Source organism: Mustela putorius, unplaced genomic scaffold, assembly GCF_011764305.1.
Source record: "Mustela putorius furo isolate JIRA1106 unplaced genomic scaffold, ASM1176430v1.1 tig00003867_pilon_pilon_pilon, whole genome shotgun sequence".
NCBI lineage: Eukaryota > Metazoa > Chordata > Mammalia > Carnivora > Mustelidae > Mustela > Mustela putorius.
In genome coordinates this window covers 5919471-5991559 of record NW_025422019.1, presented here as the reverse complement: position 1 = coordinate 5991559, position 72089 = coordinate 5919471, and the positions used below count along the sequence as shown (strand labels likewise).

The 72089-nt window shown below is 37.1% G+C and overlaps 1 pseudogene; it reads right to left on the bottom strand.

Moving 5' to 3' along the window:
• Window positions 1–50734: 50734 nt before the first annotated feature.
• On the bottom strand, window positions 50735–51047 carry LOC101671049 (annotated as a pseudogene).
• Window positions 51048–72089: the final 21042 nt, after the last annotated feature.

The window sequence follows — 72089 nt, the reverse complement described above, 5'->3', positions numbered from 1 at the left end:
TAAAGCAAATAAGCCTTAAATGTATACAAAAAATAACATTAAGCAAAATAAAGGGATAAAATATGACTATAACAATGAAGTTTTAAAAAAATTAGAAAGATATTAAGATAAACTAATTTAAAAATGTTAAAAGAGGAAAGAGGAAGTTAAAAAATAGAACAAGAACAAAATAAAATAAAAAAATATACTTTGCAAGAATAAAGGATCATGGGGAAAAAGCCATGAATTCTATGCATTTCTTTCCCATAGCTCTGGAGTTCCATTGTTCTCCTTGATCCATAAGGATCAGGAGCAAATATGTGGGTCCTGTTGCAGTGGGTCCTGTTGCAGTGATTCTCAAATGTCTTTGCTCAAGATGGAATCACACCGTCCTTGCCTGGGGCCATGATACGTAATTTGCTAGGGTTTGTTCTTGGAAGTTTTTGTTCCCTGAATGCTTTTCATGGAGCCCTGGGAATGAAATGGGAGATGGGAATGAAAATGGCAACCTCCCAAATCCATCCCAGAGGAGATGAGAGCTCAGGCCCCCAATCCTCAGTGCACCCTCAGAGAAAAGCTGTCAATCAGTCCCCTCTCCCTAGTCTCCAGCCATGCTCTGTGCTCACTCAGCCTGTGACTGAGTGTTTCTGTCTCTGGCACATGGCCCCATTTGGGGTCGCCAAACCTAGCAGATTGCTGGATACCACACCACTCCTCCTGGAGGAGGAAGGCAGGGATTTCTCTCTGGATCTGCTGCATGTGGGGCCCCTGCTTGAAGAGAAGTGGCCTAACTGAGCATTGGTTCATGGTTTAAGGTAAACCTGATCTGAAAACTCATTTCTCAGCTCTGTTTCTATAGTTGGCTTCCCCACTCCCATACCTGGGAATTCTGCCACATTCAGACACCCCTGATCTTTCTGTGACCCCACACCTGAGACTACATGGTACTTGCAAAGGCTTCATCCCTTCTTAACCTCTAGAGTGATGTCCCTCAGTGGAGCTGACTTCTAAAAGTTCTGATTTTGTGCTGCACTGTTCCACCGGTTGCCAGGAGCTGGCTCCTCCCCCAACAGTCTATCTTTCCATTGTTTGGGATTCACTTTCTGTTTCTAGAATTGCTGCTCTTCTCTTCTATCTCCTGCTGAGTTTGTAAGTGTTCAGAATGGTTTGATAACTACCTATCTCCACTCCTGGGACCTGATGTCATTTTAGTCTGCTATACCTCCACCATCTTGCTTCCTTCCAGGAAGAAGTCATCTTATTGAAGCAGTCTAATTAGGGCCATCTGTCTAAACTGCAATGTGGCTAAGGGTTGACCCAGCCAATGTTGGAAGTTCTAGGCTTTAGAAATGTCCAGAGTTTTTGGAATTAGTTACTTGGATGATTCTACCTAATCTCCTATCTTTTTAAATCTACCTTGCTCCTCATTTATTTTATTCTCTGTGGTTGGTTACATGGCTACATATATACCCTTCTTCAACCTTCCATATACTACCCCACCTTATCTAAATCTCCTATCTTGATTATCCTCCATCTTTTGCTCACACTAATTTTGAACAACTCCCAGAGGAACACTTCCTTTGTTTCTAGTGAGACTTGAAGTCTTTTCTATACTCCAAAGATCAAGAAAAGATGAGCTTTAGCACAAACTATCCCATCATAACATATTTTTCAGCCATATGATCTTTGAGGCAGATTTTAATTTGAGTTGTATGGAATGTGATACATATATAATTCAGTTATAATTCTCAACTATACCACATGTTTCTTTGCCTTAATAACCCTCTGTATAATCTTTGATCTTCAAATTATAAAATTTTCAACATAAAAGAATAAAATGGTAAAATGAAATCCATGTATTCAAAAGTTGTTAATATATGGCCTTATCTATTTTGTTTGTAGCTCCATCCAATGGACTTTTTTTTAATCCTAATTCCAGACAACATATAATTTTAATCTGTAAATAGCTCATATTTATAAGAAAGTAAGAGACTCTGCTTTAAAAATTACACCTGCAAAACCTTTATCATTTCATGTGCAAAGAAAAATAAATTAATTAATAGAATCAATATCAAGAAAGTATTCAAATTTCCACAATTCTCTTTCACATGCCTGTATTTTCCTGCATATCTGATGACACAATTTTTCTTAACATGATAAGTATAATTTGGAATCTAAATGAAGCTGATGTCAGGATGTAAAGTCTCTCCTAATCTATCATTTCCCCTTCTTTATCTTGTAACTTATTCTTGAAGACTGAGTTAATCAAACTTTTCCCTTCTCTGCATATATAGTAACCAGAATCTTCTTATATTGGAACCACTGACAGGACTTGAATGTGTCTTATATATAAACATGGTATCCACTGCCTTCGTGAGGAGACCAGCTTTTTATTGAGAAGACCACTTTACATAAGGATGTATTTCCTAATATCTGCAAGTATCTTAAAAGTAGACCTTTATTCCTTTTGATCACAGAGTATCTCAGACAAAGAAAATTTGGGTGGGGAGGAAGTACCAAGATGAACTTCAGCATAAAAAAAAAGTGGGCTTTAGTAATTTGTACCATCAGGAAGTTGTGAAAATTTAAGAATGTCTTCCTATCTTGTTTTCAGATGACCTAACTTCCTGTAAGAGTATTATAATTTGATAACAAGATTTTGACCTTAGTTCAAGTTCAAAAATCACCTCTGAGAAAACACACTTTAAGATGTCATTTTTCATGCATACCTTACCATGAAGAAAAAAAATCCAACTGTTGAAAACCTAGAGGGGCTCCTGAGTGGCTTGGTGAGTTAAGCCTCTGCTTTTGGCTCAGGTCGTGGTCTCAGGAACCTGGGATTGAGCTCTCTGCTTAATGGAGAGCCTGCTCCCCCCTCCCCCAGCTGCCTCTCTGCCTACTTGTGATCTCTTTCTTTGTCAAATGAACAAAATCTAAAACAAACAAACAAACAAACAAAAACACTAGATTTGTACTTATTTCTCTAACTAATCTTTAATGACAACCTCCACAGATGTGGTGAAAACCAAATCTTGTGGCAGTTTATTCTGGTCACTGAGGGTCTGAGTTCATTATAAAGAGGGATAACAAACTTTCTGAGAATTCTGAGTTGTGGTGTGACATTATCTGACTTACATTTTAAAGGCATGATTCTGGCTTCTCTGAAAAGAATAAATGTAGGGAGACTCAAGCAAAGGCAAGGAGACCTATGGGAGCCTATTCCAGAAATTGAGGTGAGTCAGAGTATCTGCGAGTTTGATGGTGGACTTTGGAGTCTACAGTTCTAACTTTATCACTCTTAGAAAGAAAGCAAGAGCTACTGCAATAAAGTGGCTTTGATAAGTTCTGGACCTAAATTTTTAAGAGCCCAAATATAAACTTGGTTTCAAAAATCTCAGTCCTCAAAAATATGAAGTAACAAATACTTTTGAATTCTTTAAAAAAAAAAAAAGAACCTGCAATTAATTTTCCATCTGAAATGCCTAATAAAGTTGTTTTATATCTCAGATTTCAAATCTCCTGATTCACATGTGGTGTAGAAGTTCCTCCTGGAGAAATTGTTGATTAGTGATAAGTGCCAATAATGTTTACCATTTAAAAGAATATTAATGTTGAGAATGCATAAGTGGGACACTCTTTCTTGTGCTCCTCTTCACCTAATCAGATTCTTTCCAAATCATTTCCTATTATGAAACCATCTACACAAGCCCAGAGGATTTATGCTCTATTTAAGCTCCTATAAAACTTAATTCATATGCCACCATGTGGATTTTGCACTAAAATTTGTTTTCCTCAGTTTTGCCTAATTCAGTGATATGTAAATCTTACTGCGAAAAAAATAAGTTGTTATTGTTTTCCCTTAAAGATGATAAAACTGAAACTCATAGAGTTGAAGATTTGCCAAATACTTAATGGAAAACAATTTACAGAGCATCTTTTTTAGAAGTATTAAGATGAACCAAATCAAATTGCCAATATCTGAGTGTTTTTAACCCCATCACACTATTGCTCTTAATTTGACTCCTACAAATCATATTCCAAATGAAGGTAACCAGTTACATTTGGTTAATATGTCTTCAAAGTCTCTTATAGTCTATCATCTTCCCCCCGCCCTTTTTTTAATCTTGTCATTTATTCTCAAAGGATTTCAGTTCATCATCTTTGTCATTTGCTTCTATATGAAGTTTTGTATTACAAATCGCTTCCTCTTCCCATTCCACCTTGGTAACTTTCTGGAAGACAGTTGATGTCTTAAATGTCTTTTCAAAACATAAATACATTTATTTAAACTAAACAAAACCAAAACCAAGCCATCCATTCCTTCCACTTCCCACTTCCTGCTTCTGGCAACCAACAATTTCTTCTCTGTATTTTATTTATTTGTTTATTAGATTTATTTATTTATGCATTGGCTAGATTTCACATGTAAGAGTGATCATATGATATTTGCCTTTTCCTATCTGACTTATTTCACATCACATAATGCCCTTGAATCCATCCATGTTGTCACAATGGACAAGATTTCACTTATTTTTGTGGCTGAATAATAATTCCTTTGTGTGTGCATGTGTGTGTGTGTGTGTAAAAGATTTTATTTATTTACTTAAAAGAGAGAGATCATGAACTAGGAGGAGAAGGGGCAGAGGGAAAGGAAGAAACAGACTCCCAGCTGAGTGTGGTGCCTGATCCCTGAGATCATGGCCTGAGCCAAAGGCAGATGCTTAACCACGTGAGCCACCCAGGAACTTCCTGTTGTATATTTTATACCAAAATGTCTTTATTTTTTCATCCATATGGGCATTTAAGCTGTTTCACTATCTTGGTTAGTAACTCTGCCATGAACATGGTCATGCATATATCTTTTGATTTAGTGTTTTCATTTTTTCAAATAAATATCCAGAAGTGGAATTCCTGGATTGTACAGTAGTTCTATGTTTAATTTTTTGAGGAACTTCCATACTATTTTCCACAATGGATGCACTGATTTCCATTCCCACCAATATAAGGGTTTCCTTTCCTCTGCATCCTCATCAACACTTCATTTCTTGTGTTTTTTGATAAAAGCTATTTTAATAGGTGTGAGGTGATATCTCAGTGCTTTTGGTTTGTATTCTCCTGATGATTAGTGACATAGAACATTTTTTCACATGCCTGTTTACATTTGTACATATTCTTTGTAAAAATGTTTATGCAGAACTTCTGCCCACTTTTAAATTGCTTGTTTGTGTTCTACCATTGAGCTTTATGAATTTTTTATATATTTTGGATATTACCCTTTCATCAGTTATATGATTTGTCATTACTTTCTCCCTTTTAGTAGGGCAACCTTTTGTCTTATTTGTTTGCTTGTTTGTTTTTGCTTTTTCTGTGTGGAAAATTGTTCATAGTAGTCTCTTATAGCTATTTGTATTTCTGTGATGTTGGTTGTAAAATCTCTTCTTTCATTTCCGATTTTATTTATTTTACTTCTCTCTCATTTTTTTCTTGGTGGGTCTAGCTAAGGATTTGTCAAGTTTGTTTACCTGTTCAGAAAATTAGCCCTTAGTTTCATTCATCTTATCTTTTATCTTTTTACTTTATATTTCATTTATTTCTGCTCTAATCTCCTTACTTCCTTCCTTCTACTAAGTTTGGGCTTGTTTGTCCTTTTTCTAGTTTTTTTGAGGTGTAAAGGTAGGTGGGCTTTTCCCTTAACCATCTTTCTGTTCTGTCATGACACTTATTATGTTGTGGTCATGGAGTTAGTCATCACTACTGCTGGGTAGGCCTTTGTGACTTATCATACCATTTATTATAATACAAATATGTGTTAATCTCCCCATTAGACTATGGATATCTTAAAGGCAAAATCTTTTATTTCACTTAAATATTTAGCAATTAGCAGAGTGACCAGATAGAAGTTCTATGTGTCTTTGTTTCAGAGTAATATGAGTGCAGGAATTAATGTATTATATTCTCCTAAAATCACATGAGAAGCAATAATGAGAGCAATTTTGACAATAGGTTCTGAAGTTAGACTCACTGGATTTAAATCTTGATCCAACATCTACTGCCTATGGAGGTTATAGATGTTATATGTATTAGATGTTATTTATGTAATTATTTACTGAATTGAGGTTCTGTGGTTGTGTATTTATGTCTAGTAGAGGTGGTAGTAATAATAATAGGAGGAGGTTCTTATTAGCATACTTTCAGAATTTTTCTACATTAATGTACCAGTCTATTTCTTAGAGAGTATGACTTCTTGTTAAATAAAGAGGCCAACAATTGCATGACTGGTTTTTGGCACCCTCTCCAATTTTTAAACCATCTACAGTGAATCTAATCAAATAAGACATTTAGAAATGAGTACTAGTTAAAAACTAACTGAAATAATAATGCTGAAGAAAAAGAAAAAGGATGATCATTATACTCGAGATCCCATAAAATGGGATTGATATTCCATGCTCAATTTTCACTGAAGTCTGAAAACAAATCAGGCAGTCATCTGTAGGCACTATTATGATTCTTCTTCATGGATACTGCAGAGACTGTTTTGAAGCAGGAGCAAAAATAGCTTGCTGATAGACCCAGTCCTGAGCACTTGCATGAAAAAGAGCTCAAGTCCTTTGATTTCCATAGGAAGCCTGGGCATTTTTCTGCTGCTGAGGCCTGGAAGAACTGAGACAAGAGCTGCCTAGAGGCCATGTGTCAGTATGTAATCTGTACAGATGCTATCCAAGGTGGGAACCACGTCAGTCCTTGAAGAGTAACATGAGATCAAAGGTGCAGGTATAAGGACAACAATGATCAGTAAGACAAGAGGTCCTAACCAGAAAAACCTGGAACCAGTAGGAAATATAGTGAAGAGAACAAGGTACAAAAGAGACACAGCAAGGGGTATAAGATCTTAACTACCTTGTTTACTACTGTAGTCTCAGTGCTTGGCACAAACATAGAAAACATTTTTAAATATTAAATGAAAACATGACTGGATTATTGAAGGGAGATGAGACTGCATAACCATTTAAAAGTAGAAATCCTGCCACATTGGTATATTTACAGAAACATCATATACAATGGGGGAAACTGGAAGATGCAAGGAGTTGTCACATTGCTCTATTTTTATAATCATCTCCAACAAGATTTTATTATCTTGTGTCATTATCATATTTCAAGGAGGTTTATGGGTAGAAATTTAACCCTTTGGTCCCAATGTTCAACAAGTCTATGATTTGATGAATGGAACCAACATCATACAGGGAGGATGCAATATAGCTATGGTGCATCTTGAGCAAAGAGTATAATTGGTCCAGTCAAGATGGGGGAAATAAAGCTCAGGTTTTGAAGGAAAAGCACACCCAATTACATCAGACTTAATTTTTGTCAGCCAGCAAGAATGCTGTCTCTACTTGGATCTCAGGGTAAAAATTAGACATAAGACTCAACTATACCCATTTAAGTCAAAATATCGTATTTTAAATAAATTCGTAGAGTCTTAGTCAGTTTGAGCTGCCATAACAAAGCACTGTAGACTAGGTGGGTTTTAAGCAACAGATAGATTTTTCTCATGGTTTTGGAATCTAGAAGTCTATGATCAGGGTGCCAGCATGATTGGCTTCTGGTGAGAGCTCTGTCCTGGGTTGCTGCCTGTCCTCCTCTTTTATATTCACTTGGTGCAAACAGCAAAGCTGCTCTTGGGGTCTCTTTAATAATACCACTAATCTAAAGGTCCCACCCCTTAATATTATCACATTGGGGGTTAGGATTTCAACAACTGAACCATGGGGAGACACAAGCATTCAGTCCATTGCGCTCAGCTTTGATAACAAGTTTAGTAAAATGGAACATAAATGTGAGGTCATAGATTCACTATCTGATCCCTTCCTTGGGAAATGAACATTGTTTATATTCAAGATCAAACTGAAAGAAGCAAATAAACAAACAAACACCTCTCCGATCTAAGTTAATATACCTTGTGAACCTCAGTTTTCTTAGTATGAAAACAAAGTGTTGCAACCTGTTTTAAATAACGGAAATTAACATGATTTTCATTCACCACTTCTTCCAGTCTTAAAGAGTCTCTGGAAAGAGAGCTCAAAGTGCTGACACATAGGCACCAGGTTTGACAATGTACAGCATCACCTTGGCCTTAAGGGAGGCTGAAAAGTTTCACAGACTAGCACTATTTGCTTTAAAATTTTCTTTTCTACTTCCCTCTAGAAGTTTTCAGAAATCTCCTTTTTTGGTAATTAATATGTTTCTGCTTTCAGAAATGACAGGCTAAAGTTCTGCTTATCCAGATGGAAGCAAACTGTTTTGTTGGCTTCTCTCCTTGAGCAGCAGCCAATGTAACCCTGGGTTTCTGGTTGAAGTTCCAATACAGAAATTCCCAAGCCACCAGCTGGAAGGCAAAACACTCAGCATCTATTCTATTTGTGCCAATCAGGGAGAAGGATTAAGAAATATAAAAATAGGTATCTACACATTCAATATTTCCAGAGCAGTTCATAGAGGTTATTTGATAGGGGTTATAATTATTTTAAAAATATTAAAATTTTATTATATTAAATAAACCTCTCTTTTCTCTCTGTCTCTCACACACTCAGAAAGTGTGTATGTGTGTATCAGATTGGGGGAAGTATCACTGAATACTAAGATCAAGTGAATCTGAGTGGTGAGAAAAGAAATTCTCAATAATTAGTCATAGTTGAGAAGAACATATAGATTTTCTTTTATATGAAACTTTATATTTGTCTTAAGTTGTAGAGAGGGCAGAAGTTTGGTTTAAGAGAAATATGGAACATAGTCTTTCACAACTGGAAAATATGATTCTGGTAAAGTAAATGCCCCTGACAGAAACTTCAGAATGTAGAAATCACCTCAGCACTGAATTCTGTACTGATGACAGCATGATTATTCTTATTTTAGGGCAATCATTTGCAGAAGATACAAAGAATAGTAAGAAGGAAAGATGGAAGCTACTTTTCAGTAGTGAAAACCAACTATAAAACACAAATCATCCTGAAATGCAAATTTGCAAATAATCTAACTAGCAAAAAGCAGAAGCCAGAAAGGGTTGTATCTGAAAAGAACTGGGAAGGAGCTTAGATATTAGGACTTGCACTGAAGGGATGGTGGAATAACAAACTTTTTCAAGGGAAAGACAGTGATTCTTATTAAGTCTACTTTATAGTGTGTTCAACTGATATGATCTTACTATAGCCCACACTATAGTCTTTTGTAGTATGATCATCCATGTATTACACATGTGGAAATGGAATTAGTTTAGATAATATGTTCATGCACATATAGATAGTAAAAACTGGGACCAGAATTCCAAAGTGGACTGTCATCCAAAGCCAGTGATCTCTCAAGTTTGGAGAAGGGCTCTGTCTTTCACCTAAATATATATGGATACTCTGGAAAGAAAGTTAAATACTGTGATGAACAGAGAAAATTTAATTACTTCTGAGCAAGCTGTTTCAATCCATATAGATTATTTGTAAAGACAAATATGTTCTGTTTTTTTCCTATACATATTAAAGAATAAAATAAAATGTATTTGCCAAAGTTTGCTGTATTCTAAATTAGTAGTTCTTGAAGAAATTAATTACTATATGCCAAAATGTTTTATGGGTTTGGACTATACAATTTTCTTTTTATAAATATGTATTCTAACATCATTGGTCTTTGTGTATCTGTGCAATGCAGAGAATATTTTCACCAAATATAGGCATGGCAGTTCCTGGACTTTTCCTCCAATACTTCACAATACTTCTTCATTTTGATGACCTTAAAATCTTAGGGAATTGTTCTGGAGAGAACTTCAAATAATTTCTCAAACCAGCTTTCTGGAAAGTCCTTATATGAAGGAGAAGGAGTTGGAGAAGGAGAAGCAGGAGGAGGAGGAAGAGGAGGAAAAGGAGGAAGAGGAGGAAGAGGAAAAAGAGGAGGAGAAGGAGCAGAGGTAGAGGAAAAGAGGAAGCAGAAAAAAAAGAAGAGGAAAAAGGGAAGAGGAGGAAGGGGAAGAAGAAGAGGGGAGAGGAGGAGGAAAATGGGTCGGGGAAGATAAGAAGAAGGAGGAGGAGGAGGAAGAGGAAGAGGGGAGAGGAGAAAATAAAACAACCAAAAAACAAACAAACAAACAAACAAACCAGAATGTCTTGAGAAAATGGTGCATTTTCAGACCTCTGTGAATGCAGATTATTGACGCTAACTTTATTATTATTATTATTATTATTATTTAGACATTTCTAAGGAGATAGGATGATGTATTCTGGGAGTTTCCTTAAAAATCCAACCCCAAACAAGGAAATGCTATGCAGAACTTTAAGTGAAAACCATGGCCCCCACTAAAGACCCAGATTAAGAAGAGGAAAAGTTGGAGTTAGAAGTTAGGGCTTGTGAGTAAATCACAAGGCACCCAAACAAGAGAAGCATTAAAACATCTGGAATAAAATAGATGGAAGTCAAGGACAGGAAGCTGTGAGAATGAAACTCTGTACAAACAGGGTTTGATGGTTCAAAAACAAAGCCATGCCAAGATAACTGTACAGTTTTAAGAAGACTGAGGTTGATGGGGTCACCATGAAGGTTGACTCTGAGTGATTTTTATCATTGTTATTTCCACATATGAATCTTTTTTAAAGACTCTACTAAAGACATGTTTCTATTTCAAAACCTAGCAACATATTGTCTGGCTCTGACTCTCCTCCCAATTCCTGTCCTTCTAAATCATTTTTGAGAGCTAATTAGGTTGAGTGCCATTTTCAGCTGCTACTTTGGAAGATAAGGTACATGCCTGAATATTGTGTACTTACTGCTGTGCACATCTGTGCTTCATATCAATCTGCAGGGATTTTGAAAATTAACATCCCTTTAAAGGCAAAAAAGGGTTATAATCAAAGCCATGTATTGCTAATTGGTCTTTGGTCTTGTGAATATGGCCTGAACTACAATTAAAAATGTATAGTAACAGAAATAGGACATTCCTTTCCTTTTGGAAATATTTCCCTCCTGTACAAACACAAACAGATAGAAAAGCATTATTAGAAAAAAATCTATATCTTAAAAGAAAACGTGTGTCTAAAAAATAAATAAATTCAATTTTTTAAAGATGTGCCATGTCAATATAAAATGAAAATCTTTTTATATTGTCCAGAAAATGAGTTAGTAGTTTTCCACCGATTTTGAGATGCTTGGCAGGAGGAGATAAAACAAACAAGCAAACAAAAGCCCACCAAATTTAGATTGGAATTATGATCTCTGAAGTTTGTGAAGTAGAAAAATGAAGCCAACTTTTTTCTCCATGTCCACCAGAAACACAGGTTTTTATTTTATTTATTTATTTATTTATTTTTCACTCTACCACATTCTATTTTATATTCTACATCTTAGACCCCTGGAATCTGAGAGCATTTGTGTCTAGGGGAGTAAGAGTAGCTTGAAGAAACATGTGTTTGTGATTGAGTCTTATCAGAGTATAAATGATAAAAGTGCTACCTCAAGAAGAAAGATCAGGTAGCATACCGTCAATGATAACCTTGGAGGGGATGAAGGAATTGACAGGTTTTATTGTTTGTTGAAATTGATCTTTAATGCTTTCCAGAGGGAAAGAAAAGGAGCAAGATTGGTGACTAGAAACACCCAGAAAGTCAAGCTTACAGTGTATTTAAAATCCTCTGGTGCTGTAATAGACACACGGAAATGAAAAAAAAATATATGAGAAAACAGAAATTGATACATCTTGAGTGGCCTCTGTTTGCACCATGCTTTATTTATTTTACTCCATTTCACTTACTCCTGATGTAACAAATATGGCATAAGTGGAAATCAAGGCTATAGAATATATGAGTGAGTGGAAAGAAAGGTGATATAAAAGAATAAGGAATTCAAAGAGGAATTAGACTGTGGTCCTACTAAATTTGTAACCTTAGCAAAGAGTTTGGCAGACATTTTCTGTGGTAAATATCATAGCCTTAGCAACTACTCCATTTTGCCAGTGTAGCAGGAAGCTGCCATTAATACTATGTCAACAAATGAGCTTGGCTGTGTTCCAATAACACTTTATTTATGGAGACATAAATTTGAATTTTACACAATTTTCATATGTCACCAAATAGTCCTCTTCTTTTTTTTCCCTTCAAACTAATAAAACATATGAAAACGTGGACTTGTGGATCATACGACAGCATTGGGCTGGATTTGGCCCAGCAGGTGTGGTTTGCAGATCCCAGACTTACAGCCTTGTACTTAAGAGTGTGGCTTCGTACTTCAACATGGGGGTGATAGGAGGCCCACTGCAGCAGTCTTGAGATTTTTCTGACTGTTGTGATTTTTAAAACATACTCCCTTTGAATGACTGTTTCTTTTCTTGAAGATATACCCTCCAAATTTAGAAACAAAGACATTAGAAGATCTGGCAAATGAAAAAGAATTGTGCATTACTTTTCCATGGACTGTTTTAAAAATAAATAAAAACAACTTTGATTGCCATTATTGAACATATCAAAATTTATTTCTGTCAGATTAAAAAGTCAAGTGCTATTTCCTACAAAATAAAGAGACCAATGCATATGCCAGACTCACTGGGCATTTCAGATGTGGAAAAAAAACAAAATCAAAACCAACCCCCTCCCTAAAACATAAAACAAAACAAACCCCACACCAAACAAAGAAATGAAAAACCAAAAAAAAAAAAAAAAAACCGAAATCCACAAAGCCTTTAATAAGACAAATTAATTTATTTCTCTATAGCTTTATGGCAAGTCACTTAACTCATCTGTTTGTGTGCAGGCAAATATACTTTCCACTGTTCCATGCTAGGATGTTATCGAACATTGCCACTTCTTTAGTTATCCTTTATTACACTGACAGGAAAACAAAGCAACATAAAGGCTAAATAAAAGTCATATTCTCAAGGCAAATTTGCAGTGGTAGTGGTTCATTTACAGTTTAGTAGTCTTGAAAGTAAAGGACTATGTTGTATTTTTCATCTAGCTTGTTATGGATACTTTTGTTCAGTATTAGTTTCAAACATAATAGACATATCTATTATAAGAATGGTTGTAGGTCTCATAACATCTATTCAACCATGTTGAACAATGAGAAACATTCTCATTACCTATAATATCCTTCGAATAAATAGATGAATAATAAGTAGTTCCACTTTGAGAGTGCCCTGTTTCAGATCATTGAATAGTAAGACCTATGAGAGGACTGGGCTAGAAATCAAGGGATCTGAATCTCCATCTGTGGATAGTGGGGAAGACACCTTTCTTTTCCATCCCTTTACTGACCTTGCCTATTCAGCTGTTACTTTATTTTCCAGACTGTATTTATTGGATACTCAGGGTTTCTGTGGAGTTGCCTCAGACCTCCCACAGGCAGAGAAGAGCAGGCAGGAATCCACAGTGTCTCACCCCTACTTCAAGAAAAGGCAGCTCTGTTTTGAACTGTTTCATGTGTATGAAATATCTGCATAATATTTCATTTAAAAGAGTATTTCTGTAGTTTAAGAAGTATAAAAGCCAGAGATAGATAGACATTGAAGAAGTTTGGGTAGATGATTTTCAAATTACTTTCAAATTAATAATTCTATTGATTTCCTATTGGGTTCTCTCTTGAAAGTGAGTATCTGGGAATCCTTTAGGATTTAGAGAATATCCCCATTTGAATTCTGGTTAATGATAAAAGTACTAAATGAGACCAGTGGGAATGGTGGGGTAAAGATCTCTAAAAATCCATTCTTCCTTGGAAGCAAAGAGAGCACTAGTAAAAACTGTCAAAAGTAAAAGTAAAACTGTCAAAACTGTCAAAAGCTGTCAAAATCGATTTGTTTTAGAACTTTGTCAATTGACCAAAGGCTTCAAAAAATAAGAAAAAAAATAAGAGGATTATTTATTAAAAATAAGAAAAATTAAAAATAAGAAAATAAGAAAAAATAAGAGGATCATTTATTTAAAAATAAAAAACAGTTGGGTCTCAATGAGAGCAGAAAGTTTTGTAGGATTTTTCTTGCCTTTTTCTCATCATCTTTGCACTACCTCTCTGGCAGCCTTGAAAACCAACATTCCCACAAGCACACTGAAAGTCAGCAACCCATCATGACCTGGATGAGCCAGGATGAACTTGGAGTTTCCTAAAAACATCAATCCTAAAAAAGTGTAATTATCTGACTACTTACAATGATAAAGGGCTACATTCAAAAAAATCTCAAATTATGAACTGAACCTCTTTGCCTTAACAAACTAAAAGAAGAAAAGTAAACCCAAGGAAAACAAAAGGATGGATAAATGAAGAGTAGAGTGAAAATAAAAGAAATAGAAATTAGAACAAAACCACAAAAGATCTTTTCTTTGGAAAGATCAACAAAATGGACAAACATTTAGCTAGAATGCCCAGGAAAAAAAGAAAGGAGACTCAGTTGACTAAAATCAGGAATTAAAGAGGGTCATTACTACTGTCATTGCAGAAATGAAAGGGGAAAAAGGATTATAAAGGAATATTGTAAACAACTGTATGCCAACTAACTAGATAATGTAGATAAAATGTACAAATTCCTAGAAAGGTCCAAACAACTAAAGCTGAGTTAAGAAAAAACTAAACCAATGAATATGCTTACAACAAATAAAGAAATAGAATTACTAATTAAGGATGTTCTAACAAAAATAATACAGACTTAGTTGTTTCAATGGCCAATCCTAAGGTACATTCAAAGAACAATTTAACACCCATCTTTCTCATAAATCTTTTCTAAAAATAGAAGAGAAAGGACCATTTTCCAACTGATGGTATACTTTCAGTGAGTACCCTGACACCAAAACCCAAACAAAATGCTACAAAAAAGGAAAATTATAACACCATATCTCTTATGAATATCAATACAAAAAAATCCTCAACTAGCAAAGTGAATCTAGCAATACATAAAAAGGATGATATTGCAAACCACATATCCAATAAAGGATTAATATCCAAAATACACAGCAAGTCATACGACTCAATAATAAAACACAAATAGCCCCATTTAAAAATGACAGTGTACATACTCTATTCTGACAGGTATCACAAAATATTAAGCTCCACAGTCTCCTCATATTCCACCTATTTCTCTGGCTGTTCATCCTCTCTGACTTTTATTTTTTCTTTCTCATCTCTTAGACATGTTAAGTTAGGATGGCCAAGAGCTCAGAACTTAAGAACTATTTGCTCCCTCAACATTCTCTCCTTTGATTTTGACTTGACTTAAATTTTTTTTTTCCTCTGCCAGACCACTCTTCTTATCTTTGTGCTGTGTACCCAACAGAATCATCAATGTGTTCACTTCTATCACTAACAAACCCAACTACCTTCAGTTTCTCCTATCTCAGTTAATGATAACTTGAATTGCTCTGATCAAAAGCCCTGGGGATTATTTTTGTCTATAATCTTTGTCTCAAATTTAACATCAAATCTGATAAAAAAAAAATGTTGGAGTTTGCTCCAAAATATGTCCAGGGGTGCCTGGATAGCTCTGTTGGAAGAACATGCAACTCTTGGTCTTGGGGTTGTGAGTTCAAACCCCATGTTGGGTGTAGAGATTACTTACTTACTTACTTTTAAAAATGTCCAGAATGTGTCTATTTCTCACTGCTTATACTACCACTCATGCTTAAGCCATCATCCTGTTTTCTCTGACTTACTGTTAAAACCTCCTGACTCATCTTTTGTCCTGCTTTTGTCCTTGCTCATTCATTCAATGGACTAATTTACCACAGTAGCCAGTTTTCCTATTAAAAGATAAATTACATCAGTTGTTCCTCTGGTTAAAATTCTTGTACTATTTTATAAGCAAAAATTAAGGTCAGGTCTCAGTGTGTCTCATTGTGGATGTCTTGTCATGGCTGTAGGAGGAAAGACATTGTTTACTAAAGTGCTAAAAGCACTGGCTAGCACGTATGGGCAGAACTAAGAGAATAGCATAAGAATTGCTCTGGAGTTTGCTCAACATTGGTGGTAGATTGATCATAAGGATCAATACTGGAGATCTGAGGAATATGAGGGCATTCTTCCATTCTTCCAGTTTAATGTCCTGGCAAGGATCACTAAAGCAAGCCCCAGTCTACTGCTGGAATGGAGTGGACTGTCAAAACTTAAAGGAAATTATGGCATATTGAAAATGAAGTGAAGATGACAGAAATGCCCTGGAAGAATATTTATAAATGAATAAAAAGCCAAAGAACTGAGTATGACAGTTGAGAATCTATAGGCTGACCATGTTCTCTAGGGAAGCCCATACAATCTCCCTTCACTGGCAATAAGGAATGTACTAGTGAGGAGTGTACTGGCATTGCTGAGAATTTCAGTGTAAGCCTCTGTAGATCTGGATGGACAATAACACATTCTGCTATGGAAATGGGTTCCTTTGTGTCATTGGGAATGACAGCATTCTAAAAGAGCAGAGGTCAGTTGATGGAGACTAGGTGAGCCTAAACAATGTAATCTGCCAAAAAGATAGAACATTAATCAAGATACCCTGACTCACAGGGACCAGACCCATAGTACAGATTCAAATAGCAGCCATTGATGGAATTGCTTTACCCATATAACCAACAGATCAAGAGCAGAGGAAAAGACTACTATATCACCTCTTATAAAGAAAAAATATGGTTGCTACTGAGTTTCCTTATTGGAGCTAGCGCTCAGAGCCAGAGCCTATGAATTAAAGTCTATGGCAAGAACCTCAAATAGAAATGCCCCCAATTAACCTATGAAATCTACAGCAATGTGCCAGAATAATTACTGTACACCAGGGAAAGGGAATGCCCATACCTACAGCCAAGATGGCAGATCAAAAGCATCTGTGGGATGGTAGATTAGTACCATCCTTAGAGGCTCAAGAGTGCAACTGTTGTTGCCCCTGTCATATCAACATTTAATCTTCCAGCTTAGTGCCTGCAAAACACAGAAAGACCACGATGGTTGACAATGATGATTATAAACTGAACTAAGCGATAGCTCCATGCAAAGCAGTGGCATCAGATGTAGTGTCTTTCTTAGAAAAGATCAACACATTTTCTACAACTTGATATGCAACTGTTTCCCTGGTTTTATTTGGTGAAATATTCTTTAAAATATCCAACATGCAGAAGGATCAGAAGCAGTTCACCATCCCCCAGGATAGACAGCAGTGCAGAATCACATTCTCACTTCAAATTTACGTGCCTTTGTCATAGGATGGTTTGAAGGACCTCAATTATCTGGGCATTCCTCAGAATATCACACTGGCCTACTACTTTGATGACAACATGCCAATTGGGCATGGTGAGATAAAAGTGACCAGTATCCTAGTAAGATCTATATGCATCAAAGCCTGGGAGATAAATTCTGCAGTTTTAAGGGCTGTTACATGAATGGACATTTTAGGGATCTAGTGAAATCAATGCCAAGACAACTCGTTCAAGTTAAAGAACAAGATTTTGCACATGGTACTGCATAATACTAAGAAAAAGAGGCTTTGCACTTGCTAGACCTCTTTGAATTCTGAACAGAGAGCACATTAAATGTGAGAATACAATTTTGATCTATTTATTGGGAGCCTGAGAAGTTTGGGTGGGAAGGGTAGTAAATCCATCATAAGTTGGACTGAACATTCAGGAATGAACTTGAGCAGATCCAGAGGGCGTTTTATTTGGACCCGTGGGATTTTAATTTATGAAGGTGACTGAATGATGACATGCAGAGGCCAATACCAGTGAAGGAAAATTTATTACTTACATTTCTCAAGAGGGCATAGGGGAAAAACATCCCTTTTTTGATCAAAGAGGAGACACAGGAGCAATGGGAAAGCCTAGGCAAGAGCTTTTATTTGGGTTTCCATGGGAACAGCAAAGTAGGGCAGAGTAAACAGTTTAGGATTGGGCAGTTTGAATCATTCTGGCAGGCTTGAGGCTATGGGGCTGGTCTCTAGTTGTCTGGTAACTGGCTTTGGTGGTTTAGGGAAGGGGACGTATTGGGTTGATATGTGAGTTAGATAAGGAGGTGGTTGGGAGATGTACACTTTGGATTATTGGTTTGAATATGAAAAGTATGCTTGTAGGAAGGCAGTTATTATCTTTGGGAATTAGCTAGCCCTGGGAAGGCAGTCTCTCTCCAAAATACAAGATCCAGAAATTAAAAACATGATTAATACAAAGGGCACCAATAAGTTGTACAAGCAGGTAGCTCAGACCCTCTGTCACCTACCTCAGATGCATGGACACCACTCCCTTAGCTCACATAGGTGAATTCACTTGGACTGCCTAAACTAGCCAACAGAGTAAGATAAAACTGATGCCTGGCCATGGATGCTGAGTTGGCTAGATATGTTGATGCAGCCAAAAATATACTGCTGAAGCTTACAGTTTCCATCAGAGTTGGCCCTGGGTAACAGTAGTGAGGAGTAGTTCTCCCCAAGAGATTCTAGCAATATACACATCCAAGGTTAGAAAACTTACTTTTAAAGAGTTAGACAGGAAATATGGGAGACTTGTGGGCCATTGGGTCTCTTTTGTAACTACTCAGCTGTGTCCGTGTAAAATGGAAGCAACTATAGATGATACTTAAACAAATGGGTTTAGCTGTATTCTAATGGGATTTTATTTACGAAAACAGATGGCTGGAGCATTGGTCATTAGTTTGCTGACACTTGGACAAAGTTATCAATATGTATGGAGAGAAAAATTGGCTAAAGTAAGATTCTAGGGCAATGGCAAATGTCTTGACTAGCTTTGGGGAACACAGAAGCAATAAGATTGGAGTTTCAGAGACAGGAAGTTCTATGGGCTTATGGTCATAAAGTGTGTGGGTCTCTGAAAGTTGTATCAATGCCCATCAAGGAGCATCTATCAAGAGGAGGCACAAAATAACAAGGTTAATACAATAATTCATCCAGGGGAGCTGGACCATCTTCTGTCTTTGTTCACCCTGAGGACAAAAGGAAGAGCAGTATCACAGTGGGTCTATGAATAAAGCAGCTGTTGTGGTCAGAATGGAAAATATGAATAGGTCCAACCACATGAGTTCCCTTTCACCAATGGAAATATAGCTGTTACTGGAGCTGAATGTCCATCTATTAACAGCACAGACTAAGATGGCTTCTGACTGTCAAAAAGACAGTAAGCTACTCAGTGGTTGATAAGTTAGATCTGTCTCCTTTTCATACTTAAAGCAACAGCTGCTGCTTGGTCAGTTTGGGCTTTTCCTGCGTGTGGGATTAGTGGGCAAAGGAAGTAGGGACCAGGATGGAAAAGATAAGACCCTAATCAATGAAGAGATAGAGTTTGACAGAGATAGAGTTCAGATCAAATACTCAGGAACAAAGGTCAGGATTACTCTAGTGCACAGGCAGCTTTGGCCAGAGAAATAACAGTCCTGGGTGATGGAAGTATATAGAATGAGTGGTAGGGAATAGAGAGAATGAACATCACTTACAGCTTTCAAAACAAGTGGAGCATCAGGGACTATACCTGTTTCCCTTGAAACTGCTCTCATAGGGCATTTTTTGTTAAGTATTTGTGACTGACTACCCCTTGAAAAACAAGTAACCTGGCAGAATGAACTTGCAAGTGGTGAAATATAACAGATGCTTCAGTGCCTTGCCTTATCCTCTGAGCATGTGCAGCTACATGCTAAAGGCTGTTAAAGGGGGACTATATAAGCATATTCCTTGGGGCCCCTTTCTGGATATAGAGGCATGCTATCTATGCACAAGACAAACAGACATGCCAAAGCATTAAGTATGTCAATCCCAGCTTTCAGCCAATGAGGAGAATGGAGCTGATGTATAAACACCAGAGCTTTCTCAGGTCATCCCCTGTGGGTCTGAGCTCCAATGCCTGCAGCAGTAACTAGCCAGATAGCACATCATACTTTTCTCAGCTTCCTCTATTCTAGGTCTCAAGATCTTAATACCCCCCCATTTTTTTTTTAGATTTATTTATTTATTTGAGAGAAAGAGAAGGTGTAGGGGGAGGGACAGAGGAAGAGGGAGAGACAAGCAGACTCCCCACTCAGCAGGGAGCCTGATGTTGGGCTGAATCCTGGGATGCTGAGATCGTGACCTGAACTGAAATCAAGAATCCAACATTCAACTGACTGAGCCACTCAGACACCCCTCAAGATTCTACTTCTTTACTGGTATTTCCTGAGATTATTTCAGAAATAAGCAACTGCAACTTACAACTTAATTTTTTTTTCTTTTATAGAAACACATGAAAATGGTATCTGTCGAAACTGGAGAAACATTTTGAAGGCTACAATTAGACAAACAGAATTCCAGAAGATTATAATTGGCTGAGATTCTAGAACAGTTTAAATCTGAAGTTCTGAAAAATATAAACAATATAATCAGTCTCTTGACTTTTTATGGGTGAAACAAGCCACAGTTCACATTAGTGGCTAAGTCTAAATTATTCTCCTAATTTACAGTTAATTGCATTAGTCTACCCACCTAACTCTCATTTTTAATTCACTGGGGTCTCTGCGAACACCTTTGGAAAATCTAAAGAAGCCATAATTATTTCCAACAAGATAGAAAAGGATAAGTTTCCCATGATTTTGATGAATTGTATACCACCAGGAATTATTCAGCAATGGTTGGAACATGGTTTTTCCATTAATGTGTATAAATACCTTCAATATAGCAGTCTAAGATCCATTTACCAGAAAGAGTAATAACAGAAACAGAAGTCTTATTTCTCTATGAAATGAGGTCTCCTACTCTCAGAGGTTTTAAAGCCATCTCTTTTCAAATAACTACCTATTTCATTTGTTTGCTTTTAAGACCCTTAGTTTTTTCCTCAAAGTAATACCTTATCTTTACAATGAATATGGAAATACAGACATATAAAACATAAAGTGCATGCTCTCACCCCACTTCTCAGTCTTTTTCTCCATTTTCATAAAGTGACCTCTGTTTCCCACTCCTTGGATATTTTTCCTGACATTTGTCTGCAGGTGTACACACACAAATAACTTGACACACCTACACCAACACGCCTTCAGACCAGAACAGCATGGACACATTTACATATATATATACACGTGAGATTATACTGCTGCTATCCTACACCTAGCAGCTTGCATTATTGTTATAATGGACCTCAGAGATTATTTATATTAAGGTGTCAAGAGCTACCTATTTTTTATTTATCATTCTAATTGTATTAAATCATATGGTAATACTCTTTTAACTATCTATATATTGATAGATTTTATATTTCTTTGTGATTTATTTACTATAACAAACAGTAACACTATAATCAACATTCTTAGATGCTTATCTTGCAATATTTCAAAGGGCAGATTATTAGAAGTCAGGTTTTGGTGTTTAATGATATAGTCATTTTGAACCTAGATAATGAGAAATTGTTTTTCCCTAAACTTTATTGTAATATTAAATTAATACCATTACCATTACAGTTGAGATTTCCTGTTTACCTATACTTACTCAAAACTATTATAAATATTTCACTTGTTCTATCAAATCAGACAAAATGGTATTGCCAGTAATATTGGTCATCTGTTTAATATACTTGTTGGCTTTTGTGTTTCTTCTACCATGAATTGTATGTTTAGGTATTTTTTTCTTTCTATTGTATGATTGATATTGAAATCTGTGATTCATAAGAGCATTTGTGTGTTCTGGATATTATTTTTGGTTTCAATAATGCACATATTTCCCCACCCTTTCTTTTAAACACTTTGTTAAAAATTTTTTTCCCTGTTACAGTGTCCTATTTTGACATATTCAAATCACTCATAATCAAAATCAAATTACAAATATTTGGAGTACTTTACTTATTAATCAAATGTAAGATTATCAGTTTCCTTTGAAGAATACTTTTGGTGATAATTATATAAATTTTGGTGGGAAAATGAGATTTCAATTTATTACAAAACTATCATTCAATCACTTCATACATGCTTACTGTTTTTCAGGTACAATTTTACACATTGTCAATAGGGTCACAAACAAGTAATTCACAGTTTCTTTTTTCCTCTGGGTAGTATTTTAAGACTTAGATGTCAACACATAAAAGAGAATTGCACCATTCAAATTAGTCATTTCTTTTCTATCTCTAGTTCTTACTAGTATAACTTCTAATAATCTTAATTATTTAGATTGAAGTTCATGGCCCCACATTTTCCAATTTCCTTTTCCTTCTCATTGCATAAATAATTGGTCAATACTTAATTGTTTTACTTCTACAAATCTCCCCTTTTTCTTTCTTCCCTCCTTTTTTTTTCCTCCTCCCTCTAATTTTATACCCTCCTGCTAGTTCATGAATCAGGCTGCCATGACTTCCACTCATTGTCCCATTCTGTATATTCTTTGCTGTGCAATGGAAAATTTCAGACTATAGCTCTAATCATAACACAGCCCAAACCAATTCCTTCAAATCTTTTCTCCCCCCCCCCCCAAACTTTCAAGAATAAAAGTCTGGCCTGTAATTCAAGGGTGGCAATGAAAGATATGTGGCAAAATATGATTTATTTCTGGAAAATAACACAATCATTATAAGAAAAATACAATAAGTGTGTAAGAGAAAGGGGCATGGCATCAACAGATGATGGACAAAAAGAGAGCAGGTAGACAGAGGAAAGTTTACTAGAATCAAATCCCCATGAACTCATGTTACATTTTTAGTTTTGTCTATTTTTATCAGTGTCATATCCACAGTGGCCTAGAATCGTACCTCATGCACAGCATGCGCTCAGTAATTTTTTTTTTTTTTTTTAATGAATGGAAAGATGGAGACACAGGTATTGATGTGTACTATTTTCTCTCTTCCTCTGCCCCTCCTCCCTCCACATGAATACTCTTTTTTTCTCTCTCTCTCTCTCTAAAAAAAAAAAAAAAAAGAAAAAGGAAAAGAAAGAAGTAGGAAATATAAATACATAAGTACTATGTACTCCTAAGTTTAAAAAATGCCAAAGAATTAAAAAAAACAAAGTCCGGATTATTCTTTAGTGAATCCTTTCAGATTGTTAGTGTGACACAGTTTAATGCTACAAAAATTTTTCCAGGGCAGAGAAAACTATGAAAAGTTTCATCATTTATTTTGAAAATTTAATTATTTTTTTTTTAAAAAAAGAAAACTGTAGAATGAGCACATGCAAGTACAGACATAAAAGCCTTATGTAAATTACCATGCATAGAATCCAATAGTATATAAAACTTATAATTTACTTTGTCAAAACAGAATTTTCAGGTTAATTTAATATTAGGAAATCTTTTTCCATAATTAGATCTTTATGTAGGAGGAAAAAAATGTATGCTCATATTTTTTATAATAAGCAAACACATACAAAAGTGGAATAATTATTTCTGGTAAAAGCTGAAAACTAGTATCATAAGGTTATATTCTGGATATAATAAAGATTGTCTATCCTGAACCAACAGTTCATCTTACAGTGGAAAGCAAAAGAAAGCAGAGAAATTCCTATCACATGTAGGGACATGACAAAAACTGTGATTACTCTAGTATTATTCAATGTTACTCTCAATAAATAAAAACAAACTATTTTTAAATATAGGCTATTTTTATATATAGACTATATATAAACTAAGAAACCTAGTTTAATTTTTATTTGATATATTTATTGTGCCTGGAGTGGAGAGGATACTTAATGAGAGAAGCCATGAGAAACTGATTTTCCATCTGTTTGTTTGTTTCTTTTTAATCTGGTTTTTCAATTTATTTTGAGGAAGTTAGTGGTCACACAAATGGTGTCATGGAAGAAGGATGAAAACCTCTTCTGGCTCAGTGACAACAGCATCATGCTGTAGTTTTCCTGATTAATAGAACCTTCATGAAGACCTACAAGCCTCACCCCAAGGTGTAGGCTCAACATCATGTACTTGTGCTGGATGGAGTGTGGTCAGAGTCTTTTGTGGAGATCTATTTTAGATTCCACCTTTTCTAACGACCCAGCTTTTGATGTAGCAACATAGGAGAGCTATTAATTAATTGAGGTAAAGCACATGACAGAGATTTGAAACACGTTTTACCCATCCCACTTTAAACTTGTACAAAACCTGGACTCATTCTACTTCCTTCATTGTTGTAATGACAATGTGAAAAATAGGAAGGAGGTACATGGTTAACCTAGGTTTTAACTTCCATTTTGACATTCCATGTTTTTTAGTTCCTCAGATAAATAATTTGAGATTCAGGCATCTTTGCAAGTCTCAAACCTTTCTACAAAAATATGGTATTCTAAATCTTTGGATACCTTGAATTTGCCAACTCCATACATCAAAAATCCTAAAATATAGAGCTTTAAATACTGAGGTACACACCACAGAGGTGATTTGAAAGGTAACAAATACATGTCAAGGTATTACGCTAAGGAGAAATGATAAATTTAGACCATCTTAGACCCTTTGAGTTTAGGTATCCAAAAATCATACCTTGATTTTGAATGATTGTATTTCTGAGGAAGGCACTGCAAGAAATAGTCCTGCATTAATACCACCCACATTGATCTAGAAACTGAACATCTAAATCATAACTCAACTAAGGTTGTATTAGAACTAAATCCACTAATGTGGAAAATTGAAAACAGGGGCGCCTGGGTAGCACAGTCAGTTAAGCATCCAACTCTTGGTTTTGGTCATGTGGTGATCTCAGGGTGGTGAGATTGAGTCCTTCATCTGGTTCTGTGTTAAGCATGGAGTCTGCTTGAGATTCTGTCTCTCCCTCTCCCTTTACTCCTCCCACTTATGCTGTCTCTCTCTCTCTAAAATGAATAAATAAAATATTTAAAAAATACAATTAAAAACAAAAAATATTTCTATTGGTTCATTTTCATGAAATTAGTAAATAGCTAGGTATAAAAATACACAAACAGACTGCATGTTCTCAACAAATTGGCTTGTAGAATAACAATTTCCTGTTGAGAATAATTATGAAGTCTGGACACAATGTCCCCGCCTCCCCCAAAAATGTATTTGAAGGCATGGAAGACCTATCAAGAAAGCCAGAACTTGAGCAGTTAAACTTCCATAAAGAAAGAATGGAAGATATTTCTATACTGAAATGAGCACAGCATTTTATACTGTTTCAGAAGCAGCATATGGCAAGAGATAGAGAACCCACGCAGAAAGCAGAATCTAAGAGACAAAAATATTAGCAGGGCTTTTAGCAGATTCATGGTACTAGGGAGATGAAAACTGGAGGTCACAGCCAGCCAAGAGAGAAGTCTTCTGGAATAAATCCCAGGAGTAAGGAGGGATAAGAAAAAACTGAGCCTATATAAAGACTGGTAAATTAAGTCTACTTAATTCAAGACTTAATTAGATTAATATGATGTATCTCTATTCAAATGACCTGCCAGAAGCTAAGGAGGTTTTGGAATCCCCACAATTGTTCAGTACAAATTTCCTGCCTTCACTAAACAAGCAAATGAAACAACCACATCAATAGCAAAAAGCCAGACAACAGACACAGATTCACAGGTGACCTAGATGTTAGAGTTATCATGCATGACTTTAAAAATAACCCTAATTAACATGATAAGATAACGGATGGAGCAATTGACATTTTAAACAGAGAACTACAATCTATATAGGGGGAACAAACACAAACACAAACACAAATTGATTGAGTCAGTACTCTAAATTATGACTGTACTGGATGGGTATAATGACAGATTGGATGCTGAAATAGAGTACTGACAAATAAGATGGATTCACAGGATTCACAGGAAGATAATTCAGACTGAAACTCTAAGAGAGAAATGGAAAACACACACGGAAGAGGTTGGGGAAAAAAGGCATGTAGTTGATTTCCCAAAACGAGAGTAGTGAAAAAGAAAGATTAGAGGGGCGCCTGGGTGGCTCAGTGGGTTAAGCCTCTGCCTTCGGCTCGGGTCATGATCTCAGGGTCCTGGAATCGAGCCCCGCATCAGGCTCTCTGCTCAGCAGTGAGCCTGCTTCCCCCTCTCTCTGCCTGCCTCTCTGCCTACTTGTGATCTCTCTCTCTCTCTCTGTCAAATAAATAAGATTTAAAAAAAAGAGAGAGAAAGAAAGATTAGGGCACAAACCATATTTGAAGAGATAATGATCAAGTATTTTCAAAAGTTGAGGAAAGAGATGGACAAAAACTACCACACCAAATAAAATAAACACAGAAAGTATAAAGAAATAATCACATTGAAACAAAACGGGAGAAAGCCATTGAGAAAATGAAAATCTTAAAAACACCCACAGGAAAAAAAAAAAAAAAGCCAAAACAACAAACAACAAACAAACAACAACAACAAAAGCATCTTTTAAAAAGCAACAATGAAATAACAACTAGCTTCTTAGGAAGATGGATTCCTGAAGAAGTTGGAATGGCATTTAAAATGATTGGTTTTTCCATGTTCTGAAAGTTTCCTTTAAGATAGTCTTCCTAAAAGCTGGTTGTATAATGATTAGATAATGATTATACATAGCAAAAGGAGTGCCTTGCATTGATAGAATTCAGAGTACTGCTTAAAAACTAGTAACTTTCTGAGAAAATAAGCCAAAGAACAGACAATGCCCAAATTTAGGCAGTGATTAGAAGGGAGAGAAATGTCTAAAGTTCAAGACAATGAAGACAAAACATCTGATGCGTAACAGTCTCAGGCAGAGTAACTACCTTTTTAAAATGCAGCACTTACATACTCTGGCCAGTTTCTATGTCCATTTCTTTGATCCTAGCCCTTATAATTCATAACTAAAAGGTCTTAGTTTTCCTCAATCTCCAAACGATTTATCTTAATTGATGTTTCTTTGTTTGTTTGTTTTTATCGTGTACTTGTTTTTCTCACATTTGCTTTGCAGGATGTTCTTTTCGTTAATGGGAGTAACTCTGTGGGAAGGAGGCTCCATGCCTCTGCCTCGCTTCCATCTTCGTGGTCTATTCCTGTGTTCTTTGAGAGCTGCAGCTCTCAATGGATCAATAAAATGTGACATGTGGTGAGCAGAAGGCCCTCTAAACCCCTTTCAGCTGGAGGATTCCTTGTGTGTTCAATTCTGAACCAAAAATAGATCTCACCCCCAACCACCCCGACCCCAGTTGCTTCCTGGGTGGAACATCAAATACTGGTCTAGCAGCATTACAGAAAATCACCATCATCTAACCCCTAGATGCTTTATGCCAGCCTTCACAAGGTGAGGAAGGTATAGTAAAGAAAGGAAGATGCAAAAAGGAGCAGGGTCATGAGAAAAAATGAAGAGAAGAAGACAGGAATCCTATTTTATGGAGGCCAATCCAGGGCAAATTCTATCAACCAACTGTGTGCAACTGTTCTAATATCCACAAAAAGTCTGCAAAGTTGGTGTTTACATTTGATTTCCGTTTTACCCAATGAGCAAATGGATTTGTTGGAATCTAAACACGGGATTATTTGAACTTAAAACATTCTGCTCTAATACCAAAATGACTCAAATGCAAAGTTGCTACTTTTTTTCTTTCTCTCCAGTTTAGTGAATATATGGCTGTATCCGATTTCTAATAGGCACATACATATCACCGAGACACTTAGAGACCGTCTCTCTTAGATAACTTACTAAAAGATAAATCCTATTATTGCTGTCAGCACGTTTGCCTTCAAAAAGCTAAAATTGGTCTTTTGTTGAATTACAGTAGATGTTCATCTCTCGTTTTATTTAAGCCATCCATGATCACAGCATAGGTAGGTCATGATTTTCTTTCTCTCTTCCCAATTCCAGAAAATTCTTTTCAAGACAGTCAGATGTACCAAAGCTGTGTTACTATGACTGTGTTTGCCCCACTAGCCACGTGTCCCCTACTCCTGTGCCCCCCTACATTTTGTATAGACTGTCTTCACCCCCTATTCTTTTGACCCAGTGGACACCCTTCTCAACCCAGTACTTAAAACTTCTCATATAACTGAACATAGCTCTGTGGGGGTAAATGCTATCCCTTCAAGACCAGAATATTGTCTGTACATGGAAAGCTTCTGGAGAAGAATATTGATCCTTTTTATTACGCTTCCTTTACTTACTAATCTCTACTTACTTGAAGTTTTAAGCGCTGCTCAAAATCCTGGCCAAATTTAATTTTGATTCTTTTAAAATGAGAAATGAAGAGGAATTTTATAGCAGAGGAGACATCAGCCAGGGGTTAGGTAGATATCTATTGCCCTCCTCCTTTACCAGATGTCATTAAACAGCAATCAGATCATACTTACACTAAATCCAGCCCTCCACGGATATGCTGTACTTTTGCTTTGTGAGGTTTTTTGTTTTGTTTCCCAGAAGCATGAGCAGTCCTTGACTCCTGGTTTTGGAGAGACACAAAGACAAAAGGTTTTTTTCTTTCATATTGAAGAAAATTTTTTCAAAGGGAAGATCCATTTCATAACCCAATCTCATAACCACATCATGCCATTTAAGGTTAGGTGAGAGTCCAGATTCCTGTCCATCCTTGAGCTGCAGGGATAGTGAGCAAACACATACTGAAGCAAGTTTTTGTCTCTCTTTCTTTCCTTCCTTCCTCCCTTCCTTCCAACAGGAGCTCTGCAAGTGGGTTTCATGTAGTGCAGTATAGGAGAAAATCACCTTCCAAAGACAGGAACAGACACATTTTAGTACAACTTTCTTTTTTTTTTTTTTCAAAGATTTTATTTATTTATTTGACAGAGAGATGACAAGTAGATGGAGAGGCAGCAGAGAGAGAGAGAGAGAGAGGGAAGCAGGCTCCCTGCTGAGCAGAGCCCGATGTGGGACTCGATCCCAGGACCCTGAGACCATGACCTGAGCCGAAGGCAGCGGCTTTAACCCACTGAGCCACCCAGGCGCCCATTAGTACAACTTTCTTAACAGACATAGTTTGGCTTTTCCATCTTTTATTTATTTGTTTATTTATTTATTTATGTTTGAGTAAAGGAAGTATCATTAATTATAGAGTGGTATCAGGAGATATCAGGTATTGGGAGACCTGCACAAGGAAAAATTACCAAGGGTCTTTTAGAACAGTCTATCAGTGAATTGATTTTGAACTTATTGAATTTGTCTTAATTACTGCCGAGAAAATGGTGAACAGAACAGTTGTCACCACCAACATGGAATTTGTAGTTAAGTGGAGACACCTGAAAATTAACATTTGTTTTATAGGTAACTACAGGGGCACAGTGCATTGAGAAGACTGTTAGTAGAATTTGTCTAGGGTTTCAGGGAAATAGAGATATGACCTTATCTTATAGATTCTTACCACTTGATGAACTACTGAGTCAGGAAAGAGTTAAGGTATAGACAAGGAGAGATTGGGGGGCCTGGCTGGGCTCTGAGACTATTCCTGGCAGGCAGAAGGGCTAAGACAGAGTGAACAAGAGATTAAAAAAAAAAATCACAGACCACTTGGCCTTGGGATGGTCTGGAGGATTTTTTTTCTTTGAAGACTACAGTCTGTCACAGAAAATGACCAAACTTCAAAGAATTAAGTCATTAGGGGTGTTACCAATAGTCCTTACTCAGATCAAGATGGCACAAGAATCTCAAAGCCACACGCTTCCCAGTCAGTTCTCAATAAAAGACTGCCATTAAAAGCCCTCGGTGGCAACCCATTCGCGACCCCTCTCACTCTAGAGAGCTGCTTCTATCCGTTCTGCTCTCACCTTCACTTTGTAAACTTACACTTCACTTCACCCATTTGTGTCTGCGAGATTCATTCTTGGGCGCTGTGAGTCAAGAACCCTGTGATCTTGTAATACTACCGGTCATCCTTCACAGCACAGTGTGTGTGAAGTCTCCCAGCAAAACTAGTGACAGCGCTAGTCACTAGTTATGTCCTCCTAGAAAGACACTGCTGACTGTATATGCTCACTGGGAGGTTGGGCCACATGGGCTTGTTCCAAGATATCCTTTCTCCATGTGCTCTAATACTAGGCTGTGAGCTCCCTGAGGGCAGGCACGAGACTGTGGTGTCCAGCACCACAGAAAACACCCCCAGAATACACTTATTTTTTTTTAAAGATTTTATTTATTTATTTGACAGAGAGAGATCACAGGTAGGTAGAGAGGCAGGCAGAGAGAGAGAGAGAAAGGAAAGCAGGCTCCCCGCCGAGCAGAGAGCCCAATGTGGGACTCGATCCCAGGACCCCGAGATCACAACCTGAGCTGAAGGCAGCAGCTTAACCCACTGAGCCACCCAGGCGCCCCCAGAATATACTTATTGAGTTGAATGGGAGTGTGTGTCCAGAAATGGGGAATGAGACTTTTGATTTGTTTTTGTTTTTAAATCTTCAAGGCTGTTGCATATTAGTTTGTCCACAGAAACCATATTTAATGAGTGTCAGAGGACAAATCAAGATGTTAGCTGGAAGCAGAGAGGAAATATTAAACATTAGGAGGTGTGGTCCCCCAACAGAAGTACAAGTAACTTGTTTGGATTGGAAACATTTTTATACAGGATATTCTCATGTGCTTGTTTTCATTAGGAATGGTCTCAGGTGTTTCCTTTAAACTCATCATTTTTTTTCTCTTGACTCTCTTTTCCCCGAGCTGTTGAAATATTAGCCAGCTCTTCTGATGGGCATCGGCATTACCAGCTTTATCAAGCATGACATCTCCTCCTAGTTTCTAATATTCCTCACAGATGGTGTTTCTCAACATGAACTACTTTGTCAAACATGACATTTATTTACAAGGTTTCTGAGGGGTGGATTAGAGACTTCTTCACAATTTTTACTGGTACAGGTCTTTTTTTTTCATAATTCCCATTGATAATTTATTAGTCACACCACCTTGCTTCTCTAGAAGTCCACTATGAAGAGGTTTAAAATTTTTGCTCATAGATTAGCTTCAATAAACCACTTCTGTTTTGATTTAAGTTTCATTACCATCTAGAAAGGAATCTTTCTGACAATTCCTAAAAATCAAACAAAAGAACCAGTTCTTTCTCAGCATACTTCTGTGTGTGTATATGTGTGTGTGTACATGTATGTGTTTACCTGCATGTGTAATTGTATACTTCAAATATTTAGTTATCATGTATGATTGGTATTTTGAGCACAGAAGTGCTTGGTTATGGGAACTGAAAAGTTAGAAAAATACAGAACATGAAAAGCTGTGTGTGTGCTTGTGTGTGTGTGTGTGTGTGTGTGTGTGTGTGCGTGCGCGCATTTGCCTTAACAAAAAATAGAAAATTAAAAAAATATATATTTTCTGCATTTTGTTAACTATAAAGTTATTTGGGAATATCTATTTAAAAGATTAATTTTTAAACAGATGTTTAATGTCATGTGGAGAGAGCTTCTGGCAATGTTAAAGATTTCTCAGTTGCACTCTGTGGGTGTAGCACTAATCCCCAAATCCCTTCTTTTCTGCTCTAAATTCTGACATCAGTACCATATGGGAGAGGCCCTTCTGTGTTCTGGTTTTAGTTTTTTCTATTTTCTTTTCATTTCTCACTGGGGAGCAAAAGATCCTGGCCCCTGGCCTGTTAATTCCTTCTCTTCACAGCCCAGCCCTATAAACTTCCTCTCATTGGCATCTGAAAGAGCACTCAACACTGCCTTCTAGACTTTCCCAGAGCCCCTGATAAGTGAGCTGTGCTTTGCTCTTGAGGCTTTAAGACTCCATGGGGTCACATGTGGCTAAATTCGCATCTAAGAAATATTATTTGGAGAGGAAAAGTATATTCTAAGGATAGAAGAGTGTTAAAAGACTTCTTGGACAATCATAGATTCTTCACATGTTGGATAATAAGATACAATACATGCTTTGATTGTCCTTGCAAATCAACAAAGAAAAGGAAAATGCGCCTATGTGGAGGGTTCAAAATAATACGAAATAAATTCATAATCTGAAACGCTAAGTTCATTAGCTCTTACAAAAGCCAGAGCACCTTTGTTCATAAAAAGAAAAATATGAAAAATAAATTGCAAGTATATTAATAATTTTAACTCAGGACACACCAAAAGAAAATGAATGGCAATTTGAGAAATTAAATTAGTCCCTTAATTACAATTTTAAAGACTAACACCAGCTATAGTGTAAGAAGTTAGACGTTAACTAGAAATCATTACAAATGAGTTTTACACGAATAGTTCGGGTGGGTGAATTCCAGGGCTGGATGTTAACTGTTTTAATCATTTGAATTTATTAGTTTTTTTCCTGTCTTTAATTTCCATCTTTATTCTTCTCAGGATCAAAAATCTCGAGTGTGTCTATCATAAAGTATCTGAAAGATTATGTCCTTCCCATTCTCTGGTTCTTGAGTATTTGTGCCAGCAGCATGCTGAGGTAGAAATAATGTTGCATTTCAAGTAAAGTTTAATTGGCTGAATTCCACAGTGTTATCATAACAGAACAGAAAATTACTTCTTTTCTTGGGCCCCACAATCAGTTTTTTTGTTTTTTGTTTTGTTTTATTTCTTGTTTTGTTTTGTTTTTCTAGGAAGGGCAAAGATGAGAAAATCACATGAACTGAAGGAGCTGTGTCTTAGTCATCACCCATGAGAATCATCCTATACGTTTGGTTTTCTTCTGTCTTCCACAATCAATGAGTTTTAGTTCCTTCAGGAAATAAAATGAGGGAAAGTGGTTGACTACATGATTGACTGTTAATGCATGATTGATTAAATTATTATTTATTTAGCTAGAAGTACTTTTTGTTTGTCTCAGTATTTTTTACATTTATTTTTTGTTTCCACCATGATTGATAGTATCCTTTATTTATGTATTTTTTATAATATTTTATTTTAAATAATCACCTTTTAAAAAACTTTTGGAATACTCTATTAGCTTTCAAACAATTTCCCTGAATTCAGTCTCTTGCCTGTAAAAACCAAAACTATACATTTTCATTAGGTTAAACTTGCTTGCTCTTCATTATGATTATGTGTTCAAAAAATTAAAGAAACACAACTTCTAAGAGTTTTTGTATTGTCTAAAAAATCAATTTGGGGTTATTAGCTTGGCATTGAAAGTTCTCTAACACTGGGCCCCAAGTTAGCAAGTACTCTCCCTTGGCAAAATACTTCTCCAGAATAGGTTAGTAGACCTCCCAGCTACAAAATCTCAGGTTTCATAGGCAGCTGAAGTGATCTCTAGAGATGAAATAAATAGAAAGAGTGAAACCTATCCTCTAAGGGAATGTCCAACATCTAAAGGTCAATCCTCAGAAAAAAAAAAAATTTTTTTTGGTTCTTATATATGCTGGATAGATAGAGAGCTGAAGGAAAATGTAACTGACAATGAATGTTAGAAATTTAGCTTCTAACCTCCTTGCGGTGATTGGATACAAGAACTGCATTTGAATTTGGTCATATCTAGAGGAAACTATAAGCCAAGATGAATTCAAATCCTAGGTGTCTGGGAGCTAATAGTCAGCCACCTTAAAATCAGAAACACTATTCTTATGTCAACCAGTTTAAAATATGTAGTGCTTATTAAATACAGATTAAATGAATAAATGACTTAATACATCATAATGTGCATGTTCTTGCTGATTGTCCAGGATATCAGATTGGACGTTTCTTGGGCATCCAAGTTATTCAGAAGCCACAAATGGAGATTATGTATTGGGGACAGATGGATCTGGTGGCAGTCTGGCAACTTGGTGCAGGATAGCCAGGAGTTGCTACCTAAGAACTGTAAGGCAGAGCTTGAAAATTAGATAAGTCCATGATTTTAATGGAATCCAAAGGCAAATATAAGTCACCAGAGAGGGGAAGAGTTATCAATAAAATGTAACTTGAACATAGGGGCTTAATAAGCAATCTTTGATGATTTAGAGAAGCTATGAAAACAAGATGGTTTAGTAAGTCAGAAATCATAGCCGTGTTAATATTCTTTCAAGACTATTTACCTTTCCCTGCTCAAATTTCAGGCTCCACAAGTGCATTTCTCATGCCTGAAATGTTGGTGAGAAAATTGCTGCCACGAAGAGGATGCTCTGCAGAAAGGGCGCACACAAATGATCTTGGTACCATTATAAATAGAATATGTTTAACATATTAAAAACAATTTTACTCACCCAGATCTATTAAGATAATCTCCCCCCACCCCCGGATTTAATTCTGAATCTGCTAGTTTCCACTTAAAAGCACAGGGCACATCATGCCAAGTCACAGGGTCATGAAACTCACTGAAATCCCCCAACAGCCTCCCCTCCAGCCTTGTCCCTGGGCCTCTCTCCATCTAGCCACCCCTACTTTAGGACATCTCTATTTTCCACCATCAATTCCTTGTTTTATACAACATGAAAGACAGTGACTGCTCCTTAAGTCAAATTTGAAGAGGCTTTATTTAAGGTGGGTAATGAGCATCGAGAAGAAAGCAAATCTTCAGGGTATCTCACCTCAGGAGGATCTGAAAGGAAAAGTGGAGCCGTTTCAGGAAGAAATATTGGATGGGACTCGGGGCCACAGCTGTGGCAATGCACAATTGGCCAATTTAATTTTCTGTTGTGTAAGGCTCTGTTAGCAAGCAAAGTGACCTGAGAGGTCTGGATTAAAAATAAGAGAGACATTAATTTTCTGGTATGATTGTCTTGGTTTGCATTTTATTTAATATTATTATTAATTTTTTTAATGTAGTGTCTTGAATTGTTCCCTTCTAAGGGGCTGGTTGCAATTTAATGCTGGTCCAAGACACATTTTCATTGCCTTTAGATGTCTTATCTCATCAGAGATAGGGATCAAGTCATTCTAGGGCCAAAGAGAAGAGCCAGATCTCCTTCAAAGCCCTTGCAAATCTATCAGAGCTACAACCATCTGGAATAAGGGCCAGCTGTTGCAGACAGCAGTCAGTCACTGAATGCATTATAAAGCTGAGCCTTAAGCAGATGTACTTGCTGGACTTTGTAACAGGGGGAAATTGCTACTGGCTATACATTTGGGTCAAATAAGGTTTCTGTAGATTTTGGCTGGCATATTATAGAGTTTTGGCTGTATTAGTGATGAGCTATCCAGAGACATTACTAACTTTAATGTCTCTTTACTCTGTTGTTCTTTATAGTGTCTTTCTCCTGAACTATGTATGGAATCAGATAAATCTTTTTGCTTTCTGCATTTAAAAAAAAATTAAGTTCAATTTAGTTAACATATACAGTATTGTTAGTCTCAGAGGTAGAATTCAGTGATTCATCAGTTGCATAAGACAAATACCATATGATTTCAGTCATATGTGGAATTTAAGAGATGAACCTATTGCATTCTCATTATCTAATACTGTAAGATTCAAATGAAATACAGAGTGGGGAATACCATCACACATGAATGAGCAGGGCTAGGGAGGGTACTGCTCCATAAAAGTTTTCATGGGCCAGTAAAATTGGGGAAATCTGTAAAGTCAGTACAATCTCGATCCAAATCCTGCCAGAATTTTTTTGTAGTTATTAACAATGTGATTTTTAAATTTATGTGAGAAGGAAAAAAAAGTTATATTGAAGAATAGCAAAGTTGGAAAACTCACACTACCTTTAGGTCTTACTATAAAACTGCAGTGATCAAGACAGTTTGGAATTGGTGAAAGAATGGGCACAAAATCTTGGAAAAAGAATGGAGAGTCCAGAAATAGGTCCACATTAATATAGTCTACTTATTTTTTACTAAGGTACAAAAAAATCCATGAAAAAAAATCAAGAGTCTTTTCAACAAATGGTGCTGGAAAGATTAGACATCTATTTGAAAAAAAAGGAGGACTTCAGCTTATGTCTCTTATATAAAGTTAACTCTTACATAAAGTTAACTCAAAATGCATCATATATATAAAGTTATATATAGTTGTATATATATATATATAAAGTTATATGAAGTTAACTCAAAATGCATCATACAGATACAAAGAAATTGTAAAATTATGAAACTCCTAGAAAAAAAACTGATAAAATATCTGTGACTCCGGTTAGGCAAAGGGTTCTTCTATATAACTCCAAAGCATGATCCATAAAACTTTAAAAAAATAACAAATTAGACTTTTCCAAATTTAAAATCTTTTACTGTGCAAAAAGACAAAACAAAACAAAGCAAAAAAACTGTGTTAAAAGACTAAAAAGACAAAGCTACAGACTGGGAGAAGATGTTTGCAAATAATAATTGATAGAGGACTTGTATGCAGAATATGTAGGAAACTTTAAAAAACTCAACAACAGGGGCGCCTGGGTGGCTCAGTGGGTTAAAGCCTCTGCCTTCGGCTCAGGTCATGATCCCAGGGTCCTGGGATCGAGCCCCGCATCGGGCTCTTTGCTCAGCAGGGAGCCTGCTTCCTCCTCTCTCTCTGCCTGCCTCTCTGCCTGCTTGTGATCTCTGTCAAATAAATAAATAAAATCTTAAAAAAAAAAACTCAACAACAAAACAAATCCAATTAGAAAATTGGTAAAAAAAATCATCAACATACAATTTACCAAAAATGCATTGTAAGTGAGCACATGAAAAGGTGTTCAATGTTATTAACAAACATAAATTAATGCAATGAGATTGTACTAGACACCTACTAGAATGGTTAAAATTAAGTGCAATTTTATCGTACATGATCTGACATCGTACAGAGCAACTATGAGTCTCCTACATTGGAAACTGTGGCAAACATTGTGGCAACCAATTCGGCAGTTTTATGTAAAGTTAATTGTACATTAAGCGCATGATGTAGCAATCACCCTCTGAGTATTTAAGATAAATGAAAACCTAGGTTTGTACACATTTACATGACACTGAAAAAGACAAAATTATAGGAAGAGAGAACAGATGAGTAGCTGCCAGGATGGGGGGCTGAAGAGCAACTGACCAAAGAGGCAGCAGGAGAAGATCATTTGGGGTGAGGAACTCTTCTGTGTCTTGCTTGTAGTGGTTGATACATGACCAAGCATTTATCAAAACTCATAGAGCTATCTACCATGAAGAGTCCATTTTTAACTACGCAAATTAAAAAAATGCAACAATTATAAAACATATAATGGATTGGTTTTGAAAACGACAACGTCTATTTTACTTTGGTTAACTATGAATGCTTACAATTATGATGTTTGGGTCAACTGATGGCTCTGCAGATGAGATATATAATTAAGGGTTCATACGGTCCATGGAATTGCTGGGAGCAAAGGAGAGAGTCAGCAAATATTGGTATGTATTGAGCACTAGCATGACTGGACCTCTTTTCTGCACTCTTAACATGTATGATTTATTTTCACATTGATGAGTACTACTACTCTCATTCAATGGATAATGAAATTGAGCCTTGTTCAGAGGAGGGCTGGGAAAGAAACACTTTTCTGAAGACACTGCTTCTACATACAGAATACATAACATTAATCCAGACCTACAGATTGGGGGCAAAAAATTAGAAATGGATGAGAAGGCGTTAAACAAAATTCTGCATAAAGTTTAACAATTTCCTTTGACTTCCAATGATGACTCTAAACAGTGTTCGGGAGGTGGTAAAGAAAGGTTGGCTGGTTGGTAAAGCAAATACATGGAAATACAGATATCAAAACCGTCACACCCAAGGAGTGTTTCACTTTTTAATGGGAAGGCGTGTCCTGGTGATAAAAAATAGGACTCTGTGCTGTTCCAGCATACCAAACACAACTGGTGGAGGACATATCATGAATGCTTATCACATTCACGCAAAATATGGAGGCAGATAGATACTTAATATATTGGATGGTATATTCAAAAATATCATGACAGGCTAAAATTATGGGAACAAACACATGAAATTCAACAGGGATAAATATAAAGACGTATGTTTTAGTTAAAAAAATTGTAAACATAGCGGATAGTTAACATTTTGTGACACAAATGATATAGGCACATAGAACGTGTTTTTCAGGGTGCTTTTAAATTACACAAAATTAAAAAGAAAACAAATAGAGGATGATAACCTTTTGATTTCTTTTTTTTAATACACCATTTATAATAACTTTCAAAACCACAAACACTTAGAGATAAATATAACAGAACATTTGCAGGATTTTATTTTTTTTTTTAATTCAAATTCACTTCTTTTTTTTAAATTTTTTTAATTTTTTATAAACATATAATATATTTTTATCCCCAGGGGTACAGGTCTGTGAATCGCCCAGTTTACACACTTCACAGCACTCACCAAAGCACATACCCTCCCCAATGTCCATAATCACACCCCCTTCTCCCAACCCCCCCCCCAGGAACCCTCCCTTTGTTTTGTGAGATTAAGAGTCACTTATGGTTTGTCTCCCTCCCAATCCCATCTTGTTTCATTTATTCTTCTCCTACCCCCTTAAGCCCCCATGTTGCATCACCACTTCCTCATATCAGGGAGATCATATGATAGTTGTCTTTCTCTGCTTGACTTATTTCGCTAAGCATGATACGCTCTAGTTCCATCCACGTTGTCGCAAATGGCAAGATTTCATTTCTTTTAATGGCTGCATAGTATTACATTGTATATATATATACCACATCTTCTTGATCCATTCATCTATTGATGGAAATCTAGGTTCTTTCCATAGTTTGGCTATTGTGGACATTGCTGCTATAAACATTCGGGTGCACGTGCCCCTTCGGATCACTACGTTTGTATCTTTAGGGTAAATACTCAGTAGTGCTATTGCTGGGTCATAGGGTAGTTCTATTTTCAACATTTTGAGGAACCTCCAAGTTGTTTTCCAGAATGGTTGCACCAGCTTGCATTCCCACCAAAAGTGTAGGAGGGTTCCCCATTCTCAGCATCCTCGTCAGCATCTGTCATTTCCTGACTTGTTAATTTTAGCCATTCTGACTGGTGTGAGGTGATATCTCATTATGGTTTTGATTTGTATCTCCCTGATGCCGGGTGATATGGAGCACTTTTTCATGTGTCTGTTGGCCATCTGGATGTCGTCTTTTTTATTTATTTATTTATTTTTTTAAACTTGTGGGTTTTTTTTTTTTTAAGATTTTTATTTATTTATTTGACAGAGAGAGATCACAAGTAGACAGAGAGGCAGGCAGAGAGAGAGAGGAAGGGAAGCAGGCTCCCCGCCGAGCAGAGAGCCCGATGTGGGACTCGATCCCAGGACCCTGAGATCATTACCTGAGCCGAAAGCAGGGGCTTAACCCACTGAGCCACCTAGGCACCCTGTCTGGATGTCTTCTTTGCAGAAATGTCTGTTCATGTCCTCTGCCCATATCTTGATTGGATTATTTGTTCGTTGCGTGTTGAGTTTGCTAAGTTCTTTATAGATTTTGGACACTAGCCTTTTATCTGATATGTCGTTTGCAAATATCTTCTCCCATTCTGTCAGTTGTCTTTTGGTTTTGTTTACTGTTTCCTTTGCTGTGCAAAAGCTTTTGATCTTGATAAAATCCCAATAGTTCATTTTTGCCCTTGCTTCCTTTGCCTTTGGCCATGTTCCTAGGAAGATGTTGCTGCGGTTGAGGTCGAAGAGGTTGCTGCGTGTGTTCTACTCAAGGATTTTGATGGAGTCCTTTCGCACATTGAGGTCCTTCATCCATTTTGATTCTATTTTCATGTGTGGTGTAAGGAAATGGTCCAATTTCATCTTTCTGCATGTGGCTGTCCAATTTTCCCAGCACCATTTAGTGAAGAGGTTTTTTCCATTGGACATTCTTTCCTGCTTTGTGGAAGATTAGTTGACCATAGAGTTGAGGGTCTATTTCTGGGCTTTCTATTCTGTTCCATTGATATATGTGTCTGTTTTTGTGCCAGTACCATGCTGTCTTGATGATGACAGCTTTGTAATAGAGCTTGAAGTCCAGAATTGTGATGCCACCAACTTTGGCTTTCTTTTTCAATATCTCTTTGGCTATTCAAGGTCTTTTCTGGTTCCATATAAATTTTAGGATTATTTGTTCCATTTCTTTGAAAAAGATGGATGGTACTTTGATAGGAATTGCATTAAATGTGTAAATTGCTTTAGGTAGGATAGACATTTTAAAATATTTATTCTTCTAATCCAGGAGCATGGAACATTTTTCCATTTCTTTGTATCTTCCTCAATTTTATTGATGAGTACTTTATAGTTTTCTGAGTATAGATTCTTTTCCTCTTTGGTTAGGTTTATTCCTAGGTATCTTATGGTTTTGGGTGCAATTGTAAATGGGATTGACTCCTTAAATTCTCTTTCTTCTGTCTTGTTGTTGGTGTAGAGAAATGCAACTGATTTCTGTGCATTGATTTTATATCCTGACACTTTACTGAATTACTGTACAAGTTCTAGCAGTTTTGGAGTGGAGTCTTTTGGGTTTTCCACATATAGTATCGTATCATCTGCAAAGAGTGATAGTTTGATTTCTTCTTTGCTGACTTGGATGCCTTTAATTTCCTTTTGTTGTCTGATTGCTGAGGTTAGGACCTCTAGTACTATGTTGAATAGCAGTGGTGATAAAGGACATCCCTACCATGTTCCTGACCTTAGCAGAAAAGCTTTCAGTTTTTCTCCATTGAGAATGATATTTGCGGTGGGTTTATCATAGATGGCTTTGATGATATTGAGGTATGTGCCCTCTATCCCTACACTTTGAAGAGTTTTGATCAGGGGGGGATGCTGTACTTTGTCAAATGCTTTTTCAGCATCTATTGAGAGTATCATATGGTTCTTATTCTTTCTTTTATTGATGTGTTGTATCACATTGATTGATTTGCGGATGTTGAACCAAACTTGCAGCCCTGGAATAAATCCTACTTGGACATGGTGATTAATCCTTTTAATGTACTGTTGGATCCTATTGGCTAGTATTTTGGTGAGAATTTTTGCATCTGTGTTCATCAAGGATATTGTTCTATAGCTCTCTTTTTTGATTGGATCCTTGTCTGGTTTTGGGATCAAGGTGATGCTGGCCTCATAAAATGAGTTTGGAAGTTTTCCTTCCATTTCTATTTTTTGGAAAAGTTTCAGGAGAATAGGAATTAGTTCTTCGTTGTTTAGTAGAATTCCCCTGGGAAGCCGTCTGGCCCTGGGCTTTTGTTTGTTTGGAGATTTTTAATGACTGTTTCAATCTCCTTACTGGTTATGGGTCCGTTCAGGCTTTCTATTTCTTCCTCGTTCAGTTGTGGTAATTTATATTTTTCTAGGAATGCATCCATTTCTTCCAGATTGTCAAATTTGTTGGCGTAGAGTTGCTCATAGTATGTTCTTATAATAGTTTGTATTTCTTTGGTGTTAGTTGTGATCTCTCCTCTTCATAATTTTACTTATTTGGGTCCTTTCTCTTTTCTTCTCGATAAGTCTGGCCAGGGGTTTATCAATTTTATTAATTCTTTCAAAGAACCAGCTCCTAGTTTCATTGATTTGTTCTATTGTTTTTTTTGGTTTCTATTTCATTGATTTCTGCTCCGATCTTTTTGATTTCTCTTCTCCTGCTATGTTTAGGGTTTCTTTCTTGTACTTTCTCCAGATCCTTTAGGTGTATGGTTAGGTTGTGTACCTGAGATCTTTCTTGTTTCTTGAGAAAGGCTTGTACCGCTATATATTTTCCTCTCAGGACTGCCTTTGTTGTGTTCCACAGATTTTGAATCATTGTGTTTTCATTATCATTTGTTTCCATGATTTTTTCAATTCTTCTTTAATTTCGTGGTTGATCCATTCATTCTTTAGAAGAATGATGTTTAGTCTCCATGTATTTGGGTTCTTTCCAAACTTCCTCTTGTGGTTGAGTTCTAGCTTCAGAGCATTATGGTCTGAAAATATGCAGGGAATGATCCCAATCTTTTGATACCGGTTGAGTCCTGATTTAGGACCGAGGATGTGATCTATTCTGGAGAATGTTCCATGTGCACTAGAGAAGAATGTGTATTCTGTTGCTTTGGGATGAAATGTTCTGAATATATCTGTGATGTCCATCTGGTCCAGTATGTCATTTAAGGCCTTTATTTCCTTGTTGATCTTTTGCTTGGATGATCTGTCCATTTCTGTGAGGAGAGTGTTAAAGTCCCATACTATTATTGTATTATTGTTAATGTGTTTCTTTGATTTTGTTATTAATTGGTTTATATAGTTGACTTCTCCCACGTTAGGGGCATAGACATTTAAAAATGTTAGATCTTCTTGTTGGACATACCCTTTGCGTATGATATAGTGTCCTTCCTCATCTCTTATTATAGTCTTTGGCTTAAAATATAATTGATCTGATATAAGGATGGACACTCCTGCTTTCTTCTAATGTCCATTAGAATGATAAATTGTTTTCCACCCCCTCAGTTTAAATCTGGATGTGTCTTCGGGCTTAAAATGTGTTTCTTGTAGGCAACATATAGATGGGTTTTGTTTTTTTTTATCCATTCTGATACCCTGTGTCTTCTGATTGGGGAATTTAGCCCATTAACATTCAGGGTAACTATTGAGAGATATGAATTTAGTTCTATTGTATTGCCTGTAAGGTGACTGTTACTGTTCATTGTCTCTGTTCCTTTCTGATCTACCACTTGTAGGCTCTCTCTTTGCTTAGAGAACCCCTTTCAATATTTCCTGTAGAGCTGGTTTGGTGTTTGCAAATTTTTTCAGTTTTTGTTTGTCCTGGAAGCTTTTAATCTCTCCTTCTATTTTCAATGATATCCTACCTGGATATAGTATTCTTGGCTGCATGTTTTTCTCATTTAGTGCTCTGAATATATCATGCCAGTTCTTTCTGACCTGCCAGGTCTCTGTGGATAAGTGTGCTGCCAATCTAATATTTTTACCATTGTATGTTACAGACTTCTTTTCCCGGGCTGCTTTCAGGATTTTCTCTTTGTCACTAAGGCTTGTAAATTTTACTATTAGGTGAATGGGTGTGGGCCTATTCTTATTGATTTTGAGGGGCGTTCTTTGAACCTCTTGAATTTTGATGCTCGTTCCCTTTGCCATATTGGGGAAATTCTCCCCAATAATTCTCTACAATATACCTTCTGCCCCCCTCTCTCTTTCTTTCTTCTTCTGTAATCCCAATTATTCTAATGTTCTTTTGTCTTATGTTGTCACTTATCTCTCGAATTCTCCCCTCGTGGTCCAGTATTTGTTTGTCCCTTTTTTGCTCAGCTTCTTTATTCTCTGTTATTTGGTCTTCTATATCACTAATTCTTTCTTCTGCCTCATTTATCCTAGCAGTGAGAGCCTCCTTTTTTTATTGCACCTCATTTTAGCTTTTTTGATTTCAACTTGGTTAGATTTTAGTTCTTTTATTTCTCCAGAAAGTGCTTTCATATCTCCCAAGAGGGTTTCTCTAGTATCTTCCATGCTTTTTTCGAGCCCGGCTAAAACCTTGAGAATTGTCATTCTGAACTCTAGATCTGACATATTACCGATGTCTGTATTGATTAGGTCCCTAGCCTTCGGTACTGCCTCTTGTTCTTTTTTTTTTTTTGTGGTAAATTTTTCTGCTTTGTCATTTTGTCCAGATAAGAATATATGAAGGAGCAATTAAAAAAAGGAAAGAAAGAAAAGAATTAAAAAAAGAAAACAAATAAAGAAAAGTATAAAAAAGAAAAATATATATATATATATTTAAAAAACGTTAAAAAAGAAAAGGGTAAAAGTTAAAAAATTTTTAGCAGAAGAAGAGAAAAAAAATGAAAAAGAAAAAAAAATTAAATTAACTACAAGACTAAAAAATCATAGGGAGAAAGCCATGAGTTCCCTGCTTTGCTTTCTCCTCCTTTGGAATTCTGCTGCTCTCCTTGGTATTGAAACTGCACTCCTTGCTAGGTGAACTTGGTCTTGGCTGGATTTCGTGTTGATCTTCTGGATGAGGGGCCTGGTGTAGTGATTCTCAAGTGTCTTTGCCCCAGGCGGAATTGCACCCCTCTTACCAGGGGCCGGGGTGAGTAATCCGCTCGGGTTTGCTTTCAGGAGCTTTTGTTCCCTGAGCGCTTTCCGTAGAGTTCCAGAGGACGGCAATATAAATGGCGCCCTCCTGGTCTCCGGCCCGGAGGAGCCGAGAGCCCAGGGCCCCACTCCTCAGTGCACCCTCAGAGAACAGCGCCCAGTTACTCCCATCTGCCTGACCTCCGGCCACGCTCCGAGCTCACCAAGCCTGCGACCGGTTCAAGGTCACCCCAAGCTGTGAGCTTACTGTCGGCTCTGTCTCTGTAGCCGGCTTTCCCGTTCCAATACCCGCAAGCTCTGCGACACTCAGACCGCCCGATCCTTCTGTGACCCTGCGGGACCTGAGGCCACGCTGACCCCGCGTGGGCTTCGCCCCGGTTTAGCCTCTGGAGCGATGTCCCTCAGCGGAACAGACTTTTAAAAGTCCTGATATTGTGTGTCGTTGCTCCGCCGCTTGCCGGGAGCCGGCCCCTCCCCCCGGGGTCTATCTTCCCATCGCTTTGGATTCACTTCTCCGCCGGTCCTACCTTTCAGAAAGTGGTTGTTTTTCTGTTTCTAGAATTGCTGTTCTTCTTCTCTTTGATCTGCCGATGGATTTGTAGGTGTTTGCAATCTTTAGATCAGCTATATAGCTGATCTCCAGCTAATTGAAGTAGTCTCAGCCTGCTACTTCTCCGCCATCTTTACTCCTTCCCCCAAACTTTTGATTTCTTAACCAGTTTGGGGAACACAAATTGGAGTATTTTTGTTGGTCAAATTGTATGTAATTAATAACATGGCTATCAGTTATGCTTCATCTCAAGCTGTTGTAACGGAACAGAATTGATATCAATGGAGATGTAAGGTCAGTGTCTCTGCTCTGATCTGGTTTTGAAGCTGGCTTTTGGTTTTACTGCCTGTGTGTGTGTGTGTACATGTGTGCATATACATGTTCACAGCTGGTGAGACCTAGCAGGTAAATTGTAACATCCCTAATGGAAGTGAGGAGTTAGCAGCAAGACGGTGAATCTCAGTTTTCTTATCTGCTAAATTAAATATATTTTTTATTAACTCAGGTTGTACCAAGTCTGCCTGACACTGTTCCCAGAGCTACAGTTATAGCAGTGAATTTAAAACAACAACAACAGCCCAACAAAGGAATAAGATCTGCCATTTCGCACCATTGTCAGGATTCAAGACACTTGGTTATTATACTGTGTTCAGTCATTGCTGAAGGTGATGGTTACCGGCAGAGTGCACAAGTTAGGATAAGTGTTGATTTTATATCCTGATGACTTTTAGAAACTTCTTACAAAGGTGTTGACTTGCCAAGACAGAATTAAACAATTTGGCTGGTCTAGGCTATTACTTCAAAAATCACTCTGGGCATTTTAGTGAAAACTCTATTAAAATGTCTCCATCTGATCACTGATTCATTCTTACCGCATTGCATGCCTGGCAAATTTGATATTTTAAAATCATTTGAAACTGATGGGGGGGTGGAGCATAGAAAAAAACCAAAAGGGCCTGTTTTGAATTGTCAGACCTCTCTGGATAGCAGTCTTGAATGGGGGCGGGGAGGGACAGTCTCACCAGCCAACAGCCTTGGAGCTCTGAAGCTCAGAGCCCCCTGGAAGGCTAGGAACCTAAGCAGCTGAAAGCAGAGACAAACTCAGCCAGCACCAAAGCCTCCGAGGGAATAATTCGAATATCTTCGGCCAGACTCAGAAGTCATAAATTCTAAGGGCCCCGGTGGGCCTAGCTCAAACCCTGGCTGGGATAGAGTAATTCACAAAGGTAAGAAAGATGACTTTAGTCCTTCTCAAAAGAACAAGAGGGGCTTATATTCATTACCTCCAATTACAAAGGGAGAGAAAGAACTACCTTTTAAGGAGAAGGCAAATTGAAATTCTATTTGTGTACCTTTCACTCCAAGGGAAAGAACATAACGGCCCTTTGGCTTCCAGGCCACGTCGCGCTGCTCCTCTGGCCTGGTCTGCCAGCTAGGGGTCAATCAAAGGCTGTTTCTGGATGTTTGACTTTCATTAAGGTTTATTTTCTGTGTCTAGGAATATGTTAGTATATTTATCCTGGAGTCAGAAAATCGCATCATGAATTCTCTCTGAAGTACAACAAGAATGAGGGGATTGAGACAGATATTCTATAATAAATGATTGCCTTTGTGCTGCTTGTTTGACACTGAGGCAAGTGCTTTGTTTTGTTTTTCACAACTCTAGGTGCATAGCTTAAGCATGTTGGAACCCTGTGTAGGAGAAGTCTCAGGGCCATCAGCGGTGGCTACGAATGCTTAGACGTGTTTTTCCATTAACCAGTGATTTACTGAGAATCCACCATTTCGCAAGCAATGCAAAACCCTACTTGTTGAGATTATATCAAGGCTTACTTCAAACTGTTAACTCGTTAATAGCAGAGAAAGAGAAATCCAACATGCAATTGGAAATGGTAAATTTTATGGTCCGTTTCACCTCAAACTGAGCAATGGCAGTGGAGAGCCATGAAAAGTCCTTCTCAGAGATTAAGTTCAGAACTGAATCTTCGAGAACATGTCTTCTTACCCAGGTGAATGCGGATGGAGGTGAGGGGGAAGAGGAAATACTAAATGGGAGAAACAGTACGAGGACTGCCACATGCTTCAGAGAACTTGACCTAAAAGATTTGGGAAATAAGTCTGTATTTAGACAGCCACAAAAACATGACACTGGAATAGTACTAGGAGTCACAGAGTGAGTGGTTCTGCTAAGGATCTTTATCCTGAAGGCAAAAGAGATTCCAGAGAACCTTGGTGTTTCCTCTTCCCTAGGGTGTGGTTGTAGCAAGATAATTTAGGGTATTTTGGTTGGATTACAGAGAGTCCTCTAGCCCAGAGATGCATGCTGAACGGTTGAAAATACTCAGCAGGTGTTTGTTGTGGGAGGGGGACAAAAAGGTGACATCTGGCATGAGGGAAGAACTCTTTGGGGACTCTGCAAGACAACACACCTAGGACTAACTAGGGAAATGGGGTCTTCCCTTAGCTGTCCCTTTTATATCAGGCTTATAGAGCTGAATATGTTAAAAGTTAGGAAGTTCTTTGGAATTGGTCATAAATAAAACATAGGATGATTTATGACATAAGTGGTTGAATCACACCCATTTCTGTGATATTAGTAATTTTTTTTTTTTTTTTTTTTTTTTTTTTTTTTTTTTGGTCAGAGAGAGAGAAAGGGAGAGAGAGGGAACACAGGCAGACAGAATGGCAGGCAGAGGCAGAGGGAGAAGCAGACTCCCTGCCGAGCAAGGAGCCCGATGTGGGACTCGATCCCAGGACGCTGGGATCATGACCTGTGCGGAAGGCAGCTGCTTAACCAACTGAGCCACCCAGGAGTCCCTGTGATATTAGTAATTCTGAAGAGAAGATTAAACTCTTAAATTGGAGGCCTTACGAGCATGGAGCAAGCAAGCCTGGGAGTGAATGTTTCATGTCTGGCACACATCAGCATCTCATCAGGCTGATGAGGAAGACTATGGGATGTGGGCTTGAAGAAGCTGAAAACAATTCTCTAGAAGTTTTATGGAATCCTTTTCTTTCTTTTTACAGGTTTTAATTAATTAATTAATTTATTTATTTATTTGAAAGAGAGAGATTGAGAGAGAGGAGGCACGAGAGGGGGGAGGGTCAAAAGAAGAAACAGACTCCCCATTCAGATGGAAGCCCTATCCAAGACTCATCTTGGCACTCTGGGATCACAACTTGAGCCCAAGGCAAATGCTTAACCAACTGAGCCACCAAGTTGACCTTGGAATGCTTTCCACTTTTGTAAGTAAAAGTCCACAGCACCTGGAATCCTCAAAGTCATGACAGGAGAGTAGTGCAGTTTGTGGACCATGCCTGTCCCTTTTGCAGGAACAAATATTCTATCCCCCTCACCTGTGGCTCTCCAGTGTCCCTAACTTTCTCCCCACACCATTTCTCCTGCAGTTGGCTGTTGCGTGTGCTCTTCTGGGTTCCTCAAGAGAGGTTATTCCTCTTTGCACTTGAACCTGCTCCCGTGGAAGTGCTCCAGCCCACCAGGCGACGTGCCCTGGTCTTTGGTTTGATGGTCACAAGGGAGGTGGGCTTCGGTGCACATGAGGCAAAGGGCATGCAATTTGAAGCTTCTTTAGGCTCACGTTCAGCTTCAGCTTTTCTCCCAAAGGCTTTTTTTCCCAGAGAATTTTGTGGGACTCCCATATTTGACTTTTTCTTCATGGGAAAATGAAGAATATTAGTCAAATTTTGATCTAAGATTTTGCATTCCCCCAATATAAAGACCACCTCTGACTTGAAAGAAGAGGGGAAGTTGCAACATGCCCCCATAATTAACTGGAGTCTCCTAAACCTTGCTTCCACAGAGGATCTAAAACCAGTGTAAGCTCAGGGGTGTGCTGATTCATGACTTAGATCACTGAGTGACCATGCCCTGTGTCAGCGCTATAATTTCCACTTCCAGCTGAAGGGACCTGAGCTCAAATCTAATTTAAAATTTTATTTTGTTGCAATCCTCCAGATATCTGCCCTACTCTTTCTTGGAAGCAGGCTGCTTCTGAGCAAAGCAGAGCTTTTGATACAGGATGCTACAAGCTTCTAAATGGACTCTTTGCTCTAAAATGTGTCTCTCACAGACCTTACCAAAATTTCTGCTTTAGAGAGCTTAATATTAATAATTTAATATATTTATTAAAAAGGAAATTATCATCATTACTAAATAAAAAATAGACAACATAATAAGACATGGATAAAAGATATTTTTCCCAATACATAACAATTAAATCACATCCATTGATGTAGAAGTCCAAATCACTGAGCTGAACCATAGCTACTAGTATTTAATTCTATACATTATGCTAGGAATCAGGGGAATAACAGGTTGATAGAGATAGATAGATAGATAGATAGATGTAATAGATATAATTCCTATTGTCAAGGAATTCAGAATATAGAAGAAGTAGAGACAGAGAGATAGATCATTGTAGCGTGATGTCAGCATTTCTGTGGTGAAGATAAGCACCAAGTATCTTATAAGGACAAAAGGAAAGCATTCAATACAGTAAGCTTCTTTGAGGGAAGAACTTGCTGGGATGTTCAGGAAGAGACATGTAGAGGCAGTTGCTAGATGACAAAGAAAGGGTCTCCCAAGAAGAACAACATGAATAGTCCAGATTCCAGAAAAGGCATGGGATGAGCAAGAAGTCAGATAGCATTTACATTGCTATGGTGAACAGTGAATAGTGGGATCAAAGAGTGATGTGAAGGAGGTGAGGCTGGATGCCAGGCAGTCAGCTTGTGCTGGGGTGAAAGTAATAGGGTGAAAGGAATGGGGTGAAAGGGATGATTTTTACACTCAAAGCAGAAATTTTTAAGAGAACGTTGGAAATCGGTCACTCTAGCAAGTCAATACCACTAACAGAACAAGGAACACCAAGAAGGAGGGAAAAAGCTCTGTAAATGGCATGTGGAGGCCTTTGGAGAGCAAGACTGCCAAAGAATCATAAATATTGGGCTGACCTTTCCTCCTGGTACAGGCAAGCTTGTTGCAAAGGTGGAGTGTACGCTGGGGTGCATGCTGAGGTAGTGGGGATTGGTCGGCTGCTGGCTGTTTTGTGATTGTCGTCAGTGGACCTTGAGAGTTGACCTTCTGGAGATTGAGTCTATTCTTCATACAAACTGATCCTTTTTAAAGACTCCTGTAATATTTATTAGTCTCCAGGCAAGAATTTCTTCCAGGGCTGGGATCATGACTTTGTACTCTTGCATGTGGTCATAGGTAAGGCCCTCGCTTGTCAAACTTAATTTTCTAATCTCTAAAAGGGGACCAATATTTTTAGGATCAGTTGATATGAAGGGTATAAAAATGCTTCTCTCTGTGACTCATGCTCACTGAAGGAAGTCTGTATTTGTTAGTTTTCTATTTCATTTGCTCTGTTTGAGCATGATGATGACTTCACAAAGGTTGATCAGCATGTTTTTGTGGATTGAAAATATGATTAAGGGAACTAAATGAACTTCTGACTTACCTTGAATACAGTGTCAAACAATTTTGTGTGTGCACCTTCACTGTATTTGAAAATTATTATAGACAGTTCTGTGCTTCAATGTGACAAAGTGACAAAGGGACCCCAGGATAAGACATCATCAGTTGTCCATTAACTCAGATACTGGCCATAATAACTCCTGCTAATACACAAAATCAGTCTATTGGCACAGGAATAATAAGGCCCGGAAATGCAAATCAAACCTCATTTACTTGAACCTATTGCAGGGGAATCCAGAAGGTGCAGCTGAACCCCTAAGCCTGCATCCCTGTTAGCCTTGGAAGACACATCTTCAGACCAATTTGGAGGATAGTTTGTGAAAAGCTTATGTTTGAGAAGTTCATTTACCTTTTTGTAACTATTTGTTTTGAGAAGGGTTAAATATATATTTTTTATTTCACATTATACATAAACCACACTAAAATGCCTTTAATCAAGCAAAAGGCAACATTTTAGATAAAGGAAATTTTAATTAAATTGGCACTGTTAAAACCAAAAAATAAAGTGGACACTGCCAGCTTATCTTCAGCCCTTGCCTATAACAGGCTAACAAGCACAACTTGAAATACAGCTGAGTCTTGTTCTGAGACAGTGAAGGGATTTCCTCAGTATTTAAATATATTAATATAGCCAGCTGTATAAATCTAAATATAAAACCAATCTCCTATAAGTTTAGAGATGGCATTTACCATCTCTGTGAAAAGCTGAACATGATTAATCAATTCCAATCATATTTTTAGAAGGCAAAAACAGTAACAGCACTTGCTGAACCAAATTTACTATCAACGTTCAAAAAGCTGATCATAGTCATTTAACCACAAACCAATCTTATTTAAATCAGGACTGTCCAAACGAAATATTCTATCAGGCATTCAAGAACTGAATTCTGGTGTATGTGATCAATTTAAATATGGTACACATAAAAAATAAAAAGTCATGAGACATTTTTGTTTTGTAATAAATAAGGCAATGGCCAACCATTACTCCTTCGTAGCTTTTTTGAGATAAGGTATCAGATCTGCTCTTTACCCTGTCTTCTTAGTGCCAGTGGAGATCATTTTTGCTCCAGGGATATACTTCTTGGGATTCTCCAAATACTCCATTAATAGGCCCTTTCCCCACATGATGCCTTTATTCTTGTTGGCATCCATGTAAGGAAATCCAGGGGCCTGACCTTTCTCCTAGATAAACATGAAGATCTGGCCCAGTCTTGTGCTTGCCTCCCTTTTCCACAGTTTGGCATTGGGCACACTTTTGAACAAAAATATTCTTGCCCTTCTCAACATCACCCATTTTTACATTGTTCTTCTGTTGCATAAGAAATGAAGGCGCCCACTTGCAAGCCAATGGGACATCCTGTGCTTTTCAGTAGCTATTTTGTATCCATGCGGTTACACAATCAGAGGATGGAAAGGATTTGCAAATGGAGTAAAGCACAAAGTAAAACCTATTCCTCAGAAACATTTTATGTTAGTCAGGAAAGTGATGTTGCTCTTTCATTTATTAAAATTGTATATGTGCCAGTAATCGTGCCAGGTGCTTTATATACATTATTTCAGATAAGATCCCCAATAAGTTTATGATATATACAGTTATCATCTTTCTTTTTTTAGATATTAAAACAAATGGGTCTAAGATAAATTAAATAAATTGCCTAAGGTTACACTGCCAGTTAAGAAGCAAGCTAGACACATAATTCCTGGTTTATTTGTGGCCAGTGTTCATGGAAATTGCTATACCCTCCTTTGTCAGATGATGAAAAGGATATTTCCACTAAATGAAATTCACAGGGAAAACATGGATACCACATAAGTGAATATATGTGGAGGCTTTTTAAAGTTGCTTAGCATGAAAACCATAGCTATTGTATCTCTCTTTATCACACCCAAAGCAGCGTACCATACAGAGATGTCAGATGAGTTCTTGTGCATGAAGTTGAATTAGGAAAGAAGTTCAATTAGAAACAAACAAATGGGGCAAAGTAGTAGAAGGTGAGGCACTGGCAGATGGAATTGCCATGACCTACATGTGGATTGCCCATTTCCTCTGACTTAGTAAGCAGAAAATGCTTCTCACCCCCTCCAGAACAGAATGACATCTTATTCCAATTATTCCTGCAGCATCGACACTTCTTTCTCACCCTCCAAAAGTCTCTGAAATTGCCTTCTGCAGGAAATTTTTCCAGATGTCTACAGTCAGAAATCACTTTTCTTTGAGGAAGAAAGTAGTATATTAATAGATTCTAGAAGACATCATATGTGACCTCTTTGTTTTAAACAGATTTTCTGAGTTTTATATATATTCTCTCTATATATATGTATATTCTAACAGTGCATAGATGATCACAAACATGATTTTTTTTACTGTATTTAATTAAATTGCCGTAAGTTACAATTACATTTCTCTCCTAGAGATTCTTAAATGCCCAGTACATTAAGACTAAGAGCTGATGCATTCTAGTTTTCCAGCAGTCCAGGCATAGGCTGTCTGTGCTTAGTAGCCAGTTCACATGCATTTACCATTCTTGCACTTCTAGAATGAAATTTGCAGCCAGAAATGACTTGTGAGGCATTAATCTATGTATATGTGCTCTGAAAACAAGGGAAACTGGACCCAGAAAGAGTTGGTTCTGCAGACTTGATGAATTTGCTCAAAGAGATTAATTAGACAGAGGAATCCCTTGTCACTAGGAATGGCTAAGTCACCAGACCAAAATTGCACAGTTCCCTGGTGGTAGGGGATGCTACTGGCAAGGGCAAATAGATCTTCCATGGTCCCTGATGCATAAAAATTTTGTGTACCTGTCTTAAGAAAAAGAACACAGGATAATAAAAATTAAAATTAGGCCCACAGAATCCAAGAGATGAGATGACAAGATGACAAGGTATGGTGAATTTTGTTAGCAATGAAGAGGTTTCTTACAACTTGGGAGACACTGTGAAAGAGAAGCATAAAAGAGGGGTTACTTATGTCTTAGACATTTTTTTTTTTCTGGAGGTTCATTAAAGGCTTTATTTCCATTCCCTGCTGTTATCATCATAGGCCTAGGTCTGGCTGTCAGTTCAATAGGGATAACAATAAGATACCAATCTGAGAGTCAGAAAATGTCCTGTGATCAAACTTTGTTCCTACGTCAGGATAATTGTATCTGGTTTCTTGTTTCTATTAGTGGTATGATAACCATGAATGATGTTCACCAAATATGGCCAGTATGTGGTACAAACTAAACTCCCTAGCTTCTTGTAGTTGAATGAGTCCATAAAACTAGTCCTGGTCAAGGATTTGTGTGTAAGTTGATGTGTGTACATTCTGACCATGAGCACTTAATTGATGAACACAGGGCCTTTCCCCTTCTACCCCACTTCCAAGGTGTTTTGCTCTCTCCCGTTCTTAGCGATGATACCAGAATGTGGCTTCTCTGTTATCCTGGCTGGAGTAAAAGACATAGAGCAGTGACCCTAGGCTGACCACAATGGGCAAGAAGTCTAACAACATACCTTTCTTGTTACAGGTCAGTAGCTTTGGAGGTCATTACTGCAGAATGACATTGTCTATCTTATAATATATGGAGCTTCCGGGGCCTTCCTGAAAACAAACCTTTGGTAGGCCTAAAATATAAGTTTACTTATTAAACAAGTGATTTATAGAACATTACTTGAAGACAAACATTCTCCAGGCACCAGAAGCATTGCATTGAATAATATCTTCATGTTGACTCAGACTAATGAAAGGAAAAAGGGGCTAGTTGGCAAGACATTTCCAGATAAGACTACATCTCATTGGCAGGTGCATATTGGGCTCAAACTGGATCTCCATAGTGTAGACATAAAAAAAATATTAAAAGGTAAAAAAATATATATTTATTTGAAAAATTGTATTGCATTCTAATTCTGTGCTAAGTTTCTTATAGGAGTTTATCCTGAAGACGGGAAGAATTCATAAATTTTGGAAATGTGAAGTTGGCACTACTTGGGGGAAATTTTTTTATGTTGATGAGGGGAATTGAGTCCCCCCCACCTTTTCCTCTGGATATTGTGAGGCTGAGGATATTACATGCCTGTAGACAGCATTGGTTTGGGAGAAATAAGAGGAACCAGGACATGGTCAGGGAAAAATGGCTCTGGGCTTCAGGCAGAGAAGTTAGGGAGACTTTGATTTTGGTTTGTGGTCCAGCCATATTTACCACACAAAACACTGCATATGAAATTCGGAATATAGAATGCTCATTTGACAAAGCATCTTTGACATTGCATCTTTTAGAAACCCACCATAAATGGGTTCTGGTCCATGGAAGGAAACTGAAGCATCCCCAAATATGGGATATTTGCAGCAGCAGTATTTCCTGGGGGAGGCTCTTTGGCTCTGTGATATAAATAAAAGTTGTTTATTCAAATTCAAGGTGGATTTTCAATTGTAATATAGGTGTTTTGTTGGTTTGTTGTTTTTTTTTTTTTTTTTTTTTTTTTTTTTTTTTTTTTTTTTTTGGTTTGGTTTGGTTTGGTTTGGTTTGGTTTTTTCTGGCAATTCACAAAACCCTTTAATGGAATGATGTATCTTTATTTTTGTGGCAAATTATAAATTTTTCTCTGAATTTACATTCACCCTCTGTTTACTGGTACCAAGAAACTGTGAATTCCTTCTTTTTTTTTTTTAAGATTTTTTTATTTATTTGACAGAGAGAGATCACAAGTAGGCAGAGCAAGTCAGAGAGAGTGGAGGAAGCAGGCTCCCTGCTGAGCAGAAAGCTGGATGCGGGACTCTATCCCACAACCCTGAGATCATGACCTGAGCCAGAGGCAGAGGCTTAACCCACTGAGCCACCTAGGCACCCAGGTAAATTCCTTCTTTGAGTCAACTCTTCTTAGATTTGGGTGTAAGTTTCCACAGGATTGCAATGGCTGACACAGTAAAGGAGAGGCTTGAGTCCTTCCATTTCTTTTCCTTATCAAGTCCCTATTACTCCTCATGTTTGGGAGATACTCTCTGCAACATTGTTTCTATCACAACAGCCTAGATGAAGCACCATTCCCTTCAGTTTTGCTCTGGAAGAATTTTTTAAAGTTTGACAGTTTCTAAGACATGTAAGGTCCTAGCAGTCTTAAAACCATAATAAAATGTTAAAAAATACAGAGGAAGTCAGACCAAGAGGGCTTATGACTGGTCAGAATGTCAGGTGGGAATCTTTCAGAATAGCTGAGTGACTCATTACTCAAAAAAGTTTGTTATATTATAATGGAGTTACACCTTTTATACAGCAGAAAATGTTTTATTGGACTTCAATCAATTAAAAGTGACATGGAAGTAGATTTTCTGAGTATCTTTAGAACCTAATAATAATGATTTTCACATTCATTCATTGAGCACCTATTATATGATATTTATTTGAATACAAACCCATTATCTAGACTATGCATGCACATGGAGAAAAAGTTATATTAGTTTTCTCTTGTTGCATAGCAAATTACTATACATTTAGCAGTTTAAAATAGCAGCTATGTTCTAGGTTAAAAGCCCAGATGAGCTTGGCTGATCTGCACTCAGTATCATGAGGCTGGAATCAAGGTATCTGCCAGACTGAGTGCTTATCTGGAAGACAAGACAGAGGAGAGGGAAGCAAGAATCCATTTCTAAGCTCAGGCATGTCATTGAAGGGTTGAATGCATCTCTCTGAGGTTGTAGAGTCAAGACCCCCATTTCCTTGCTTGCTGCAAGGTCACTCTCTGATCCCAGGGTCACCTACATTGCTCTTTCTATCTTTAAACCATCAATTGAATTTTGAGTACTTTTTGTCCTTCAGCTCTCTCTGGCTTCCTGTCTGCTGTCTTCTTCTGCCTTTTACTAGGCTTATATAATTAGATCAGGCTTACCTGGAGAGTCTCCAAATTTTAAGGTCAAATGATTTGAATCTTAAATTATAATTGCAAAGTCCCTTCACGGTGATATCTAGACTAGAGTTTGAAGAACCAAGGAATGGGAATCTCAGGGGGAGAGAGGACAATCCTTGATTCTGCCTACCATATAGTTGCATTCTCAGTCCAAGTATTTCTTAAGACTGAGCATATTGAGGTCATGCTATCCTACCCAGATTTTTCCAACTCTCTGTGCCGACTTCACTCTGAACCATGAATCTAAGAAGCCACTTGGAAGAGAGCTCTGCTTTTTATTATTAATAAATAATACCCTCATTTACCCTTCCACCTCCAACAATACACACACATACACACATTATGTACACACATTTTTAGTTCTAAGATAACTCAGAATAAATTGAGTTTTGCTTTCACAGTGAGGAACAATTTGCCACAGAACCCGTTAAGCCTGAAAGATCACCACCAACACCATAAAATACTAGGGAAATGCCAAGACATTAATCTGGGATTATAGCTAATTTGCAAGGTGAGGTAGTGACATTAATGCTTGCAAACATGCTGTAGACACATTACCACACCCCGAGTCCGAGCTCTCAGAATCAGCTGTAAATCATGTCAGCTTCACAATGCTCCTTTGTTATGAATTCTGTATCAAAGCACCAAGCCCTTCAGTGGACTCTTTGCAAGCGCCAGCTGCTTTGTGTTTTTACCAACTCATAGTATCCCACTGAAGTGCAGATGTCACAAGTTTTGAAAAAAATGATTTTGGTCTCTCTTTTCTCCTGTCAGAATGCCAAGAAGCTGGCAATGAACCAAGACGGATTCCCCAGGGGATGCCTCATGCTGGAAAGTGTGAAGTGTCCCCTAGAGAGACCCCTGGCCTGTAATTCTGAAACTCCGCAGGGAGGAAATAGCCTCCTGACATCTGTTAGCAAATAGAGACCCTCCCTGAGTGTTAATAGTTTCCCCTGTTTCTCTCTTCTGCACTCATCAGACAGCATTTTATATCTTTTCCTGTCCATGATCAGTTAATTTTCATCTCAGGATGTTTCTGCTGGCTCCTGATCTGTAATCCTCCTTCCTTTCTCTTTATTTAGAAAGTTATACATTCTTGACTCAATTTCTTTGATAGATGTAAACGTATTTGGATTATCGATTTCTTCTTGTGTGACTTTTGGTATGTCTTTTCCAAGGAATTGGTCCGTTTTACCTATTATCAATCATATTTGGGGATCTTTGTTATTCCTGGTTCATAGTATTCCTTCATTTTTTTCAAATTACTTTTCTTATTTTAATGTACATGGGATCAGTGGGGTGACCCTTCTTTCATTTTGAAGTCAGTAATTGGTGTTTTCTCTGTTTCTTGATTCCAAATAAAAACAAATCCAGACTTAGTTAAGGAGAGGTTTTTTTTTTTTTTTTTTTTTTTTTTTGCAAAGACTATTGCAGTAGGAAGTATGCTCCAAACAGACTCAACCAGACTTTTAAAAATCAAACAGAAATAAAAGCCTTCTTTGTGTAGAGATGGTCATGAGAGACTGGTGGGATCTTTTGAGAAGTTAAGTGGGAGTGAACAGACAACATAATTCAGGGTCTGACATGTTTCCATTTCTCACTGTTGTCAGCTGATTCTCAGGATAAGTCAGCCCCTAGGGGTGAGATTCTGTGTTTTACCATTTGCTCAGACTTGGGACAAACCAAAGTTTAGGGGTTGCTGGGGAAGAGAGAAGCCTGCCTAAAGATTGGCCAAGCTAATAAAGAGGGTAAGTTATAGACGATTATAGACACAAGGTCATTGCTCAGCCTGGTCAGAGGTTTATCAGTTTCACTGACCTTTTCAAAGAATCAGCTTTAGTCCATAAATTCTCTCAATTGTTTTCCTTTTTTTAATATCATTCATATCATCATTTTCAATATCATTCATTTCTGCTAATAAAGTAAATATTTTTATTTTAATAAATGATAAATAATATCAATTTTTATCATTTTTTCTCCTTACTTTGGCTTCAATTGCTCTTCTTTTCTTAGGTGAAAACTTGTATTATTCAAATGTAAGATTTTTTCTTTTTTTAATGGACATGGTTAGTACTATAAATTTCCCTTTGACCACTGCTTTCACATCATCCTCACATTTGATAGGACATTTAAATTTTAATTTAATTCAAAATAATGTACAGTATTTTCTTGAGACTCCTTTGACCTGTGTGTTATTTATTTATTTATTTTTAAAATTATTTTATTTATTTATTTGACAGAGAGAGAGAGATCACAAGTAGGCAGAGGTAGGCAGAGAGAGAGGTGGAAGCAGGCTCCCTGCCGAGCAGAGAGTCTGATGTTGGGCTCAATCCCAGGACTCTGGGATCATGACCTGAGCCGAAGGCAGAGGCTTTAACCCACTGAGCCACCCAGGTGCCCCAACCTGTGTGTTATTTAATAGTGTGTGTTTAGTCACCAAATATTGGGGAATTTCCAACTCTATTTCTGTTATTGATTTTTAGTTTAATACCATAGTCGTCTGATAATGTTCTTTAAATTACTTCTATTAAAAAACAAAAAAAGATTGTTAGTGTGCTTTATAACCTAGAATACTATTTCTCTGATGAATGTTCCATGTGAGCTTGGGAAGAATATGTATTCTTTGTTGTAGAAGGGAATATTCTATAAATATCAATTAGATCAAGTAGGATGGAGGGCTGTTCAGGTCAACTACCTCCTTAGTGATTTTCTGCCTGCTTGAACTATGGAATACTGATAGTGTGAAAGTCTCCAACTGTAATAGTGGATTTGTCTACATCTGCAAGCACTTCTGTCAGGTTTTGCCTCATGTATTTTAACGCTCTATTAGGTATATACATGTTTAAGTTTGTTATGTCATCTTGGAAGACTGACAGCTCATTGTCCCTGATAAATTTCCCTGTTCTGAAATCTGCTTACTCAGAAATTCGTACCACTGTTTCAGTTTCCTCTTCATTCACATTAGCAAAGTACCTGTTTTTCTTAACCTTATTTTTAACCCAAGTCCTTCTTTCCTTCTTTTTTTCTTTAAGTGAGTTTCTTGTAGACAGTATTCATTTGGGTCCTTTTTTTTTTTTTCCTTTACTCTGACAATCTGTGTCTTTGATTGGGGTATTCTTTTTACATACTGAGGCCTTACTCATTAAGGTAGGCAAAATAACGTCTTCCAAAAATATTTATGTCCTACTATCTGAAACCTGGGAACATGTATTTCATGACAAAAAAGACTTTGAAGATGTGATTATAGTTGAAGTGGGGGAGATTACTCTGAATTTTCTGGGTGGACCCAGTCTAGATCACAGTGAAGGAGGAAGGCAAATGAATAGGTCACAGTGATGTGATGTGAGAAGGAGCTAATTTGCTATCACTGGGGGCCCTGAACTAAGGAATATGGGATGCTTCTAGAAAATGGAAAAGACCAACTAATGGATCCTACCAACAGCTTATCAAAAGCGACACAGCCCTCCAACACTTCGACATGAGTCCAGTGAGACTGTCACAGATTTCTGACCTATAGAACTGTAAGATGATAAATTTATGTTGTTTAACCCTCTAGCTTTGGAGTGTGTTATGGCACAGATAGACAATTAATAGGTCCTATTTCAAGATGAAATTCACCCTAAATCTCTCTGATCTATGTGGTACTTTCATAGCAATCTGGCCTTGACTTCCATTTCTTGTGTGCTAAGACACTCTTCTTACCATTCTTAACTGTTCTTTGTTCATGCATATTAGTGTATATAAGACAAAGTTAGGGTGCATCTCTGTTGTTACCATCATTCTTTGCCAATCCCATGCTCAGTTAAATTACTATTTGTTACTAAACATTTTCAGATTTCATATATTACCTAGGAGCATGCTGAAAATAGAAAAGTTTAAGGCCAGTTTGACTGAAACAAGAAGTTATGCGCTGATGTTAGATAATCACAGATTTGAATCGCATGTTATTTAACAGGGCATCCAAACCTCAGTTTTCTCACCCATGAGATGAAAATAAAAATATCTCCCCCAGGGAATATGCGTAAAGATGAAAGGCAGAAGCATGTAAGTTGTTTGCCCCTGAGAAGGTGTTCAGATGTTAGATATTCTCAGTACTTGATTTTCTTAATGGAGGCAGAATAAACAAGATAATTATGAGCTTGCATTTTTCACTTCTGTTGCTTTATTTAAAGAAATTTCAGTGGAATACAAGAAAAAAGTGTACAGTTAGCTTTTTTTTTGAGTGATTACATACAAATATTGTAATTCTTCAGGGTCAATAGTCCTGTCCATTACACAACCTAATGTTTAATCCAATAATATATAAGTAAATATGACACTTGTATATACATCACTCATTCCCATGGTCTGAAAGATAACAATTAAATTGTTTTCCCTTCATTTAGCTTGTACTCATAACTAATTGAATACGCATAACATTATTTTAAAATTCAATCTTGTCAACAAAAACAGGCACTTCATATGATCATTTTCATTTTAATGTATTTGTGGACTGCTAGCCATGTGACATTTCATCAGAAATGGATTTTGTTTTCATAGTACACAGAAAAAAATGTTTTATTAATTTGAGTGTTGTGGGCTTTTGAAAATAATCTAATTAAATATAATTGATATAATTGTTATTTGATAATACTAACAACAGATGTTCAGAGAAGACTCAGAAAGGAGTTTAAAAATCACTAGCTCATTGTCAAATCTAATCAATCTAATATATATATATATATACATGATATATAGATGATGTATGTTTAGTTTACATATCATTCCCTTTGCATATGATATATGTCATACATACTTTATCATATACATACCTAACATGTGTGTGTATGTGTATGTATTGTGTGTATATACATATATATGTATATACACATATATATGATATATACATATATTCATGTATGTTTTAAATTCATAAATAAGCCAGTTTAATTTTTTTTATTTTTTTAAAGATTTTATTTGTTTATTTGAGAGAACAAGAGAAAGAACACGAGTGGGGTGAGGGACAAAGGGACAAGCAGACTTCCCGCTGAGCAGAGCCCAATGTGGGCTCAATCCCAGGAGCCCAGGGTCATGACTTGAGCTGAAGGCAGAAGCCACCCAGGTGCCCCAATAAGCCTGTTTTAAATTACTTTGTGTGACACTCCAGTTGGTCTTCTGGTAGGCCATGTTGGGAGATAATTCTCCATGGGTCTATCATATTTCTCCACATCTAGCAAGAGAGGTACTGAGGCCTTTTTTTTTTTTTAAGTTAATTTATGTATTTGACAGACAGAGATTACAAGTAGGCAGAGAGGAGGCAGAGAGAGATGGGGGGGAAGCAGAAAGCTTTCTGCTGAGCAGAAAGCCCGATGTGGGGCTCAATCCCAGGACCCTGAGATCATGACCCCGGCCGAAGGCAGGGGTTTAACACACTGAGCCACCCAGGTGGCCCCCTGAGGCCTTTTTTAAAGACTATCTTTTCAAAAATATTTATAACCCAAACAGCCTTGGAAGGCAGAGATTGTACCTTCCTCCAGAGCAGAAAGAAGACTTCTTTACTAGGCAGTCTAGTAAATGCAATGCCTCCCTCCATGACACATTTTGTACAGGTGTACAGAATGTGCTTGCAGTCCATTATAAAATATTTGGGTTTCCAAAACCTGAGGGTTCTCTGCTGGAACAACACTTTGCATTGTCAGTGTCCCCTGGTATTCTTTCTGTCACTGTATGAGAACTGGGGTTTGGGAGAATTGGGCAAAAAGAAGGACATCCTGGCTACTGTTATTTCTGTGAATAATAAATTGACCTTTGACTCTGGCCCAGGACCCATGTTTTTCTGTCAGCATCCATAACACTGTGTCAGGTTTATATGCTAGTTTGTAAATAGAGTAAAGTCTCAGATCCACTGCAGTTCTTGACAGAGTGAAATATTAGTACATGTTACAAAATGTTCCATCTCAACAAAATAAATCAATGATGTGGATGCTCATTTTCAAGAAGTCTAGGAACATAATTTTCACACAGATGTGGAAGTGGCTTGGTCTAATGAGGCTAGCTCTAGGCTTGTGGTGGAGACATTGGAGCTTATTCAAGCTTTATTTTAATTTGTGAATTGAACAAATTTACTTTTGATCTGTTTCTCGTATGTTAAATCACTTATTCACAAATACAAAATACAGTTGGTTTTAAATTACATGCTTCTTTATAGAAGAAGATTTATCTTTCTGTTTCCCCAAGTTGATAGTTATAACCTGTGCAGTTTTAGTGTAGTGTGATTTATTTATTCTGGATATGGGAGGTGTGAAGGATACAGGGTATTGGAGAAGACTACAAACAGTTCTTGGTCCATGATTTTAAGAATACTTCAGATGTTCAGATGTTACTGGAAAACTTTTTTTTTTCTCTCTGTCATTTTTTTTTAATTTTTTATTTTTTATAAACCTATATTTTTATCCCCAGGGGTACAGGTCTGTGAATCACCAGGTTTACTTTTAACGTTCATGGGTATATTCCAGGTGTCCCAAGACTCCAAGAATTTACTAGAAAGGACCATGACAACTTTAATGCAGATGGGGCACAAAGGTCACATTGACCCTTGCATGCATCTTCTGAAAGGAACCTCCTCTGTGTTGTGAGACATGGAATATAAGATAGTTAGTTTTGAAGATTGAACCACAAAGCAAAGTGACTGAAATGTCAGAGTTGGAGGAAAAATATTTGTATTTTTAACCTTAAAAAGTAAACAAGAGAAGTTATGGCAAAGCAAATGAGTTTATTTAAGAATAACAGAAGAATTGAAAATTGTGACTTCTGAAGGTAAGTCTGGAAAACAAAAGAGAGCATCTTTTTATAGAGGGAAGGAGGAAGTTGGGAGGGATTGTTTTGAACAAAAGGTCATTGTTTGGAAATGAGAGTTTGAAGTGGCAGAGGCTCATTGGCTGCGCATGAAAGCAATTTGCTGTTGCCAGGCTGAGAGAAAAATCTTTTTTCTTTCTCTGGGCTGTGGAAGCTGTGGTGAACGACAGTGCCTGAGAGCTCTCCTTTCATGGCTTCCTGACTCCATTTGCAGTAGGATTTCCTTTATTCATTTTCACTTTTTCTCCTTTTGTATAGGGTCTTTCCCCAAAAGCATAACTGACTGAGTCAGATTTTCCACAATTTAGTGCTTTTGTCTTTTAGTGTCAGGAAAGACCTTTCCTGGTTGTCATGCCCCACATCGGAGGGAGAATGCATAGTGATCGGAAAACATTTAAGGCCACACTGAGGAACAAGGGGGGGTATAAAGGAGATCTCTAGGCATTTCCCATTTAAAATCTGTTTTATCAAGGTCATAAGTATTAGAGATTGTCTAGAACCACTGAGCCAGCATCACCCTATTGGGTACATGATTTCTGCAGAGGTTTGACAATAACAGCCATAAAGCCTAAATGTGATTAAACAAAACAAAAATGAGGGGCAGAATAATAAATCTAGTCTACATAATGGTCCTAAACCAGGAGTTCAAACTTGAAGGTAACCAGCTAAAAATAGATCAAAAGATTAGAGATCAGTTAGGTTTTCTCCTTGCCTGAAATATTAAGTAAAAAAATGTTCTAAATTCCAGAGTTTACTCCTATTCGCAGTAGCCTGGGAGATATAAATGATGGTATTATCTTTCCAGGTCAGTGCCAGCGTAAAGGGAAGAAAGGATTTTAGGTTTCGTTAAGGTATAAGGTCTTGATACAGCCTCCAAGTTGTCAGTTAGTTCTTTTCCTCATCAATTTGATGTGAGGTCCCCAGTATTTGAGTGGACCAAATGTCAGATGAAGCCTTCATTAGCTGTGGGTTTATATTCAAGGTTCAAGTCCCTGATGTCTGGCTACTATTTGGGCAGTGAGAAGGACCCGATATAGTCCTTTTCAAGGAGGCATAAAGGGAATCTTTTTTTTTTTTTAATTGATTCCAAATCAGAAAGATGGAAAAAATTGGAAACATTAATTTGGAGAGTCACATTCAGATATTTGAAGAAACTGTAAGAATTTAAAATTTAGTCCAGTTTAAACTGGTATATAACAAAACCTAAGGACAATTAATAGGATTAGAATCTACAAAGGTATAAATATAGTTTCCTTTTCTGTAAGTATCCCGAAATTTTTTCCCAAAGGTAATCTCAGTAAAGCTTATTTGTTTGCATTTAAAATTGACCTGATTATTTACATAAGTGTAGCAAGAATAGTGATTGGTCATATAAGCTCTTTAAGACTGCTTTGTTGAAACTTTTTATAAGAAATTTCAAGTTAAACTTTTAAAAGTCTCTCAGGCTGGTATTATATTGGCTTCATGAAAGTCAGTCTTAATTACTTAAAGTTGTCTGGTCATATCTGAGTTTATGCACATTTCTCTTAAATATGACAATCCAGTCAAAGTCTTGGTAATATAGCCCATATTTTTAACTGTGTTCTGTTTCAAGGAGAACAGATTTTTATTAAATTTATGCAAATAATGATATTGCTATGAGAAAAAGTACTCCAAAATTTCTAATTTCTGGAGGGATCTGGTAGGAAGAAAAAGGTGAATGTTTTATCTTGGTTCACAAAAGTACATTTTACTAACTTGCTGTAAGTCATAGATAGCTTCAGAGGAAAGATTTCCTCATTTCTAGAAAACAAAGACAAAAGAATGAGCAATATTAAAAAGAAATCATAGGAATTGTGTTCATCCTCATCAGTTCATTGTATCCAGTGTTGTTAATTTTTGTTCTGTTTGAATACAGTTTTTCCATTAGTTCTGAAAATTTTTACCCAGTTCAATTTTATGATCTCAGTTATCGGAAACCTGCACTTCGGCAAAGCTCCTTCAGTGAACCTTTTTGAAGATGAATAGTTTTGTAGGTTCATTTTTTTGCAAAAAGCATCAGAGTAAAGCAATAATTGTAAATGAGAGAAGACTTAAAAATGTCCATTTTTAAAAAGATCTGATGAGAGTTTATTGCAATGAAATTGACAAGGAAATCTGATGATTTCTGTAACATGCAACATTTTAAGGTAATAATTAGATTTTTGACTAGTAACATTATACCAAGGCATACCAAATTTCCTTGGATTTCATATAATTTTCAGAATATTTGCATTAATAGCATTCACTGTTAGAGTATATCTCAAGAAGGATTATCATCATTTATGATACTGTTTCCCATGTAATTTAACATATCCAATAAGACTAATTAGTTTAACATCTTTTTTAAAAGGAGAGAGAACAAATCCTTAGAGATGCTCCAAGACCTTTTTTAAAACCTCAGAATTAGTTCATGGTCAAAAAGATTTATTTAGAAATTGATTTGGAGAAGTTTGTCCAAAATATAAGAAGGTTTTAAAACAGTGTGTTAAATAATATTATTGCTCACAGTAAATCAATACTTTGTTACCATTTAACTTTGGTGACAATAGAAGATGTTAAAAGCAAATATAGAAAGCCATATAGTTCTGAGCAAGACTTCACTCTTAATATAGAGATGGCTCAGTTTACTTAAGTAATCAAAGACTTGATAATGACAGCAAACACAAGAAATTATTTTGACAAAACCCAGGTTTCTTGTTTTTGTTTTTTGTCTTTAGGCAGGTTACTTTAAAAGGTAAAGAAAAACAGTCCAGGAAACAGTCCAGGAATACTTGGTTAATTTAGAAGCAATTTTTAGAGTCTTGCATGCATTTGGAACCCTCCAAGTACCAATTAAAATAGGCATCCCATTCAGTCTGTTTAATTTTAGAGCCAGTCTTCCAATTTGGTTCCAAGAAAAACAAGTTTGAGGAGTCTGAAAGTTTCCCATAATGGACATTGGAATTCTAAATTATCTTTGGTTAACTTGATCCATTTAGTTAAGAATGCACATGAGGAGAGACCATAGTTTATTGTTTGTTTTTTAACACAAAACTGACTGGAGTCCCAGAGGAGGGTCCTCCTGAGAGAATTTACAGGATTGGAATTCCTTACTTTAAGACTAAGGAATATATAGCAGATTCAGAACTAGGGTTAATTCTGGATAGGGAGGGTGGAGGAATAAATGGGTCTTTGCTTTACCTATAATCCTGTATTGGCTAGATAAAGAAGGAACAATTGAAAGGGGAAGTAAAATTTGAATTCATTATGGAAAATTATTAACATTTTTTCATCCTAGTTGGTATCGACATAAATGTTTATTATAGTATTTTCTTCAACCTTCCAACTGCCCACAGTATTTCATAATAAAAAAAAATATATAAGAAGCTGAAAAAAAAAGAACATGGATTCATAAAACAAATGAGTACCCTCAAAAAGGACAATGACTTCAGGAAGACAGATTCTGAATAAAGTCGGAAAGCTTAACCAAAAGGAAAGAACTCAAATCTGAGAAAAAACCTACTGAACCTAAGAAAGAAGATGATTCAGGAAACAAAGACTACAAGGGGCTTGTGTTCATACTGCACATGATTCTGGGGGTTGCTAGTTTCTCAGGGGTTTGTTCCCTTCAGATCCTACTTCTGATACCATGTAATATCAAATGTGAAAATTTTTTTTACTTTATTTTATTTCTTTTCAGTGTTCCAAAATTCATTGTTTATGCACCACACCCAATGCTCCATACAATACATGCCCTCCATAATACCCACGACCAGGCTCATCCAACTTCCCACTCACCTCTCCTCTGAAACCATCAGTTTGTTTCTCAGAGTCCACACTCTCTCATGGTTTGTCTTCCCCTTTGGGTTCCCCCATATCACTTCTCCTCTCCATCTCCCATGTCCTCCATGTTATTCCTTATGCTGCACAAGTAACTGAAACCATATGATACTTGACTCTCTCTGCTTGACTTATTTCACTCAGCATAATCTCCACTAATCCCATCCAACAGTGTAAGGATACAAAAGTTGGGTATTCATCCTTTCTTATGGAGGCATAATACTCCTTTGTATATATGAACAATATCTTCTTTATCCATTCGTCCTTTGAAGGGCATCTTGGTTCTTTCCACAGTTTGGTAACTGTGGCCATTGGTGCTATGAACATTGGGGTACAGATGGCCCTTCTTTTCACTACATCTGTATCTTTGGGGTAAATACCCAGTAGTGCAATTGCAGGGTCATAGGGTAGCTCTATTTTTAATTTCTTGAGGAATCTCCACACTGTTTTCCAGAGTGGCTGCCCCAACTTACATTCCCACCAACAGTGTAAGGTGATTTCCCTTTCTCCACATTTTCTCCAACACTTGTTTCTTGTCTTGTTGATTTTGGCCATTCTAACTGGTGTAAGGTGGTTTTGATTTGAATCTCCTTGATTGCTAATGATGATGAACATTCCTTCATGTGTCTGTTAGGCATTTGTATGTCTTCTTTGGAGAAGTGTCTGTTCATGTCTTCTGTCCATTTTTTGACATGATTATCTGTTTTGTTTGTGTTGAGTGTGAGGGGTTATTTATGGATCTTGGGTATCAGCCCTTTGTCTGTAGTGTAATTTGTGAATATCTTCTCCCATTCCATGGGTTTCCTCTTTGTTTTGTTGACTGTTTCCTTAGCTTGCAGAAGTCTTTGATCTTGATAAAGCCCCAAAGATTCATTTTCACTTTTGTTTCCTTTGCCTTTGGAGACATATCTTGAAAGAAGTTGCTGAGACCGATGTCAAAGAAGTTACTGCCTATGTTCTCCCATAGGATTTTGATGGATTTCTGCCTCATGTTGAGGTCTTTTCTGTTTCAAGTTTATCTTTGTGTATGGTGTAAGAGAATCATTGAGTTCCTTTCTTCTACACATAGCTGTCCAGTTTTCCCAGTACAATTTATTGAAGAGAATGTCTTTTTTCCACTGTATATTTTTTCCTGCTTTGTTGAAGATTATTTGACCATAGAGTTGAGGGCCCATATATGGGCTCTCTACTTTCTTCCACTGGTCTATGTGTCTGTTTTTGTTACAGTACCATGCTGTCTTGGTGATCACAGCTTTGTAATAAAGCTTAAAACCAGGCAACATAATGCACCCAGTTTTGTTTTTCTTTTTCAACATTTCCTTAGCAATTCAGGGTCTCTTCTAGTTTCATACAAATTTTAGGATTGTTTGTTCCAGTTCTTTGAAAAATGCCATTGGAATTTTAATCGGGATGGCATTGAAAGTGTAGGTTGCTCTAGGCAGTACAGACATTTTACCAATGTTTATTCTTCTGATCCATGAGTATGGTGTAGTCTTCCATCTTATTATGTCTTCAATTTCTTTCATGAGCATTCTGTAGTTTCTTGAGTGCATATCCTTTGCCTCTTTGGTTAGGCTTATTTCCAGGTATCTTATGACTCTTGGTGCTATAGTAAATGGAATGGATTCTCTAATTTCCCTTTCTATATTTTCATTGTTAGTGTATAAGAATGCAACTGATTTCTGTACATTGATTTTGTAACCTGCCACATTACTGAATTGCTGTATGAGTTCTTGTAGTTTGGGGGTGGAGTCTTTTAGTTTTTCCACATAAAGTATCATGTCATCTGTGAAGAGAGAGAGTTTGACTTCTTCATTGCCAGTTTGAATACCTTTTATTTCTTTTTGTTATCTGATTGCTGTTGCTAGGACTGCTAGTGCTATGTTGAACAACAGTGGTGAGAGTGGGCATCCTTGTCATGTTCCTGATCTCAAAGGGAAAGCTATCAGCTTTTTGCCATTGTGGATGATATTCACTGCATGTTTTTCATAGATAGATCTTATGAAGTTGAGGAATGTTCCCTCTATCCCTATACTTTGAATCGTTTTAGGAACAATGCTGTATCTTGTTAAATGCTTTTTCTTCATCAATTGAGAGGACCATGTGGTTCTTCTCTCTCCTCTTGTTGCTTTTTCTATCACATTCATTGATTTGTGAATGTTGAACCACCCTTTTATCCCATGGATAAATCCCACCTGGTCATGGTGGATAACCTTTTTAATGTACTGTTGGATTCTATTAGCTAGGATCTTGTTGAGAATCTTAGCATGCATATTCATCATGGATAAAGGTCTGAAATTCTCCTTTTTGGTGGTGTCTTTGTGTGGTTTGGAGATCAAGGTAATGCTGGCTTCATAAAAATAATCTGGAAGTTTTCGTTCTGTTTCTATTTTTTTAAACAACTTTAGGAAAATAGGTATTATTTCTTCTTTGTGTGTTTAGTAGAATTCTCCAGGGAATCGCTCAGGTCCTGGGCTCTTGTTTTTTGGAAGTTTTTTGATCACTGCTTCAATCTCATTACTACATATTGGTCCATTCAGGTTGTCGATTTCTTCCTCATTCAGTTTTGGAGGTTTCCAGGAATGCATCCATTTCATCTTGGTTGCTTAACTTCTTGAGTGTGGGATTTGGCTTAATTTGTCATTGATTCTCCAGTTCTTTAAGGTGTAAAGAGAGCTGGTGTATTCTTGATTTTTCAATTTTTTTGAGGGAGGCTTGGCTGGCTATGTATTTCCCCTTTACGACTGCCTTTGCTGTAACTCATAGGTTTTGGTTCGAAGTGTCTTCATTCTCATTGGTTTCCATGAATTGTTTAAGTTCTTCTTTGATTTCCTGGTTGATCCAAATGTTCTTAAGCAAGGCGGTATTTAGCTTCCAAGTGTTTGAATTCCTTCCAAATTTTTCTTATGGTTGAGCTCAGGTTTCAAAGTATTGTCATCCGAGAATATGCAGAGAATAATCTTAGTCTTTCAGTATTGGTTGAGCCCTGATTTGTGATCCAGTATGTGATCTATTCTGGAGAAAGTTCCATGTACACTTGAGAAGAATGAGTATTCTGTTGTTTTAGGGTGGAGTGTTCTATATATGTCTATGAGGTCCAATGTGTCAATCAATGCTCTTGTTCTTTATTGATTTCTGCTTGGATCATCTGTCTATTACTGAGAGTGGTGTGTTAAGATCCCCTACTACTAATGTATTCATATCAATATGACTCCTTATCTTGATTAACAGTTGTCTTATGTAGTTGGCTGCTCCTGTATTGGGGCATAAATATTTACAATTGTTAGATCTTCTTGGAGGGTAGATGTATGGGACTTTAAGAATGATGTAGTGTCCTCTATCTCTGACTACAGTCTTTAGTTTAAAATCTAATTTATCTGATATGAGAATAGCTACCCCAGGTTTCTTTTGAGGCCCATTGGCATGAAAGATGCTTCTTCATCCCTTCACTTTCAGTCTTGATGTATCCTTAGGTTCCAAATGGGTCTCTTGTAGACAACATATGGACGGGTCCTGTAGTTTTATTCAATTTGAAACCCTGTGTCATTCCATGGGAGTGTTTAGGCTGTTCACATTGAGAGTGATTTCAAATGTGAAATTTAAACAAAGGCTATCAAGCAGCAAATGAGTTGATTCAGTAAAGGAATTGCAGTTTGGGACAAGCAAACTATGGTAAACCATGGACAAATCTGGAGAATAAAGGAGGAGAACATATTTTTTATAGTAAAAAGGAGATGGTTTGGAAAGGATGTTTTGAACACAAGTTTACTGGAGGAAAATGAGTTGAGGTGGTGGCAGGTTTACATTGGCTGCAGAAGAGGGTGCCTTGCTTGCTGGGTTCAGAAGAAATATTTATTCTTCCTGTTGGAGTTTGTAAGCTGTGATGAGTAGTATTAGTACTGGAGAGTTCTTTTTTGAATGGAAGTTTTCTCTATTTTCCCAGTATTTATTATTATCATTATTTTTAAAGGTTTTTATTTATTTATTTGAGAGTGAGAGAGAGAACCTGAGCAGGGAGGGAAAAGATAGATTATTTATTTGAGAGTGAGAGAGAGAACCTGAGCAGGGAGAGAAAAGATAGAAAGAGAAAGATAAGCAGACTCCCCTCTGAGGAGATCATTCTTAGGACCTCAGGATCATGACCTGAAGACAGACACTTAGCAGTCTAACAGGACACCAAATCTTCTTTATCTGTCCAGTGTGTCAGTTTAAAAACATTTCTTTTCCTTTGGTCACAGTTCTTTTAAACCAGGTGAAGAAAGCAATATAGTTCATTAGCTTTATGTTGTTAACTATTTAAAATGAAGTTAGACAACTGTGATAAACTAACTTGTACTTATTTAATTTTCAGGACAATTCAAGTTTGAGTTGCCTTTAAAAATAATATTCAAGGGGTACCTGGGTGGTGCAATCTGTTATGTGTTTGGCTTGGTCTCAGCTCAGGTTGTAGTCTCAGGGTCTGGAGATAGAGCTCTGACTCAAGTTCCAGTTAGTGGAGAGTCAGTTTGAGATTCTCCCTCTCTCTCCCTGCCCTTCCCTACCAGGCTCTCTCTCTCTCTTTCTCTATAAAATATAATAAATAGATATTTAAACAAAATGAAAATATGGTAAAATGAAAAATAATGTTCAGTACAAAATATTGTCCTAGATTTACTGATTCCACAATGAGGTATGTGAAGTGTTGTTAGGGTAGAATCATCTATAATTTATCACTATTGTCATCATCTATATATTTTTTCCTAGTGTAGTGCTTGATATAAGAACATAAACAAGTATTTTCTTTTTTGTTAATCTTCCACAGACACAGTAAAAAACATGGACTAAAATATTCTGTTAGAATTCATTCATTAAAGGTGTCTACATTGCTTTAGTCACTTCCAAATGACATGGTACACATACAATTAGTGTCTAGGTCCCATTTAAGCCTTGCCATGAAATTCCTCAGGAACATGGTCTTTAGGGTTGTAGTGTGATATAGTTTCATAGAAAGGCCTGAATCTCGTGAGGTATTTGCTGAGAATGGACAGAAAAAAATAACGGAAATTAAAGTCAATCCCCAAAATGTTTTAGGGTAAAGCTTTGGGAGAAAATCATTATCTGTAAACAGAAGGTGAAACCTGAATTCTGTAGCAAGTTGTTCATCTACAGTTCCGGAAATGCTATAGGTGAGATGCAATGGGCAGAAGAATGTCCATGTTTCAAAACTACTCTTGTTATTAAGCATTGTGGAATTTGGTGCAGGGGTTCATATGAAGATAGCCAGTTTTTATAAAGGACATAAATTTAGCTCAAGAGAACAAATCTGGACAACAATCAATTACAACATTAGTTCTTGTATTTTTGTGTAGATATTTTTCTCCCCAGATGCTTATTTCAAGTACCCATTCCCAAGCTTCATTTGAGAATATTTATGATTTAACAGTTCCAGGATGGAGGCAAAAACATTATTTAAACAAACATCTGAGACAGACAAAGTGTGGAGGCAATGTATCAAATATTAAAGTTAAGCTCTGTGATTATATTCTAGAATGTATTCATTTACCATGTACTTTCAAAATATTTTTAGAAATTACTATTTGAATCTGATGCAGTCTTTCTTTTTCTGTTTCTTCCTTCCTTCCTTCCTTCCTCCCTTCCTTCCTTCCTTCCTTCCTTCCTTCCTTCCTTCCTTCCTCTAAGTAAGCTCAATGCCCAACATGGGGCTTGAACTCATGACCCTAAGATTAAGAATCTCATGCTCTACTGACTGAGCCAACCAGATGTCCCTAATCTGATT